Raw genomic sequence first — 72,089 nt, 5'->3', positions numbered from 1 at the left:
ATTCGGGACAGCTCACCAATACATACGTTCTAAAGGTTTTTGGACAGTGTGGTATTATGTCAGACTAATGCTAGCTTTCGTTAAGACATTCCTTCCCCTTTATCAATCCAGCACGGTGACCGTGTTCAGGTTACAGATTAAGCTGTGAGCGCCAAGCTTTCTGGCTGAGCAGAAACACAAAGCCAATCTGAAGTAGGACACCAACCACAAATTGCCGTAACCTCACACTTTGCACAGATTTGCAGGTGCTGGACAGGAGCTGGCAACGGCTGGCGCTGAGCCAGATAAGGGGATATCAAAGCAGATGGTCAAACGCTTTCTCATGGAGGTAAGTTCTAACACGCCTCTCAGAGAAGGGAATTCCAAATGAAAGCACACCACCACAGGTGGGACAAAGGAGATGGGAGATGGGCAAGTGAGCAGATTTGGACAAAAACCCTGGGTTATCCCAAAATCAAAACAGCCAATGTATAATCGTAGCAGCACTACAGTACACAAGGAAGCCATTTGGCCCATTGAGCCGATACAATCCCAGCCAGGCTCCATCTTATAGCCCCATGTATTTACCCTGTTAGTCCCCGTGACACTAGGGGGCAATTTAACATGGCCAATTCATAGAATCATAGATTCAATTCATCGAGAGATTGAATAGACTGGGTCTGTACTCGTTGGAGTTTAGAAGGATGAGGGGGGATCTTATAGAGACGTATAAGATAATGAAAGGGATGGATAGGATAGAGGTAGAGAGATTCTTCCCGCTTAGAAAGGATAGCAGGACTAGAGGGCACAGCCTCAAGATAAGGGGGGGTGCAGTTTAGATCAGAGTTGAGGAGGAACTTCTTCACTCAAAGGGTGGTGAATCTCTGGGATTCTCTGCCCGTTGAAGTGGTGGAGGCTACCTCGCTGAATATATTTAAGTCACGGGTAGATAGGTTTCTGATAGACAGGAGAATTAAGGGTTATGGGGAGAGAGTGGGAAAGTGGAACTGATCCACTTCAGATCAGCCATGATCTTATTGAATGGCGGGGCAGGCTCGAAGGGCTAGATGACCTACTCCTGCTCCTATTTCTTATGTTCTTATGTCACCAGTAGATTATAAATTCTGGATTTTTTTTATTGAATTCAAATTCCACCATCTGCTGTGGTGGGATTCGAACCCAGATCCACAGAACATTAGCCAAATTCCTGGATTAATGGTCCGCGATAATACCACTAGGCCACTGCCTCCCCTAATGCTAATTTATCCGGCATTCTCGGTCAGGTCACAGCAGCTAATCTTGGAGAAAATCCTCAATGAATAAAGAAAGGCAAAGAAAAAGATATTATGGGCAGGATTTCCCAGTCCTTCCCATTGGCGGAATCTTCCAGTCCCACCGAAGGCAATATTGACCTCAGTGGCGGGTCCCCAGCAGCATGACTGGCGAGTCGTACAAAGAACAGTACAGCACAGGAAACAGGCCCTTCGGCCCTCCAAGCCTGCACCGCTCATGGGTCCAACTAGACCATTCGTTTGTATCCCTCCATTCCCAGTCTGATCATGTGACTATCCGGGTAAGTCTTAAATGATCCCAGCGTGTCTGCCTCCACCACCCTGCCTGGCAGTGCATTCCAGGCCTCCACCACCCTCTGTGTAAAATACGTCCCTCTGATATCTGAGTTAAACCTCACCCCCCTCTCACCTTGAATCCGTGACCCCTCGTGATCGTCACCTCCGACCTGGGAAAAAGCTTCCCACTGTTCACCCTATCCATACCCTTCATAATTTTATACACCTCTATTAGGTCTCCCCTCATTCCCCGTCTTTCCAGGAAGAACGACCCCAATCTACCCAATCTGTCCTCATAGCTAAGACCCTCCAAACCAGGCAACATCCTGGTAAACCTCCCCTGCACTCTCTCCAAAGCCTCCACGTCCTTCCGGTAGTGTGGCGACCAGAACTGGACACAGTACTCCAAATGTGGCCTAACCAGCGTTCTATACAGCTGTAACATCAGACCCCAGCTTTTATACTCTATACCCTAACCTATAAAGGCAAGCATACCAATATGCCTTCTTCACCAGTAGTAGCATAGACTTTCGCAGGGGGGGGTCCAGAAAATTCCAGTGCCAGGAAACACGCAGTGAGGGCAGGGAAATGTCAGCCAATGCCTTTCGAGTTCTCATTTACACTCAGTGCATTCGCTGAGCTAAGGGTCGGCACATTCAAAAATGAATGTGCAGGTAATCTGTCTGAGTTTGGTGAGGTTGATGATCCTCCTCCTCCTGGTACCATGCCCTAAGAGGGCGTTGGCAAACCAGGGACTGCCATCGACTAGGCCCCTTGGTAACGTTTGCCAAAGTGCTGTTGTGTTTTCCGTTGCCCCCAGCTCAGCAGTGCTCCTAACCGGGAGGCTCGGATGTGTTGAAAGGGTTTCGTGGTCTGATAATCCATCTGTTCAGCCAGATCGTGAATGCACCTTGAGAAATACTGACCCCCCTCCTCGATGTGGCCCTCAATCCGTGGCCTATGGTCTACAAATGGACAGGCTCTGCATAGACAAATGTCCCTTCAAGAAAGAATGAAAGACTTCTGTTTCTCTAGCGCCTGCTACAACCTCCCAGCATCCCACTTCACAGCCAATGAAATGCCATTCGAAGTGTAGTCATTGTTGTCGCCAACTTGTGCAAAGCAAGATCCCACAACAGCTACGTGATAATAATTAGACCATCTACTTTTTAGTGAAGTTGCTAGTACTTCACGTCATTAGTGTACGCTTAAACTGGACCAGCAGATGGGCACCACGACAGCTCAGTGACTATCACTGTTTGCTGTGCAGATACATGGATTTGGGCCGGTGTCTGTGGGAGTTTGCGCATTCTCCCCGTGCTTGCGTGGGTTTTCTCCGGGTGCTCCGGTTTCCTCCCAAAGATGTGCTCTTAGGCTGATTGGTGTAACAAATTGTCCCTAAATTATTCTCCCCTTAATCTGATTTCCAATGGGGGGGAACCATAAACATAGACATGGGTCAAGGGTGGAGGAGGAAATGCACGTTGTTAAGATGGCGGCGCGGGCTCGTTGGGCCAAAGGGCCTGTTTCCCGTGCTGTGTTGTTCTTTGGTTGACGAGTAACCGTTGGCCAGAACACTGAGGAGATCTTGCCTGCTTTTGGTTGGAAAATGGGATCTTTTGCACCCGAGAGGTTTAATATCTCATGCAATTTAATTGGAAGCAAATATACTCAGGCGCTGAAGTGTAATTCGGAATATATTGACAATGAACAGCAATTAAACACAAACTTATAAAGTTTTCTACAGATGAAGAGTGCGCCCTTTATACACTCCAGTGTCCGTTTGAAACAGAGAGATTTTGACACTATACACAGGTATCCTCACCACCCTAGACTGATCGCCTGAGCACCAAGCTGGAAATTTCCTGAGCGACTGTCGGCCGTTCCCTCCAAATACGGGCCACACTTCTCATTGGACTTCCTGTTGCTTGACTTCCAGAAGCCGATGTGGCCCCTGTTCCAACCCAACCCATCTTAAAAACCATGGCAGCCTTTTAAAAGCTGCTGTACGAGGTTGTGAATAAAGTCTAGTCCATCACACAAACCAGCCGTGGGCTCTGTCTACACTACCCGCTGCCTTGGAAAAGCATAAGGACCCTACGCACCCCAGACATTCTGTCTTCCATCGGGAAAAAAAGTCTACTTACTTGTACCACCAACCGACTCAAGAACAGCTTCTTCCCTGCTGCTGCCAGACTTTTGAATGGACCTACCTTATATTAAGCTGATCTTTCTCTACACCCTAGCTATGACTGTAAGACGACATTCTGCACTCTCTTGTTTCCTTCCCTATGAAGGGTATGCATTGTATGTATAGCGTGCAAGAAACAATAAGACATGTGTTAATGCATGTCTGTGTGGAGTTTGCACATTCTCCCCGTGTCTGCGTGGGTTTCCTCCGGGCGCTCCTGTTTCCTCCCACAGTCCAAAGATGTGCGGGTTAGGCGGATTGGCCGTGCTAAAATTGACCGTAGATGCGTGGGTTAGAGAATTAGGGGGTAAAATTTGTAGGGATATGGGTGGGATTGTGTTCCGTTCAGACTCAATGGGCTGAATGGCCTCTGTAGCCTATGATTTCTTTGCAACAATAATAAATCAAATCAAAAACCTCCCACCCCCAGACAGCTTAGTTATCCCAGTGTGTTACACACTGGGCATAGGCAGCCTTACAATAGAAATTCTCACACATAACCCAAGCACACAATCCAGCTGAAATCGAAAGTGATGTTTTTACATTGTGTCTGTCCTTCGTTATATGACCATTTGATCACCAACAAATGTTTTGAACTGAATACAGCCAACTTTCCATATCTGTTGGCGCTTCTGCGTCTGATTATCCAGCTTAGTTAAGACCGGCTTTGCTCAGTTCATCTTGTCACGCGTGTCCACAATGCAAACTGCTTCTGGATCTGTTGATTACGTAGCATTAAAATGTTAGCATCGGGAGTGTGGGCGATTTCAACTGAAAAAGGGGTTGGGCTTTGCCCTGAATGGACTCACAGCCAGGAGGTTCACACATCAGCAATGTGTCAGGATAATGAGTCAAGTCATAGTAGTAAGCAGCGCTAACTACTCCCTCTCAATCAGTGAATTCTCTCAGAGTAACTCTCATGGTTTCTTAGAAGATTTAGAATCCCTACAGTACAGAAAGAGGCCATTCGGCCCATCAGGTCTGCACAGATCACAATCCCACCCATTCCCTACCCCCATATTCCTATGTATTTACCCACCAATCCCTACATCTCAGGACACTAAGGGGCAATTTTTTTTTAAAGCATGGCCAAGCAACCTAACCCACACATTTTTGGACTGTGGGAGGAAACCACAGGAGGAAATTGTGGGCGGCGCGGTAGCACAGTAGTTAGCACTGCTGCTTCACAGCTCCAGGGTCCTGGGTTCGATTCCCGGCTCGGGTCACTGTCTGTGTGGAGTTTGCACATTCTCCTCGTGTCTGCGTGGGTTTCCTCCGGGTGCTCCGGTTTCCTCCCACAGTCCAAAGATGTGCGGGTTAGGTTGATTGGCCGTGCTAAGAAATTGTCCCTTAGTGTCCAGGGATGTGTAGGTTAGAGGGATTAGTGGGTATAATATGTAGGGATATGGGGGTAGGATTGTGTTCGGTGCAGACTCGATGGGCCGAATGGCCTCTTTCTGTACTGTAGGGATTCTAAATCTTCTAAGGAAACCATGAGAGTTACTCTGAGAGAATTCACTGATGTCCTTGCTGAAGAGAAAGGGAGTAGTTAGCACTGCTTACTACCATGACTTGGGGTCCTACGAAACCCACGCAGACACGGGGAGAATGTGCAAACTCCACACAGACTGTGACCCGAGCCGGGAATCGAACCCAGGACCCTGGAGCTGTGAAGCAGCAGTGCTAACCCACCGTGCTGCCCAAGAAGGACGGAAAGCATCATAAAACACCTCCACAATCAAAGCCCCCCCCCCCCACCAACCCAATTAATCAAAGACAAGTTAACCGATCGCTTCAAGGGCAAAATCCGTTCAGGTATCAGGAATTCTCTCAACACTTTCAGATTAACACTCTCCTTTGACTTCCACTGGGGCAAGTTAATCAGTGGCACTAATCCAGTCCACAAAGGACACGAGGATAAAGAGACATGACGGTATTGAAATTTCGAGCATCTTCAGTAAGTGGGATTACGTTAACATTCATTACAGAATCACCCTTGCGATGAAATGGCAAAAATGCAAAGAAGTGCTTTTTACACTCACACGTAAATAGTTATAAAAAAGAATCAATTCTTAAAGTTTTGAATAAATTTAGTCAATCAAAATTTTGAGTTTGTTTGACAGTCATTTCTGTTTCATCCAAATTACCATTTGTCAAGTTTCATTTATCTACAGTTTGTTTTGTCATTAACTTTTCCTTGTAATGGGATGACACAAAGTAGGTTTAAATTAACACTGCAATGGAGTTACTGTGACATTCGCCACACTGTTCGGGTCAATACAACTAACCAGCACATCTTTCAGAATGTGGGAGGAATCCAGGGAAAGCCTACCCAGACAGGGAGAACATGCAAACTCCACACAGACGGTAACCCAAGCTGGGAATCAAACGCAGGTCCCCGGTGCTGTGAGGCAGCGGTGTTAACCGTTGCGCCATCACGCTGCTGCCTCTCGGCACCAGGGTCCTGAGTTCGATTCCCAGCTCGGGTTACCGTCTGTGTGGAGTTTGCACATTCTCCCCGTGTCCGCGTGGGTTTCCTCCGGGTGCCCCGGTTTAAGAACATAAGAACATAAGAAATAGGAGCAGGAGTCGGCCATCTAGCCCTTCGAGCCTGCCCCGCCATTCAATAAGATCATGGCTGATCTGTCGTGGCTCAGTTCCACTTTCCCGCCCTCTCCCCATAACCCTTAATCCCCTCTCTTATCAAAAACCCATCAACCCGCGTCTTAAAAATATTGAGCGAGGCAGCCTCCACCACTTCAACGGGCAGAGAATTCCAGAGATTCACCACCCTTTGAGTGAAGAAGTTCCTCCTCAACTCCGTTCTAAACCGCACCCCCTTTATCTTGAGGCTGTGCCCCCTAGTCCTACTGTCATTTCTGAGCGGGAAGAGTCTCTCCACCTCTATCCTATCCATCCCATTCATCATCTTATACGTCTCAATGAGATCTCCCCTCATTCTTCTAAACTCTAACGAGTACAAGCCTAGTTTATTCAGCCTCTCCTCATAGCTCAACCCCCTCAACTCCGGTATCAGCCTAGTAAACCTCCTCTGCACTCCCACCAAGGCCAAAACATCCTTGCATAAGTACGGCGCCCAAAACTGCACACAGTACTCCAGCCGCGGCCTCACCAATGCCCTATACAGTTGCAGCAAGACCTCCCTACTTTTATATTCAATCCCCCTCGCTATGAAGACCAGCATCCCATTCGCCTTCCTGACCACCTGCTGCACCTGCAGGCTGGGTTTTTGCGACTCATGCACAAGGACTCCCAGGTCCCTCTGCACTGTCGCCTGCTGCAGTTTTTCGCCCCACAGTTTCCTCCCACAGTCTAAAGATGTGAGGATTAAGAGGATTGGCTATGGTAAACGTGCAGGTACACTGGGGGTGGTGGGGGGAGAGGGAGGGACTAGTCAGCTCACACTCAATGAGCCAAATCCCTGCATTAGGGAGGTCCTATCGCACAGAGCCATTGGTCAGCATGGCAGCGTGAGTGGGTCCAGCAAATTGGGTGTTCAAAATGCACGAAGCTCCTACTTGGGTCATGTGCAACCAACCCCACAACCCCCACTGCGAACACACTCTGTAAAACCCAGCAGGTGGTTTGAGATGATGCAAAGAGATTGGAAGGAAATAAAGACTAGCTGTCAAAATAAGAGGAGAAAGGGAAAAAGAGAGAGAGAGAGAGGAGATCTAGGAGGAGGAAGAGAGGGGCAAGAGGCGAGTAGGAAGGGGGGGAGAAGAGAAGAGCTAGACAAAGCAGAAGGTAGAGGGGAGGGGAACTGGAAGGGGAAATTGGAGGATTAAAAGTTCAACTACAGTCTCATTGCAAAACGATCCCATCGTTGGGATGGTAAAAACAGAAAGTGCTACCGGGCGGTACGGTGGCACAGTGGGTTAGCACTGCTGCTTCACAGCTCCGGGGTCCTGGGTTCGATTCCCGGCTCGGGGTCACTGTCTGTGTGGAGTTTGCACATTCTCCCCGTGTCTGCATGGGTTTCCTCTGGATACTCCGGTTTCCTCCCACAGTCCAAAGATATGGGGGTTAGGTCGATTGGCCATGCTAAGAAATTGCCCCTTAGTGTCCATGGATGTGTAGGTTAGAGGGATTAGTGGGTATAATATGTAGGGATATGGGGGTAGGGCCTGGGTGGGATTGTGTTCGGTGCAGACTCGATGGGCCGAATGGCCTCTTCCTGCCCTGTAGGGTTCTATGATTTCTATGAACTAGTATAATCCACATGGTCACTAAACAGTCCGAAATGCTGGCGATCTAACCTGGTGAACGGTGGGAGCTCAATAAGCAATCCCACAACTCACAGCCTCGAACAGTGAGACTTGTCAGGAGGTAAGCATTTCTTTCCCCCAATTCCACTGCAGTTGTTTTCATTTGAACAGTTCCAGCTTCAAGCTGCTTGGATGAGCTGTAAATCCAGCTGTGATGAAGGCATCCACAGCTATACTGTACATTCAGAGGGTGCAGAGGATTGGCCCACTCCACTCCAAGATTCCTCTAATGGTGGGTTTTTAAATGGGTGTATATTACACGTCACACCATATTTTATCATCAGAGTGGATCGGCAAACGCTCTTTCCTAGACTAGAAAGTACGAGGGAGAGTAGGTTTAAGTTGGGTGGGCAAAAGTTTAGAGGGGATGTGCAAAGCAAGTTCTTTTATATACACACAGAATATCACGTAGAGTATACATAGAAAGACATCTAGGGGTACAGGTCCATAGCTCCTTGAAAGTGGAGTCACAGGTGGACAGAGTGGTGAAGAAGGCTTGGTTTCATCAGTCAGAATACAGGAGTTGGGATGTCTTGTTAAAGTTGTACAAGACATTGGTAAGACCACACTTGGAATACTGTGTACAGTTCTGGTCACCCCATTATAGAAAAGGATATTATTAAACTAGAAAAAGAGTGCAGAAAAGATTTACTAGGATGCTACCAGGACTTGATGGTTTGAGTTATAAGGAGAGGCTGGATAGACTGGGACATTTTTCTCTGGAGCGTAGGGGGCTGAGGGGTGATCTTCTGGAGGTCTATAAAAATAATGAGGGGCACAGATCAGCTAGATAGTCAATATCTTTTCCCAAAAGGTAGGGGAGTGTCTAGAACAAGCTTCCAGAGGTAGTAGTAGAGGCGTTACCTGGGTACAAGGGGTATAGAGGTGTATGTGCCAAATGCGGGCAGTTGGGGCTAGTTGAGGTCTTTAAATAAAAACGGCAGCATGGACAAGTTGGGCCAAATGGCCTGTTTCCCTGCTGTAAACCTCTATGACTCTATGAATATGGAGAATGTCTAGAATGTGCTGCCTGGGGAGGTGGTGGGAGCAAGTAGGTTATTTAAGGGTTATCCAGACAAATATTTGAATAGGATGTGAATGGAAGGATGTGGAGTCTGTAAGCATGTACAGTTTTAGCAGGCATCCTGATCGGCACAGGATTGGAGGGCTGAAGGGCCTGTTCCTGTGCTTTTTGTTCTTTATTATGGAACTTTGACAATCTCCAAGCCAAGCTTGATACCTTCGCAGGCGCACACCTAAGAATCAGTCTCAGCTTCAGCCTCAAGTCCTTTACCAACCCCACAGTCAGATCCAGACTCTCCCTCCATCAAGATCAATGGAAAAAACCTTCCCAAATGTGGAATTTTTCCCTATCTAAAGCTGATCCAGCATCATATCCAATCCACAAGCAAAGCCTCCAGCCACCCAAGGACAAGAGGCTTTGACGATCACGGCATCCAGGCAGATACCAAAATCTTTGTGTACGAGGCAGTCATCCTATCAACTCTTCTATAAGGCTCAGAAACTTGGATTACACTCAGACGCCACCTAGAGAGGTATCATCACTGCTGTCTGAGATGGATTACCTGCATCAGCTTGGAGGATAAGTGCACGAACATCAGTATCCTTGAAGGAGCCAAGAGCATCAGCAGTGGAGGCCATGGTCATCCCAAACCAACTCCACTGATCTGTCCACGTGCTCAGGATATCAGAGTCTCGACTGCCAAAACAAACCATGGAATAGAATCCCTACAGCGGCGAAGAGGGTCATTTGGCCCACTGAGCCTGCACGACAACAATCCCAGCCAGCTCCTATCCCCATAACCCCGTGTATTTACCCAGCTAGTCCCCCTGTGTAGGAAGGAAATAAAAGGAGTGGAGCCCTGGGGACCGTGTCGAATTTCAAGAAAAATTTTTATTCCACGTGCACGAGGGAAAGCTGAACTCTGACCTGAAAGCTCAAGTTTCCTGCCAGTCTCTCTCTGCCCCAATAGATTCGTACAGGTTAATATCATTTTGTGTGTCACAAAGGCTTATATTAGCATATTAATTCCTTCAGTTGGGTACAAGATGGTTCTTCTAATCTTGTGATGCAGACTGCATTGTTCAATACAATTTTATTAATCAGTTCTCTGGACCATTCCATTTATCTGATTATAATATCAAAGCATTGAATTTGCCCAACCAATTGACAACAATATGTTAATTGTTCCCCACACCCCCCCTTAGAGGATCATGTTTTACTGAAGACTATATCCTCCCTAGACTGTATGGAGTCTGACTGCCTTAATGCTGGTTCTCCCATTCTTGTGATAATTCGAAGCGATCTCTTGCACATCAGAAGTTGATAGCATGCATTAACTGTTACCTGTTGGTAAAGCAAACCTCTAGCCATTTGCATTAACCTTTTCCTTCCCCTGGTCAGGCCTGGCTCTCTGGGCTTGCTCTATGTAGCCCTGCATGTATTATACTGAAGTTAAAGAAAATATGAATGGACACATAAATTAAAACATAAAAGACAATTCCCAAAGTTGCCTTATAACACCCTGACTCTAAGGGTCAATTTTGTACGGCCAATCAACCTAATCTGCCCACCTCTGGGCAAATCATCTTCACCCAACTCAAGGAAGGCTCCAGAACAAGAGGATGGCAAAGGAAGCACTTCAGAGACATCAAGAAATACATCGTAGACTTCAATGCATGGGCGACCCTTACTCAGAAGGAACCTCCTTGGAGGAACCTCATGATTGAAGGTTCACAAATCTTCGAGGACACACAACAGCAAGAGGAGGCCAGGAAAGGAGCTTGGGAAAGGAATCTAAAGTCCAAGAACCGAACCCACATCCCGGCGACACCTGCCAAGTGTGCGGCCAGCAATACAGTTCCAGGATCGGGCTCAGCCACACAAGAACCCACACAACTTATGATCAGTCTCAGAGTTTCCTAGATGGACAATCACACTCATTAGTGAGTCATCATCAAGAAAGATTATGCAGACATCAGACTCAGATGGGCTGAAGTTTTTAAAACAAATATTTCAATAGATATTTTTCCAAATTAGTTCCCTAAACAGCAACAGCCATAGCTGCCAAATCAGAAAACTTTCAGCGCTGCAGATGTTTCTCACACAACCTTTTCAGTTGCTAGCCTATTGTTCTGTATATCAAATATCCAAATTATTGGCAATGAAAACAAGTCAGCCTTTTTGACTCACTTTTATCTTCTACACTGCAATGTCCTCATTATGGGTGGGTTGTGGGTTTGAAACAAAAAGAAAAAGAAAGGTGTGGTTTGCACACACAGGATCAAAATATCACACAACAGGTTTATTGAAAGAGATGTTCTCCGCACTGCAAACTGAAACTAAAAGCAGGAGCCTCTGAAACACCCCAATGACGACATCATTAAATCATGTGACCTGCACTTAAAGCAATCATACAACTGCTTAAATATATAACATCCCTCCCTTTTCTTTTATGCGATCATGACAACAAGTTGCTATGATGTTATACATTTAATCCATAATAATAGTGCAAACATTGAAAAGAACTGGTCTGACTCCACAAAGATTTCAATGGTGGGGGGTGGGGGTGGTGGAGAGTAGGTGGGGGGGTGGTGGTGATGGTGTGCTGGGAGATGCCTAATGGCGTTATCCAGGTCAGGAGGCATGGTTAGTAAGTTTGCAGATGACGCCAAGATTGGTGGCACAGTGGACAGTGAAGAAAGTTATCTCCAATTGCAACAGGATCTTGATCAATTGGGCCAGTGGGCTGATGAATGGCAGATGGAGTTTAATTTAGATAAACGCGAGGTGATGCATTGAACTAGGGCTGGACTTACTCAGTTAATGGTAGGATGCTGGGGAGAGTTACAGGACAAAGAGATCTAGGGGTACAGGTTCATAGCTCCTTGAAAGTGGAGTCACAGGTGGACAGAATGGTGAAGAAGGCATTCGGCATGCTTGGTTTCATTGGTCAGAACATTGAATACAGGAGTTGGGACGTCTTGTTGAAGTTGTACAAGACATTGGTAAGGCCACACTTGGAATACTGTGTACAGTTCTGGTCACCCTATTATAGAAAGGATATTATTAAACTAGAAAGAGTGCAGAAAAGATTTATGGGATGCTACTGGGGCTTGAAAGATTGAGTTATAAGGAGAGGTTGGATAGACTGGGACTTCTTCTCTGGAGCGTAGGGGGCTGAGGGGTGATCTTATAGAGGTCTATAAAATAATGAGGAGCATAGATAGGGTAGATAGTCAATATCTTTTCCCAAAGGTAGGGGAGTCTAAAACTAGAGAGCATAGGTTTAAGGTGAGAGGGGAGAGATACAAAAGCGTCCAGAGGGGCAATTTTTTCCACACAGAGGGTGGTGAGTGTCTGGAACAAGCTGCCAGAGGTAGTAGTAGAGGTGGGTACAATTTTATCTTTTAAAAAGCATTTAGACAGTTACATGGGTATAGAGTGATATGGGCCAATTGGGATTAGTTTAGGGGGTTTTAAAAAAAGGGTAGCATGGACAAGTTGGGCCAAAGGGCCTGTTTCCATGCTGTAAACCTCTATGACTCTGAGTGGAGGGTGTGGGCTTACTATCTGCATCCTAATCCCATGCCAGTGAAAACTGGGGAACCAGGAATGGGGGGGGAGGGAGTCCTCGGGTAGAGTCCATCTCCATTTCCGCAGTAGGCCAGCGGACTATTCACCATCAGCACAGCTGTCCTGGTCATTAGATACCTTACACCTTCTTCCCAATAAAATAATACACCCCCGACAAAAACAAAACTCTGAACCTTTAACAACCAAGAGGTTGGGTTATTGGGTAAAATTCAGAACCAGACACATTTGCCCCGAGGTTAATAATATCCCCCAACCTCTTACAATCCTGCTATTTTTGAAATAACCTTAAAAGGAGCCAGTTTGATAGCAGATAAGTGATTCAGGTTCACCTTCACTCACTGAACCATACAGCTAATTCCACCTATATACACGTCTTTTATTTTAATCCACAGGTGATTCAGTCCGCCTTGTTGTCCAACGAGGGGCGTACACGCGATGGGTCGTGCGAGGGCTGCTCTTGGACGTTGCTTCGAGAGTTGCCTAGTGCTTCACGTGCGTTAGTGTACGCTTAAACTGGACCAGCAGATGGGCACCACAACAGCTCAGTGACTATCACTGTTTGCTGTGCAGACACATGGATTTGGGCCGGCGTCTGTGGGGAGTTTGCACATTCTCCCCGTGCTTGCGTGGGTTTTCTCCGGGTGCTCCGGTTTCCTCCCACACCCCAAAGATGTGCTGTTAGGCTGATTGGTGTAACAAATTGTCCCTAAATCAGTCTCCCCTCAATCTTCCCCAATAGGCGTAGACAAAGGTCATGGGTAGAGGAGGGCACTCAATGTTAAAATGGCGGCGCGGGCTCGTTGGGCCGAAGGGCCTGTTTCCCGTGCTGTGTTGTTCTTTGTTCTTTGACATCCATCTGTATTGTTTGCAAGGAAAGACAGTAGGTCATACATAAGCATACAGTAAAACCATGGGCTGCGTTTCTCCAGCTATTCACACCCCACCACTGCCGGTGGAACCTCCGCTCGGGCAAAATCTCCATTCACAGCGGCGGGTCTGGAGAACCCCGGCCGCCGGCGGGTCCGGAGAAACCCAGCTGCGGGCGGGTCTGGAGAAACTGGTTGGAGGTTTTTAAGACTTCCAAAACATTGGGAAGAGAGTTGATGAAAGAACCAGGTTCTCGTGATCCACCACTCGCCTTGTCTAAATTAATTGGGAATTTTCAACACGGTTTCACCAGAGCCTGGTTGGTTTCTCTGTTCTTCAGTTGGACTCGTCACTATAGCAACGCAAGGTTAAAGGCTGTTCCCATTTCACATCCTTTTATCTTCAACTTTTCAGTTGTGAGCTGGTTCTTTTTAATTAATCAACATAATTGCAGCCTCTGACTCAATATTGTCGCACATACTTTGACCAAATTACCTCTGATTAACTATATTTATTTCCCTGTGCCCATAGCTGTGTTAGTTTGAATGGAGTTTGCTGCACTTCTGTCCATCATCTGTTGGAGCACAAGTTTTGGAGACTCTGATCCCTCACTCGCTGCTTGCAGTCCCCACTCCCCCTCCCCTCGGTCCCCCACCTCCCACTTCCCCTCCCCACCCATGCTCCCCGTCCCCCACTTCCCAGGCTAGTTGGGTGGAATTATCCAGACCCATTTTAACCGTCGGATTTTCGGGTGGTTTAGCTGCCCGAGGGAATGAGGCATTTCCTGACTCATATGGGAGGAAACTCCTACCAGACTAAACGCACGGATTGGAAGGTCCATTTCCTGCAGGAACGCGAGAGGATGTTGAACTTGGGGCCAGCAAGGATGAGAAACAATTTCATTTAGCAGGGAACAGAGCGCTGACAACTGCCCGCTGATGATGCACAGAGTGTTTCAGCTCATATTTATCTCATGGCTCATCTTATACAGAGCGGCGCGGTGGTTAGCACCGCTGCCTCATAGGGCCAGGGACCCGGGTTCGATTCCCGGATCGGGTCACTGTCTGTATGCTCTCCCCGTGTCTGTGTAGGTTTCCTCCGAGTGCTCTGGTTTCCTCCCACAGTGCTGGTTAGGTATATTGGCCATGCTAAATTCTCCCTCAGTGTACCCGAACAGGCGCCAGAGTGTGGCAACTAGGGGAATTTCACAGTAACTTCATTGCGGTGTTAATGTAAGCCTAATTCTGACACTAACCAATAAACCTAAATACAAGTTTGAACCATATCGATAATTTTATGAAACTTTTTTGTTTGCAGTCATTGACCAGTTGATAACACGAAGGGATCTCTTGTCGATTCTTCATGGGGAGGGGGGAATAGAAGGAGGCATGGAGAGGCGAAGAGAAGGACAGGGGAAGCAGAGATATAAGAACATAAGAAATAGGAGCAGGAGTAGGCCATCTAGCCCTTCGAGTCTGCCCCGCCATTCAATAAGATCATGGCTGATCTGTCGTGGCTCAGTTCCACTTTCCCGCCCTCTCCCCATAACCCTTAATCCCCTCTCTTATCAAAAACCCATCAACCCGCGTCTTAAAAATATTGAGCGAGGCAGCCTCCACCACTTCAACGGGCAGAGAATTCCAGAGATTCACCACCCTTTGAGTGAAGAAGTTCCTCCTCAACTCCGTTCTAAACCGCCCCCCCTTTATCTTGAGGCTGTGCCCCCTAGTCCTACTATCCTTTCTGAGCGGGAAGAGTCTCTCCACCTCTATCCTATCCATCCCATTCATCATCTTATACGTCTCAATGAGATCTCCCCTCATTCTTCTAAACTCTAACGAGTACAAGCCTAGTTTATTCAGCCTCTCCTCATAGCTCAACCCCCTCAACTCCGGTATCAGCCGAGTAAACCTCCTCTGCACTCCCTCCAAGGCCAAAATATCCTTGCGCAGGTGCGGCGCCCAAAACTGCACACAGTACTCCAGCTGCGGCCTCACCAATGTAACACCAGCAACGGCAATTTCCCTCCAAGACCCACACACCTAAAAATACATCGCCACTGATTCCCTGTGGCTGAGCCAAGATCCTGGAACTCCCTCCCTAACTGCACTGTGGGTGTACCTACACCATGGGGACCGCAGCGGCTCAGCTCACCTCCGCCTCCTCAGGGGTAGAGGGCGGGAATGTGGAACTGAGCCACGACAGATCAGCCATGATCTTATTGAATGGCGGGGCAGGCTCGAGGGGGCTAGATGGCCTACTCCTGCTCCTATTTCTTATGATCTTTTAGGTGGGGCAACTAAGGATGGACAATAAATGCTGGCCTAGACAGTGACACCCACAAATGTATAAAAAATATACCCAGCTGCGGCTCAGCTTGAAGTAAAAGCTTTCCCAAAAAGTTATTGAAAAGCAGCAGACAATTAAGGAGGTAAATTGGCATTGGGTGTCAAGATGTTACAGGTGCTATACAAATGCAATTGGGAGATTGTTAACAGCAATGGGGCAAAATGAGCATTTCCTGACACTGGTTTTTCTTGCTGTGGAACTGCTAATATATTAGACAAAGGGCGATGGAGAACTCTGAAAATGATGAGAAGGTTCAGTGTAAAACGCACGGTAAACTCCAGGCAAACCGAGTGGAGTCGCACAGGAGCGGCACTGCCCTCTGGTGGCTTGCACTAGGACTGATGTTCATCCAACCGCAATCCCGATCAAATCCCACTATCAATCTTCCCGTGGTTTCCTGGGATCGTAGAATCCCGACAGGGCAGAAGGAGGCCATTCAGCCCATCGAGTCTGCACTGACCACAGTCTCACCCTGGCCCTATCCCCGTAGCCCCATGCATTTACCCTAGCTAGTCTCCCTGACACTAAGAGGCAATTTTAGCATGGCCAATCAATCTAACCCGCACATCTTTGGAGTGCGGGGGTAAACCAGAACGAACCCACACAGACACGGGGAGAACATGCAAACTCCACACAGACAGAGGCCGGCATTGAACCTGGGACCCTGGTGCTGTGGGGCAGCAGTGTTAACCACTGTGCTGCCCCAGCAGAGAGTGGGAACACTTCAACAGAAAGCTGTTACCATAACGGTCTTGAAACTCCAATAAAGACCATTATTACTGAGAGCAGATCTCAGCTTCTGAAGGAATTTTGTCATTTCCTAATACTTGTGGGAAAAAATGAGGTTCCATTCATTGGTAAACACTTCACTCGATATGTTATCCAAATGCCTGATAGAAAAATCACTCAGAAACTTCACTACTGCATCCAGGGCGCTTTGGGATAATGCTTCCAAAAAAAACTGGGTGGGATTTTCCAGCCTCGCTCACCCCGAGGTTATTTCCATGGTCTGCCCCTCGCTCACTGCAATTCCCATGGCGGACGGGATGGGAAAATTCACCTACACTGCTGTGTAATTTTTTTATTCGTTTCAGTAATGTGGGCATCGCTGGTTGGGCCACCATTTGTTCCCCATCCCCTAATTGCCCTCAAGAAGGTGCTGGCGAGTTGCCTTCTTGAGCCGCTGCAGTCCCTATGGCGTAGGTGACTGTGCTGCGTTAAGGAGAGAATTCCAGGACTGTGATCCAGCGCCAGTGAAGGAACGGTGATATATTTCCAAGTGAGGATGGGAGGAGAACTTGCAGGTAGTGGTGTTCCCATGTATCTGCTACCCTTGTCCTTCTAGATGGAAGTGGTAGTGGGTTTGGAAGATGCTGTCTAAAGATTTGTTGGCAAATTGCTGTAGCGCATCTTGTAGATAGTACATACCGCTACTACTGAGTGTCGGTAGTGAAGGGAGTGGACGTTTGTAGATGCTAATGCTGCTTTGTCCTGGATGGTGTCAAGCTCCTTGAGTGTTGTTGGAGCTACGCCCAACTAGGCAAGTGGAGAATATTCCATCACACTCCTGACTTGTAGATGGTGGACAGGTTTTGGGGAGTCAGGGGTGAGTTACTCTCCGCAAGATTCCCAGCCTCTAACTTGCTTTTGTGGTCATAGTATTTATATAAGAACATAAGAAATAGGAGCAGGAGTAGGCCATCTAGCCCTTCGAGCCTGCCCCGCCATTCAATAAGATCATGGCTGATCTGTCGTGGCTCAGTTCCACTTTCCCGCCCTCTCCCCATAACCCTTAATCCCCTCGCTTATCAAAAACCCATCAACCCGCTTCTTAAAAATATTTAGCGAGGCAGCCTCCACCACTTCAACAGGCAGAGAATTCCAGAGATTCACCACCCTTTGAGTGAAGAAGTTCCTCCTCAACTCCGTTCTAAACCATCCCCCCTTTATCTTGAGGCTGTGCCCCCTAGTCCTACTGTCCTTTCTGAGCGGGAAGAGTCTCTCCACCTCTATCCTATCCATCCCATTCATCATCTTATATGTCTCAATGAGATCTCCCCTCATTCTTCTAAACTCTAACGAGTACAAGCCTAGTTTATTCAGCCTCTCCTCATAGCTCAACCCCCTCAACTCCGGCATCAGCCTAGTAAACCTCCTCTGCACTCCCTCCAAGGCCAAAATATCCTTGCGTAAGTGCGGCGCCCAAAACTGCACACAGTACTCCAGCTGCAGCCTCACCAATGCCCTATACAGCTGCAGCAAGACCTCCCTACTTGTATATTCAATCCCCCTCGCTATGAAGGCCAGCATCCGAGTTTCTAAACAATGGTAACCCCAAGAATATTGATAATGGGGGATTCATTGATGACAATGCCTTTGATTTTCAAGGGGCAATTCTTAGCCCTGATGGAACGCATCCCGGGGGAAATAGCACAACGGGGAAAGGCCACACTGTAAGACCTTTTAACTGAGGCAGACCAAGGGCCCAGGAACTGCAGAATACCCTCAACCTGTGTAACTGTGTGCCAATCTGAGCACTAACGGCGCACTGTAATTTATTGAGGCATGGATATAGTTTTAAGTATTGAAATGTAATCATTGTAATTAGTACAAATCTGTAAATATTGAGGCATAGACATAGTTTTAAGTATTGAAATGTAGCCATTGCAATTTGTAGGGATCTGTAAAAATGTTTTGATCCTGCATTGTTTGCTATTCAAAGCCCTGTACATTTGCAATAGATTAATTGAGATTTTTTTATGAATAAAGTATATTTTTGGAAAAAAAAATACACTTCTGGCAATTTACCAAAATTCATTGGATTCTGGAGTGGTTCCGGCAGATTGGAAAACCGCAAATGTGACGCCATTATTTAAAAAGAAACAATTTTAGCGTTTAGTAACAGGGGGTTTGAGTTTAAGAGCTGTGGGGTTATGCTGCAACTGTATGAGATGTTGGCAAGACCACATTTGGATTATTGTGTTCAGTTCCGGTCACCTCACTATAAGAAGGATGTGGAAACATTGGAGAGAGTGCAGAGGAGATTTACCAGGATGCTGCCTGGTTTGGAGGGTAGGTCTTAAGAGGAAAGGTTGAGGGAGCTGGGGCTTTTCTCTTTGAAGCGGAGGAGGATGAGAGGCGACTTAGAGGTTTATGAGATGATGAGAGGGATTGATAGAGTGGACGTGCTGAGATTATTTCCTCCGGTGGATATAGCTGTTACTAGGGGGCATAACTGTTAGGTTCATAGGGGGAGATATAGGAGGGATGTTTGGGGTAGATTCTTTGCTCAGAGAGTGGTTGGGGTGTGGATTACACTGCCTGCTGTGACAGTCGGACACTTTAGGAACTTTCAAGCGGTTATTGGATAGGTACATGGAGGGGATAGCTTGATCTTGGAATTGGACATAGCCTGGCACAACATTGAGGGCCAAAGGGCCTGTACTGTGCTGCACTGTTCTATGTTCTGTGTAAACACGGGGAGAATGTGCAAACTCCTCCACACAGAAAGTGACCCAAGCTGGGAATCGAACCCGGGTCACTGGCGCTATGAGGCAGCAGCGCTAACCACTGTGCCACCCATTTCTTTACTGGTAGTTGCTTGCACAACTTCCTGCCCTCACCAGCATGGATTAAAGCTGGTCCCCAGCAACGAGGGCCGGGTGCGATGGCCTGGCTGGTGGGAGCAGAGGCCACTGGGGACCCCTTCCGGAAGGTCATGGGGCAGAGGGTGCCCCTTAGGCAGTCAGCCTGGCGTTGTCCATCGGATAGGGCCTTTCTGTGGGTGGGCCAGTTGGTGCTGGCGGGGGAACACTGCTGCACACTCTGCACAACGATCGGTGGGTGCCAGTGGCGGCGCGGGTGGTGATCGGGCCTGGGATTGGGGGTTGGACTGGTCATGGGGAGAGCTTGAGCTGGCCAATTGGGGGCTCGGGGCAGCCACTGGGGTGCCAATGATCAGGAGGCTGGCGATGATGGGGTGCGCCAGTGCACATGCGCCGGTCTCTCTACTGACAGATCAGCGCACGCGCAGTGCGGTATTAGGTCCCACCCCACTCCCCCCCTTACCAACACTAATCCCCCAGAGGACTCTGAAGCGCAGAGTGCCACAAATTCAACAGACTAAGTACACCCAGGAAAATCTCCCACTTAATACTTTTTGGAAAATCATTCCCAACATATGGAGGGGAACGAGGATCGGGGACAACTTGGAAGAAACCTAAGAATCAAAGAAGAACCTAACAATTAGTCCACTAAACCCCAGCCACACGCAATCTCAGAATGATCGAACTTGCGCAATAACTTGTTCAACTTTCTCATCCAGTATAAGCACTGAACAGCTCATAAAAAAAATGACAAAGTAAATTTCGGTTGTCTTAGAAAATCCTGGATGTTATACATGGATATAGATCAGTTACTCTGCTATTCCCTGAGCCTAACCTGCATTAATCTCAACAGGAGTGAGTTCTATTCAAAAGGCACTCATCCTACAACAGATTCTTAATGATGTCTAACATCACACAACACTTTATACCCAAGTATACAATTACCTGAACGCTAGACTAATAAGCAACGCTGCAGGGAGGATTGAACTGCGATCAGTTCAAATACTCTCTTTGCTTTGATACAAAGCAGAAAGTGTTGAAAACCTGGTGTTAAATCTCACTGCCTGCACTGAGAGACATCTCCAGATCATGTATAACCCACACTGGCAGCGTTCTGTTAGACCTGACACCACCAGGGTCGGAACTCACCAATCTTTCCCTGCAAGGAGCTACTATCCCACTTCCTTCTCACTCAAGGGATCAACTGGCAAGTTTCAGAAAGAGAAAGGTTAGTGCAACCTTGAACGCGAATTTCAACAAAATGCCGTGATGATGAGGGAAAGAAAGAACTTGCTGAGCAAAATGAAAAGCATGTCAAAAATCAATCATCTTAAATGTTGAGTAATTAATAAACAAGAAAGCCCCACCTACGCCTCTACTTTCTCAGAAGACCTAGGAAATTTGGCATGTCCGCTACAACTCTCATCAACTTTTACAGATGCACCATAGAAAGCATTCTTTCTGGTTGTATCACAGCTTGGTATGGGATCCTGCTCTGCCCAAGATCGCAAGGAACTACAAAAGTGTGGTGAATGTAGCCCAATCCATCATGCAAACCATCCCTTGACTCTGTCTACACTTCCCATTGCCTCGACAAAGCAAGTAAGGACCCCACACAGCCCGGACATTCTCTCTTGCACCTTCGGCTGGTGAGGCCGCAGCTGGAGTACTGTGTGCAGTTTTGGTCGCCGCACATACGCTAGGATATTTTAGCCTTGGAGGGAGTGCAGAGGAGGTTTACTAGGCTGATGCTGGAGTTGAGGGGGTTGAGCTATGAGGAGAGGCTGAATAGATTAGGCTTGTACTCGTTAGAGTTTAGAAGAATGAGGGGAGATCTCATTGAGACGTATAAGATGATGAATGGGATGGATAGGATAGAGGTGGAGAGACTCTTCCCGCTCAGAAAGGATAGTAGGGCTAGGGGGCACAGCCTCAAGATAAAGGGGGGGGCGGTTTAGAACAGAGTTGAGGAGGAACTTCTTCACTCAAAGGGTGGTGAATCTCTGGAATTCTCTGCCCGTTGAAGTGGTGGAGGCTGCCTCGCTAAATATTTTTAAGACGCGGGTTGATGGGTTTTTGATAAGAGAGGGGATTAAGGGTTATGGGGAGAGGGCGGGAATGTGGAACTGAGCCACGACAGATCAGCCATGATCTTATTGAATGGTGGGGCAGGCTCAAAGGGCTAGTTGGCCTACTCCTGCTCCTATTTCTTATGTTCTTATATTATGTTGTTATGTTCTTCCATCGGGAAAAAGATACAAAAGTCTGGAGGTCACATACCAACTGACTCAAGAACAGCTCCTTCCCTGCTGCCATCAGACTTTTGAACTACCTCACTCTTTCTCTACACCCTAGCCGTGACTGTAACACCATATTCTGTACTCTCTCCTTTCCTTCTCTATGAATAGTATGGTTTGTCTCGACAGCACGCAAAAAACAATAGGGAGGAAATTGCAGGAGCTCTGACCCAAATTTTTAATTCCTCCCTGGCCACCATGGGGGTCATGATGTGGGTATGCCGGCGTTGGACTGGCGTAAACACAGTAAAAAGTCTGACAACACCAGGTTTTAGTCCAACCTATTTATTTGATAATATTCTCACCAATATTATCAAATAAATAGGTTGGACTAAAACCTGGTGTTGTCAGACTTTTCACCATGGGGGTGCCAGAGGATTGGAGAACAGATAATGTGGTCCCACTCTTTAAGAAGGGTGTGGAGACAAGCCAGGGGCCTACAGAGCAGTGAGTCTCACGACTGTGAATGGGAAACTACTAGAGAAGATTCTGAAGGAGAGAATGGATCTCCAGTTGGAGAGGGAAGGTTTGATCAGGGATAGTCAGTGGGAGGTCACACCTAACAAATTTGATTGAATTTTTTGAGCATGTAACAAAGGGTGCAGACGAGGATAGTGCACTTGGTGTAGTTTACATGGATTTCAGCAATATCTTTGACAAAGTCCCACATGGGAGACTTTGTAAGGCTAATGCACATGGGATACAGGGTGATCTGACAAGGTGGATTCATAATTGGCTTAGTGGTAGGAGATAGAGAGAGTGGTGACAGACAGGTGCTTTAGTGACTGAAGGCCAGTGATCAGTGGCCACAGGGATCTGTGCTGGGCCCCCATACTGTTTATCATTCATATAAACGACCTTGATGATTATGTGGGGAGGGGTAGGATCAGTAAAGTTTGCCGATGACACAAAGATTGGCCGGATGGTGAAACAGTGAGGTTGAGTGTCTTGGGTTATAGGAAGATATAGATGAGATGGTCAAATGGGTGGGTAAGTGGCAGATGGAACTTAACCCTGGAAAGTGTGAAGTGATACACTTTGGAAGGAGTAATTTGACAAGAAAGTATACTATAAAAGGTTTGATACTAGGAAGAACAAAGGGACATTGGTGTGTTTGTCTATAGATCTCACCTTAGAACCCTACAGTGCAGAAAGAGGCCCTTCAGCCCATCGAGTCTGCACCGAACACAATCCCACCCATATCCCTACATATTATACCCACTAATCCCTCTAACCTACACATCCCTGGACACTAAGGGGCAATTTCTTAGCATGGCCAATCAACCAAACCCGCACATCTTTGGACTGTGGGAGGAAACCGGAGCACCCGGAGGAAACCCACACAGACACGAGGAGAATGTGCAAACTCCACACAGACTGTGGCCTGAGCCGGGAATCGAACCCAAGACCCTGGAGCTGCGAAGAAGCAGTGTTAACCCACTGTGCCACCGTGTCGCCCTCTGAAAGCGGAAAGACGGGTGAAAAAGGCATATGGCACACAGTCACCTTTGTTCAATCGAGGTAGAGATTACAGAAGCAGAGAGGTCTTGTTGGAGTTGTATAGAACTTTGGTGAGGCTGCAGCTGGAGTAGTGTGTGCAGTCCTGGTCGCCACATTATAGGAAGGATATGATTGCACTGGAGGGGGGTGCAGAACAGATCCACCAGGATGCTGCCTGGGATGGAACATTTAAGTTATGAAGAGAGGTTGGATAGGCTTGAGTTGTTATCGCTGGAGCGGAGAAGACCGCAGGACAATCTGATGGAGGTGCTCAAGATCATGGGGGGGCATGGAGAGAGTGGATAAGGAGCAACTGTTCCCCTTAAGGTCCGTTACAAGGGGAACAAGTTAAAAATGAGGAGCAGGAGGTTTAGAGGGGATTTGAGGAAAAGCTTTTTTTACCCAGAGGGTGGTGAGGGTCTGGAATGCGCTGCCTGGGAGGGTGGGATGCCTCACATCCTTTAAAAAAGTACCTGGATGAGTTCTTGGCGCATCGTCACATTCAGGGCAGTGGACCAAGCGTTGGCAAGTGGGATTAGGTGGGCAGGTCGTGGCATCTCATGTATCGGTGCAGACTCTGCGCTGTGGTATTCTGTGAAGGCAATGTCAGCTATCTGAAGGAGGGTTGTGTAATTGTTCCAGAAAAACTGGCTCATTAGCGGAGAGGTTAAAGAACTGATCCTGAAGGTAAGTGAGAAAACATTCACAATCTAACAGGACAGTTAATCAGTGTCACTCACTGACAAAGAGACTCACTGCAGTTTTTGCGGAGACAAGTGCTTCAGTTTCTGAATTATTGGAGGTGAAATTCAATTATATAAGAACACAACACCATAAGAAATAGGAGCAGGAGTACGCATCCGACCCCTCAAGCCTGCCCCGCCATTCAATAAGATCATGGCTGATCTTTTCATGGAACTCAGCTCCACTTACGCACCATAACCCTTAATTCCTTTACTGTTCAAAAAAATGTACCTTTGCCTTAAAAGCATTCACTGGACAGGGAATTTCACAGATTCACAATCCTTTGGGTGAAGAAGTTCCTCCTCAACTCAGTCCTAAATCTGCTCCCCCTTATTTTGAGGCTATGCCCCCTAGTTCTAGGTTCATCCCTCCTGCTTCTATCTTATCTATTCCCTTCATATACATTTCTATACATCTCCCCTTCTGAATTCCAATGAGTGTAGCCCCAGTCTACTCAGTCTCTCCTGATAAGCCAACCCTTTCAACTCCGGAACTCACCGAGTGAATTTCCTCTGCACCCCCTCCAGTGCCTGTATATCCTTGCGCACTATACAGACAGTCAGTGGGGGTATAAAGTCGATGATAGCAGGTTGTCTGTCTATCATACCCCTTGCAATGGCAATATTGGATCGTCCATCCATTATGAACTCGCCTCATTGGCCTATCCATTGACTTCAATGGCCAGTTTTATCCATCCATTTGACCCCCCACCAGAGTTGAATTTCACCCTTGCTATCTGAAGTTGTTTAAAGCATCTTCCATCAAGAATAGGTTCAGGGCCCAGAGAATAAAAGGACAAGACTTTCACTTGGAATAGGCTTTTCCTACTAGATTAGAAGTGATTCCAGAATCATTGGCCAAATACTATTTCTCAAACTCCCTCTTAGGAGCTTTTAAGTTATAAATGCGGCACGGTAGTTAGCACTGCTGTTTCGCAGCTCCAGGGACCTGAGTTCGATTCCTGGCTCGGGTCAGTGTGTGGGGTTTGCACATTCTCCCCGTGTCTGTGTGGGTTTCCTCCAGGTGCTCTGGTTTCCTCTCACAGTCTGAAAGACGTGCTGGTTAGGTGCATTGACCTAAACAGGCACCGGATTGTGGCGACTACGGGAATTTCACAGTAACTTCATTGCAGCGTCAATGTAAGCCTTACTTGTGACTAATAAATAAACTTTAAGTTTCTTTCCCCATTTGAAAATCCGTTATAATCTAAGGATAGTGCTCAGATGCAAACGTGACCACATTCATGCTTTTTTTGATATACTTGATAAGCCAGAGCAACGCAGAGATGACGCTAATTTCTAAATCAAGAACTTTACTTACAGAGTTCTATACAATGCTTTTAAAAGGTCTACACCAACCTTCTAGCTGAAGTCATCTAGTGATTTCAGATGCCTCTAATCAGCTCTAGAATCCCCTCCCAAAACCATTCAATTCTGTGCCTCTGAAGCGTATCTGGTAGCTTCTGGTTTGCCTGTTTACTTTGCTCTGAGTCAACACCCAGGTTTACCCAGTCAAGTGCAGTGAGCATAGATCAGTTACCAGACTCTCATAATCAAATACAACAGGGTTGAACATGACATTTGTGCCACGTGCTGACTCCACTGCTCCAAAGACCCCCTCCAAACTGACATCCAAATTTTACCCTTTGTAAACATCAATTAATTCCAAACTCGACACCATAATCCACAGCCAAACTCTTCACCAATCAGCTCTGTGGTTGTGGACCCACACCAACTCCTGGTCCAGCTCAGCCTCAACTTTAAAATCCCCAGCTTTCATTTTGGAGCCCCTCACCACCTCACCTCTCCCTGTCTCTGAAACCTGCTTCAGTTCTACAACCCACTGAGATGAGACGGTAGCACAGTGGGTTAGCACTGCTGCTTCACAGCTCCAGGGTCCTGAGTTCGATTCCCGGCTCGGGTCACTGTCTGTGTGGAGTTTGCACATTCTCCTCGTGTCTGCGTGGGTTTCCTCCGGGTGCTCCGGTTTCCTCCCACAGTCCAAAGATATGCGGGTTAGGTTGATTGGCCATGCTAAGAAATTGCCCCTTAGTATCCAGGGATGTGTAGGTTAGAGGGATTAGTGGGTATAATATGTAGGGATATGGGGGTAGGGCCTGGGTGGGATTGTGTTCGGTGCAGACTCGATGGGCCGAAGGGCCTCTTTCTGTACTGTAGGGTTCTATAATTCTATGTCTGCCCTCCTCCAATCCTGTCTCTGGGGCATCCCTGATGTTCGACAGTCCCCCATGAGGAGCAGTGAGTTCAGAGGCCTCAGTCATCAGCTCTGGGATTCCCTCCCAAAACCGTTCAACTCCGTGCCTCTGAAATGCACTCCCTCTGTACAAGGTAAAGTCACCATTGATCCAGATGACCATAGGCTGCTCTCCTCTGAGGTGGAGATCTGACTCGTGGCAAATTGAACTCATGCCATTGGCATCGCCCTGCATCACAAACCAGCTGTCCAGCCAACTGAGCTAAAAACACTATCCCTGACCCCCAATACGCACAGCCAGCACAGAGCACAAGGTTCTTCCACATTACACTGAGATGTTTTACAATACAATTCACTCTTAATTGTTATCTTCTCCACATTGTTTCACTGGCTTTTTTTAAATTTAACTTACTGTCTTTCCATGCTTTTGCCAAACAGCCTTCAATCATTAATAATTGGATTTGAATCTAGGGGTTAGGTGGATTGGCCATGCCAAATTGTTCCTTAGTTTCAGGGGGACTAGCAGGGTGATTATGTAGGGTTATGGGGATTGAGTCTGGGTGGGATAGTACCCACAGTAAGAAGTCTCACAACACCAGGTTAAAGTCCCACCAGTTTATTTGATAGTAAACCCACAAGCTTTTGGGGTTTGCCCCTTCCTCAGGTGTGTGGAGAGTTCTGGTCACCAGAAACCCCAAAAGCTTGTGTGAGTTTACTATCAAATAAACCTGTTGGACTTTAACCTGGTGTTGTAAGACTTCTTACTGTGTTTACCCCAGTCCAACGTCAGCATCTCCACATCATGGGATAGTATCCATCCAGAGGGAGCAAGATACTGGCCAGAGACTGGAGTCTGAGGCAACTGCTTGTCAATGTCCTGTGTGCATGTTCAGGAAGTGTGTGCACATGTATGTGCACACGTGTGTGTGTGTGTGTGTGTGTGCATGCACACGTCTGCTGACCAAGAGTGGGAAAAGACAAGGTGGAACTTCTTGGGCACGTTGTACGAAATGAGGACTGAGATACTGATGGGAAAGATCGACGGTTAAAAGAGATTGAGGTTGACAAAGAATGATCTTTGTGAAGAGACTCACAAACTGGGTATGACCAACAAAGATGATCCATTCGTCCAGAGTGAGATTAATCTGTGGTCAGTAACCGTGGTATTCAAAGAGAGAGAGAGAAGGGAGAAATTCCTAGAGTTTACTGGCATTAATGGATTATTAAAGAAGCATTATCGTCAACATGACCAGATTATACTGGATCACCCACAAGCAGGATGAACCTGTATCTGGGGGTCACCATCACAGACGTCAGCAGCTTTCTAGAAGGTTAACCCAAGGGAAAGCTACTGGGATACCCGGACATGCACTCAGATCCTGTGCGGATCAGCTGGTGGGGGTATTCACATATCTTCAACCTCTCTTTACAACAATCTGAGGTCCCTATCTGCTTCAAGAAGACCATCATTCCAGTACCTAAGAAAACCCAAGCAGCATGCATTAACGACTATCGGCCGGAGGCTCTGACATCCATCATTATGAAGTTTGTTGAAAGGTTAGTCATGGCACGAATCAATTCTAGCCTCCCGGGCTACCTGGATCCACTACAATTTGCCTATCGCCACAACAGGTCCACAGCCATCTCCCTGGACCTGCACTCAACCCTAGATAACAAGGACACCTCTGTCAGGCTCCTATTTACTGACTACAGCTCACCCTTCAAACACTATTATTCCCACAAAACTCACCTCCAAACTCCGTGGCCTGGGTCTCGGCACCTCCCTCTGTGACTGGATCCTGAACTTCCTAACCCGCAGTCCACAATCAGTAAGGATAGGCACCAACACCTCCTCCACGATCATCCTCAACACCGGTGCCCCACAAGGCTGTGTTCTCAGCCCTCTACTATACTCCTTATACACTGTGCGGCCAAATTCCTCTCCAATTCCATTTTCAAGTTTGCTGATGACACCACCCTAGTGGGTCGGATCTCAAACAATGACGATACAGAGTACAGGAATGAGATAGAGAATCTGGTGAACTGGTGCGGTGACAATAATCTCTCCCTCAATGTCAATAAAACGAAGGAGATAGCCATCGACTTCAGGAAGAGTAAAGGAGAACATGCCCCTGTCTACATCAATGGGGATGAAGTAGAAAGGGTTGAGAGCTTCAAGTTTTTAGGTGTCCAGATCACCAACAACCTGTCCTGGTCCCCCCATGCCGACACTATAGTTAAGAAAGCCCCACCAATGCCTCTACTTTCTCAGGAGGCTAAGGAAATCTAGCATGTCAGCTACAACACTCACCAACTTTTACAGATGCCCCACAGAAAGCATTCTTTCTGATTGTATCACTGCTTGGTATGGGGCTCCAAGTGTATGCTCTATCCAAGACCACAAAGAAATACAAAAGGTCGTGAATGTAGCCCAATCCATCACGCAAACCAGCCTCCCATCCATTGACTCTGTCTACACTTCCCACTGCTTCGGCAAAGCAGCCATTCATTCCCAGACAATCTCCCTTCCACTTTCTTCCTTCGAGAAAAAGATATAAAAGTCTGGAGGTCATGTACCAACCGACTCAAGAACAGCTTCTTCCCTGCTGCTGTCAGACTTTTGAATGGACCTACCTCGCATTAAGTTGATCTTTTTCCACACCCGAGCTGTGACTGTAAGACGACATTCTGCACTCTTTCGGTTCCTTCTCAATGAACGGTATGCTCTGTCTGTATAGTACGCAAGAAACAATACTGTAAGTCAATACATGTGGCAATAATAAATCAAATCCAATCAGTAATAGATTAGGTGCGGTAATGTAATTGGAACCAGATGACCAGGTTCAAGGCTGCTTTACAGGAAGACCCTAAACACCCATCGCAGCCAGGTGTCACCAGCTGGTGACAGAGAGAAATGGTGATATCTCCTGTAGGTTGGTGTGGACACCAGGTTGCGCTCACACCAGCTTAGCAATGATCACCAACACCAAAAGCAACACCCACAAAGTTAAGTGACAGCCTTGAGAGGTGCTAATGACAGAACCGGCATCTCAAGGACTGGTTTACACGGCTATCAGTAAAGGCGCACCAAATAACACATCCATCAACCCCCAACCCAAATGGATTCTTTACTGCGTATCCATCCTCTGTTATCAATGGAAGGGTACCAAGAGGTGATATTCCACTATTGGAGGCTCAGTATCAATGCTAAATGGATGCTATTCCTACATCAGGGAATTTAATTCAAAGAACCAGTCCTGAATATTTCTATCCCAATACCATCCTGCACTTTCCGGGGCCGATTCTCCCAAAAATGTTGAGTTCCAGGAAAACCGGTATAAATCAGGATTGTTTTTTCCAATGGGAGTTCAGGCTCAGACGTCCCACACTCTGTGCACTGCAAAGAATTGGGAAATCAGGGGGGGCCTATTTACACCCGATTTTGACAGTTCCGGAATTCTGCACACGCGCAGAGAGGAGTAGGGGGAAGGGGAGAGGGGCAAAAGTGGGGGGGGTGGGGGGAGAGGGGCTTCCCCCACAATAGATTAGACTCTTGAACTCCAGCTGATCTTTCACTCTGAATCATTTATATATCGGAGCCCAGCTTTCTGCTACAGGCCATGTGTCCTTCCAGTTTAAGGGCAAAATTTCTCGGTAACACAACTGTGTCTTAGTGGGGGCGACTGCTTCAGGAGTCGATTTTTCAACTTACTAGGCACTGTGATATTAGCAACAAGCACATTAACATTGGCACCCAACATTCCAGGAAAACTCTTAACCCATTTATTGGAACCTTTCCATGAACAGATGGAATAGAGGGATTTCTCTCAAATGCGATCAAGCACACTATCACATCCAACCATCACTGACAAGACAAATCAGGGTGCTGAGACATAGCACTCAGGATTTGTTTGGTTGGAACCACAAAAACCAAGCAACAAATGAAAAAATACCGCACCTATTTAGGTAGCGCGCCTTAATGGCTAGCTGGTGGCTCTGAGATCCATCATTATGGAGTGCTTCGAAAGGTTAGTCATGGCACAAATCCATTCCAGGCTGCCAGATTACCTGGATCCACCACAACAGGTACCATCTCCCTTCCCCCACAATCAACCCTGGATAACAAAGACATCTATGTCAAATCCTATTTCGTTGAAGGCTGGGCTGTAGTCAACACCATTATTCCCACGAAACTCATCTCCAAACTCTGTGACCTGGGCCTCGGCTCCTCCTTCTGTGACTGGATCCTGAACTCTAACTCACAGACCACAATCAGTAAGAATAGGCAACATCATTATCCTCCACCATCATTCTCAACACCGGTGCCCCCACAAGGCTGTGTTCTCAGCACCCCCCCGACTATACTCCTTATACACCTATGACTGCGTGGACAAACTCCCTTCCAGTTTGATTTTCAAGTTGGCTGATGTCACCCCCCGTAGTGGGTCGGATCTCAAACGACGACGAGACAGAGTACAGGAGAGGTAGAGAGTCTGGTGAATTGGTACAAAGACAATAATCCCTCCCTCAATCTCAACTAAACAAAGCAGATTGTCATCGACTTCAGGAAGTGTAATGGAGAACATGCCCTTGTCTACATCAATGGGGACAAACTGAAAATGGTCAAGAACTTCAGGTTTCCAGGAGCCCAGATCACCAACAACATATCTTGGCCCCTCCACACTGATGCTATAGTTATGAAACCCCACCAAAACCTCTACTTTCTCAGGAGGGGAAGGAAATTTGGCAGGTCCGCTACGACTCTCACCAACTTTTACAGATGCACCAGAGAAAGCATTCTTTCTGGCTGTATCACAGCTTGGTATGGGCTCCTGCTCTACCCAAGGCCACAAGGAACTACAAAGGGTTGTGAAGGAAGCCCAGTCCATCACGCAAACCAGCCTCCCATCCGTTGACTCCGTCTACACTTCCCACTGCCTTGGAAAAGCAACCAGCATAAGCAAGGACCTCACGCACCCTAGACATTCTCTCTTCCATTGGGAAAAAGATACGAAAGTCTTTGGACACAGGCCAGTTGACTCAAGAACAGCTTCTTCCCTGCTGCCGTCAGATTTTTGAGTGGACCTACCTTGCATTAAGCTGACCTTTCTCTACGTCCTAGCTGTGAGTGTAACATTATATTCTGCACTCACTTCTTTCCTTCCCTATGAACGGTATGCTTTGTCTGTATGGCACAAGAAACAATACTTTTCACTGTATACGAATACATGTGGCAATAAAGTCAAATATTAGTGGCTAGACCGGACTTTGATATGACAGCTTATTCTGGACCTTGGCTACAGTTCCAACCTACAGTCTTTCATTACAGAGGGACCTCGGGGTCCTTGTGCATGAGTCGCAAAAACCCAGCCTACAGGTGCAGCAGGTGGTCAGGAAGGCTAATGGGATGCTGGCCTTCATAGCGAGGGGGATTGAATATAAAAGTAGGGGGGTCTTGCTGCGGCTGTATAGGGCATTGGTGAGGCCGCAGCTGTGTGCAGTTTTGGTCGCCGTACTTACACAAGGATATTTTGGCCTTGGAGGGAGTGCAGAGGAGGTTTACTAGGCTGATTCTGGAGTTGAGGGGGTTGAGCTATGAGGAGAGGCTGAATAAACTAGGCTTGTACTCGTTAGAGTTTAGAAGAATGAGGGGAGATCTCATTGAGACGTATAAGATGATGAATGGGATGGATAGGATAGAGGTGGAGAGGCTCTTCCAGCTCAGAAAGGACAGTAGGACTAGGGGGCACAGCCTCAAGATAAAGGGGGGGCAGTTCAGAACGGAGTTGAGGAGGAACTTCTTCACTCAAAGGGTGGTGAATCTCTGGAATTCTCTGCCCGTTGAAGTGGTGGAGGCTGCCTCGCTGAATATATTTAAGTCACGGGTAGATAGGTTTCTGATAGACAAGGGAATTAAGGGGAGAAAGCGGGAAAGTGGAACTGATCCACTTCAGATCAGCCATGATCTTATTGAATGGCGGGGCAGGCTCGAAGGGCTAGATGGCCGACTCCTGCTCCTATTTCTTATGTTCTTATAACAGCACAGACAGTTTACAGATTACTGATTAGAGAATGCGAATCTTTACACCTAACCTGCTATTCAAGTCTTAAAAGAGGCCAACAACGTGAGTGGAAAGAGCATTGAGCCCAGGTTAAAGAGATGTGTATTGTCTCCAGACAGTACAGTAAGTGAGGTTTTGCAAACCCAGGCAAGTCACGGGGGTTACAGATAGTGCGACGTACTCTCCATTCACCTGACGAAGGGACAAACCCTGAAAGCTTGCGAGTTTACTATCAAATAAACTCGGTTGGACTTAAACCTGGTGTTGTCAGACTTCTTACTGTGTTTACCCCAGTCCAACACCGGCATCTCCACATCTTGTTAGCCAGCCAATCTTCAATCCCTGCCAATATCTTGCCCCTCTATCAATGAGCTTTTATTGTCCACTGTGGCAGAGAAAAAAGATAATTAAGATGGATACCTGGCATAAAATAGCTGCCCGGCACATGAAGGGTTAGAAGGCATTAAGCAGGCACTGACTTTCAATGCAGACTTGAAATTTAAACCACAGGACAGACAATTACTTGAATTAAACATACAGGAAACAAATGCTGCAGGAAGCCAGGCACCTTAAAAGATAAAGACAGTTCAGGGACAATGGGATCTGATAGGGAGATTAGCCACAAGTAGGAACAGGAATGCATAAATGCTGGAAAACCAATTATTGTATGAATAGACCGAAACTAAGTCATTGATAAAGAGGAAATGTATCCATTCATGGAACAATGTGATATTAAAATGATCACATCTGTAACGGTGTGTTAATTCATCGTTCACCTACTTGATTACAATGATGTGTTAGTGATGTCCACTCCATCTATTGTGCAAAAGATATAAAGATGGATCATTCCTATTGTATTGTACTGCGGAGCGCTAATGTCTTTTCTCCGTGAAGCTTCGTTAAATAAAACTGCACCTCCGGTCTGACTCCAAAGTGGTAATTTCCCACAACATCCACACTAATCTTTCATGTGCCACCTTATCAAATCCTTCTGGAAAGTACATCCACCAGTTCCCCTTTATCCACAACACATTACATCTTCAAAAGAACTTGAATAAATTAATTATGCATGATTTTTCCCTTTCACAAAACCATGAGAAATAGGAGCAGGAGGAGGCCATCTAGCCCCTCGAGCCTGCCCCGCCATTCAATAAGATCATGGCTGATCTGAAGTGGATCAGTTCCACTTTCCCGCCTGCTCCCAATAACCCTTAATTCCCTTATTGATCAGAAATGTATCTACCCGTGACTTAAACATATTCAATGAGGTAGCCTCCATCACTTCAATGGGCAGAGGAATTCCAGAGATTCACCACCCTCTGAGAGAAGAAGGTCCTCATCAACCATGCTGACTCTGCCTGATTACTTCTAAGTAGTCTAAACGTCCTGTTATAACAGTTAATAACAGCATCAAACATTTTCCCTATGACTGATGTTCAGCTAACTGGTCTATAGTTTCCTGATCTCTTGTGGCTTGCCTGTGGCGAGTTGGAAAGGAACTCTTGTCAGAAGGCCATTGAATTAGATCGAGGGTTTTTTTTTTAAATGAATTTCTCCCTGTAGGGTGAGGGAAGAAGAAAACAGATAATTGAAGATGAAATCTGAAAAATGTTGGGGTCTCAACATATGAGTCTCCAACAGACCCAAACATGGGGTGAGAAAGGCTCCCATTGTAGAGTGCTTTGAGAGCAATAACTTCAAGGTCACTCTTTTCACTCAACATGTCACATTTAGCACATACCTCATGATTCAGATTACTGTCCTAAAATATTACTTGCTGGAAGAAATTAATATAATATTAATAATATTAATATATCTAAGCCTGAGATTAACAGAGAATCCCAACTGCAGGTGAGGTGGGAGGTTCTCGGTGTTTGTCTATTGGATGTATGAATAATTTTAATAAATCAATGCCAAGTCAGCCAGCCAATCTTTAGTCCATGCCAATATCTTGCCCCTATGCCTTTTATTGTCCACACTAATCTTTGATGTACCACCTTATCAAATGCCTTCTGGAAAGTACATCCACCAGTTCCCCTTTACTGCTTCCTGAGGGAGCATGCTCGACAGATGGACCATTTACTGCAATAATATTTCAGCAGATCAGTTTTGAATTCATTCCACTTTCATGTCCTCTGGTTGGAATGCTCCACACAAAGTCAAGCAGCTTGTCACAGCATTATCTATTCTTGGAGCTGTTCGAAAATAATCTGTGAGCTCGTTAAACAACCAAACGGCGAGGCAGTTATTAGGGTGGCACAGTGGTCAGCACTGCTGCCTCACAGCGCCAGGGACCTGGGTTCAATTCCCAGCTTGGGTCACTGTCTGGGTGTCTTCCCCATGTCTGCATGTCTCTCCTCGGGTGCTCCGGTGTCCTCCTACAGTCCAAAGATGTGTAGGTTAGGTGGATTGGCCATGCTAAATTGCCCCTCGGTGCCCAAAGATGTGTAGGTTAGGTGGATTGGCCATGCTAAATTGCCCCTCGGTGCCCAAAGATGTGGTTAGGTGGATTGGCCATGCTAAATTGGCCCTTAGTGTCCAAAGATGTGTAGGTTAGATGGATTGGCCATGCTAAATTGCCCCTCGGTGCCCAAAGATGTGTAGGTTAGGTGGATTGGCCATGCTAAATTGGCCCTTAGTGTCCAAAGATGTGTAGGTTAGATGGATTGGCCATGCTAAATGCCCCTCGGTGCCCAAAGATGTGTAGGTTAGATGGATTGGCCATGCTAAATTGCCCCTCGGTGCCCAAAGATGTGTAGGTTAGGTGGATTGGCCATGCTAAATTGCCCCTTGGTGCCCAAGGATGTGTAGGTTAGATGGATTGGCTGTGGTAAATTTGTGGAGTTACGAGGTTAGGGCTGGGTGCCAGGGTATGACGCTGAATCAGTACAGACTCGATGGGCCGAATGGCCTTCTTCTGCATTGTGGTAATTCTATGTTGCAAATAGTGACAACGGTGTGACTAATTTTGAAATGAGATTTGACGGTGACAATCGGTAGTCATAAACCATTGTTTTAAACTTAAGTGAGGTTATCTTCAAAGGGATGAAACATAAACTGAACCATGGTAAACCACAGCGAGCTGTTTATGGGTAAATTGACAAACTAACGATAGATAGCATATAAAAAAAAGATACAATGCTAAATTATTCATACATCCAATAGACAAACACCGAGAACCTCCCACCTCACCTGCAGTTGGGATTCTCCGTTAATCTCAGGCTTAGATATATTAAATAATGCAATCTCTCATCATGGGACATCCCCCTTATCACAGCGACCCTTCACAAATAAATCCTTCCTTAAATACAAATTCCAAAAGTATTCTAGGTGTTGTCACACCAAAGCCCAGAACAATTGGAGCCAGATATCTTTATTCTTGTTACCCAGTTCCTTTGTACTAAAGGTCACAATGAGATTTGGTCTCCTAATTGCTTCCTGCATCTGCATGCTAACTTTGAGTTCCTTGTTCGAGTACAACCAATTCTCTCCGAACATCAACAGCTACAAATTCGATGCCTTTTGAAAACATTGTTCTCTTTTATTCTTAGGAGCAAAATGCATAATTTCATGCTTACCTATATTATAAACCATCTGTCATCTTGTTGCCAATTCACTATATTCCTTTGCAACGTCTGTGCCCTCTCCTGATGTTACCTTCTCACTCAGTTTTGTATTGTCAGCAAGCTAACTTACACCACTCTCTGTCTCTTTATCTAAGTCATTAATATAGTTCGTAAATAGCAGAGGCCCCAGAGCGGATCCTTGAGATATTCCATTAATCACAACCTGTCAAATTCCCAATTTATCCCTGCTCTCCGGCCATTAACCAATCCTCAATCTATGATAATATATTACCCCCAACACCATGAGCCCCTATTTTGCATATTAATCTTTTATATGAAATCTTACTAAGGGCCTTTTGGAAATCCAAGTATACTACATCTACTGGTTCCCCTTTAATTACTTTATTAGTTACATCCTGAAAAAAAACTACATTTGTCAAAGGGAATTTATAGACTAAATAGACTGGGTCTGTACTTGCTGGAGTTTAGAAGGATGAGGGGGGATCTTATAGAGACGTATAAGATAATGAAGGGGATGGATAGGGTAGAGGTAGAGAGATTCTTCCCGCTTAGAAAGGATAGCAGGACTAGAGGGCACAGCCTCAAGATAAGGGGGGGCAGTTTAGATCAGAGTTGAGGAGGAACTTCTTCACTCAAAGGGTGGTGAATCTCTGGAATTCTCTGCCCGTTGAAGTGGTGGAGGCTGCCTCGCTGAATATATTTAAGTCACGGGTAGACAGGGTTTTGACAGACAGGGGGATTAAGGGTTATGGGGAGAAAGCGGGAAAGTGGAACTGATCCAATTCAGATCAGCCATGATCTTATTGAATGGCGGGGCAGGCTCGAAGGGCTAGATGGCCTACTCCTGCTCCTATTTCTTATGTTCTTATGAATTTCCTTTTCAGAAAGCTGTGTTGACTTGCTTTAGTCATACTGCAGTTTTTTTTAAGTACATTATTAAAACTTAGCAGTAGATCCCAGCACTTTCTCAATGACTGACATTAAGCTAACTGGTCTGTAATTCCCTCTTTGCTCTCTCCCTCCTTCCCTGAATAGCGGTCTGACAATTTTTAACTTCCAGTTTGACAGGACCATTCCAGAGTCTAGGGAACGTTGGAAAATTGTAGGCAGCTCAGCCATTATCTCCACAGCTATCTCTTTTCGAACTCTCAGACATAAACCATCAAGTCCCAAGGGTTTTTGGGATTTTAGTTCCTCGGATGTTTCCAATATATTCTCTCTGCTGATTTTAATTACTTTGATTTCTTCGTTCTTTTTAACCTCTGGGTTATCCCTATTTCTAGCAGGTGATTTGTGTGTTTTACTGTGAAGATAGACACAATGGCTGGAATTTTACTGCCCCGGGAATCGTAACGGGAAGGGGCGGACTGTGGAAAGTCCACTGACCTTGGGTGGGATTTTACAGTTTCGGGATATGTGAGACCATAAAACCCCCTCGCCCAACGGTGGAATTTTCTCCAAAATAAAACCGAGGGTGTGATTTTAGTTTGCTAATGCTCATCGCAAAATGTTTGCTCTCTCTTCCGGGCACCTTCTGAGTGGCATGAGCTGCCTCGTGCCAGAAAGGGCACTAAGTTTATTAACACGAGGTTTGCCTGGATTTCGATATCATTAGGGAGGTTGGCCTGCATACTTCCCCCTCCCCCACAAGCACCCCCACCATCCCATCCTGGAGGGAATGTATACAATATGGCAAAGATTAGTGGGAAACTAGAGGAGTGGGAAATCTTTACAGGTCAACAGAAAGCCACGTAAAAGCTATAAAGAAAAGCAAGGTGGATTATAAGAACGTAAGAAGTAGGAGCAGGAGTCGGCCATCTAGCCCTTCGAGCCTGCCCCGCCATTCAATAAGATCATGGCTGATCTGAAGTGGATCAGTTCCACTTTCCCGCTTTCTCCCCATAACCCTTAATTCCCCTGTCTATCAGAAACCTATCTAAATATATTCAGCGAGGTAGCCTCCACCACTTCAACGGGCAGAGAATTCCAGAGATTCACCACCCTTTGAGTGAAGAAGTTCCTCCTCAACTCCAATCTAAACTGCCCCCAACAGATAGCAAAAGTTTCTACAAATATATAAAACGAAAAAAAGAGTGGCTAAGGTAAACATTTAGAGGATGAGAAGGGGGATGTAGTAACTAGAAATGAGAAAATGGCTGAGGCATTGAACAGGTATTTTGTGTCGGTCTTCACAGTGGAAAACACAAATAACATACCAAAAATTGATGACAGGAAAGTTATGGCAGGTGAAGGCCTAGTGTTAGCCAAACTAATGGAGCTAAAGGTAGATAAGTCTCCTGGTCCTGATGGAATGCATCCCAGGATAATAAAAAAGAGATGGCGGGGGAAAATAGCAAATACACTGGTGGTAATTTACCAAAATTTGCTGGACTCTGGAGTGGTTACGACAGATTGGAAAACAGTAAATGTGATGCCACTGTTTAAAAAAGGAGGTAGACAAAAGGTGGGTAACTATAGGCCAGTTAGCTCAACTTCTGTAGTAGGGAAAATGCTTGAATCTATCATCAAGGAAAAAAATAGCAAGATATCTGGACAGAAATTGTCCCATTGGTAAGATGTAGCATGAGTTCATGAAGGGAAAGTCATGTTTGACTAATTTGGTGTAATTCTTTGAGAACATTATATGTGTAGTGGACAACGGGGAACCTGTGGATGTAGTGTATCTGCATTTCCAGAAGGCATTTGACAAGGGGCCACACCAAAGATTGCTACATAAGATAAAGGTACACGGTGTTACAGGTAATGTATTAGCATGGATAGAGGATTGGTTAACTAACAGAAAACAAAAAGTGGAGATAAATGGGTGTTTTTCTGGTTGGCGATCAGTGACTAGTGATGTGTCTCAGGGATCAGTGTTGGGACCGCAATTGTTTATGATTTACATCGATGATTTGGAGTTGGGGACCAAGTGTAGTGGGTCAAAGTTCGCAGATGACACTAAGATGGGTGACAGAGCAAAGAGTACAGAGGATGCTGGAAGTCGGCCAAGGGATATAGATAGTCTAAATGAGTGGGTGAGGGTCTGCTAGATGGAGTACAATGTTGGTAAATGTGAGGTCATCCATTTTGGTAGAAATAACAGCAAAATGGACTATTATCTAAATGGTAAAAAATTGCAGCATGCTGCTGTGCAGAGGGATCTGGGTGTCCTTGTGTAGGAATCTCAAGCAGTTGGTTTGCAGGTACAGCAGGTAATTAAGAAGGCAAATGGAATTTTCTCCTTCATTGCTAGAGGGATGGAGTTTAAAAACAGCGAGGTTATGCTGCAGCTGTATAAGGTACTGGTGAGGACACACCTGGAGTACTGTGTACAGTTTTGGTCTCCTTACTTGAGAAAGGATATACTGGCACTGGAGGGGGTGCAGAGGAGATTCACTAGGTTGATTCTGGAGTTGAGAGGGTTGGATTATGAGGAGAGACTGAGTAGACTGGGGCTATACTCATTGGAATTCAGAAGAATGAGGGGAGATCTTATCGAAACATATAAGATTATGAAGGGAATAGATAAGATAGAAGCAGGGAAGTTGTTTCTACTGGCGGGTGAAACTAGAACTAGGGGGGATAGCCTCAAAATAAGGGGGAGCAGATTTAGGACTGAGTTGAGGAGGAACTTCTTCACACAAAGGGTTGTGAATCTGTGGAATTCCCTGCCCAGTTGAGGCTCCCTCATTGAATGTTTTTAAGGCAAGGATAGATACATTTTTGAACAGTAAAGGAATTAGGGATTATGGTGAGCGGGGGGGTAAGTGGTCGGTGTCTGTGGGAGTTTGCGCATTCTCCCCGTGCTTGCGTGGGTTTTCTCCGGGTGCTCCGGTTTCCTCCCACACCCCAAAAACGTGCTTTTAGGTTGATTGGTGTTAATAAATTGTCTCTAAATTAGACCCTCCCTTAATCTGGCGCACATAGAATTCTCTAAATTTGCACCCCCCTTTATTGTGGAGCCCAAAAGGCATAAACAAAAGTCGTAGGTAGAAGGAGGATTGGAATGAGGTACTCACTGAGTGTTAAAATGGGCAGCGCGGGCTTGTAGGGCCAAAGGGCCTGTTTCCCGTGCTGTGTTGTTCTTTGGAGATGAGTCCACAGAAAGATCAGCCATGATCTTATTGAATGGCGGGGCAGGCTCGAGGGGCCAGGTGGCCGACTCCTGCTCCTAGCTCTTATGTTCTTATGTTATACCCTGGAACACCCAGGTGCTTTAATGGCCTCTGAACCACCCCCCCCACAACCCCCACCAAGTGTGGACATTGTGCCTGTGTCTCTGGATTACTAGTGCAGTGACAGTACCCGCGAATTACTAAATTACTAAATTACTAAATTACTAAATTACTAAATTACTAAATTACTAAATTACTAAATTACTCTGGATTACTAGTCCAGTGACAGTACCTGCTAATTACTAGATTACTACTAGATTACTACTAGATTACTACTAGATTACTACTAGATTACTACTAGATTACTACTAGATTACTACTAGATTACTACTAGTCCAGTGACAGTACCCGCTAATTACTAAATTACTCTAGATTACTACTAATTTACTCTGGATTACTAGTCCAGTGACAGTACCCGCTAATTACTAAATTACTCTAGATTACTAGATTACTACTAATTTACTCTGGATTACTAGTCCAGTGACAGTACCCGCTAATTACTAAATTACTCTAGATTACTAGATTACTACTAATTTACTCTGGATTACTAGTCCAGTGACAGTACCCGCTAATTACTAAATTACTCTAGATTACTAGATTACTACTAATTTACTCTGGATTACTAGTCCAGTGACAGTACCCGCTAATTACTAGATTACTACTAATTTACTCTGGATTACTAGTCCAGTGACAGTACCCGCTAATCACTAAATGAATGTGGTTCCTCAAATTTGACATGATTGTAATATCTGAGTGATTGGTGACCACCTGGTTTGAACAACAACAAATCATTTATTTGAATAACTGTATACAGAGTGTTAGGTTGTGTTACCCACCTCTCCAGGATCAATTCTGTCCAGGAACGCATGCTCTCAGCCCTGATATTTGGCTCAAATGGCAAATTTAGCCCCATGACCTTTCAAAATCTCACCCCATTGAGGGCCTGGCTGTTCCAATGATTGATGAGGTGAATGTGTTATAGGTAGATGGTTGCAGGAAATGGAAGTGTCCAGGGTCTTCCTGAGTCTCTTTCCCCCTTGTGGTACTATTCCTGTCTTTATTTCTCTGACTCTGATCCAGTTCCTTACTGCTCTCAAACACTGTAAACATCACAGAGACACTGACCTTAGCCTCACTGCCCAGTCTCCAGCCAATGCCAGCTGTAGCATGCCCTCCCCAGTGAGCAGCTGGAATGCAGATTGTTGGTGGGGGGGGGAGGGCATGGGGAGTTGCTTAGCCTAGTATTGCTGGTTATGTTTGATTTTTCAGATGACCTGCACCGCTATTTGTCATTTTATTTCATTTCTTAAATCACAGATATTTTTAAAACTGAAATCCCAAGGCACAAGCAGGACAGAGAAAAGCCATTGCGCGCGCACGCCTGGTGTGCGAATTTGCGCGCGCGCGCCTGTGCCTGGTGTGCGAATTTGCGCGCGCGCGCCTGTGCCTGGTGTGCGTATTTGCGCGCGCGCGCCTGTGCCTGGTGTGCGTATTTGCGCGCGCGCGCCTGTGCCTGGTGTGCGTATTTGCGCGCGCGCGCCTGTGCCTGGTGTGCGTATTTGCGCGCGCGCGCCTGTGCCTGGTGAGTGTGTGCGTGCATGTGTGCGTGCATGTGTGCGTGCGTGTAATGTGTGCGTGTGCGCGTGCTGTGCAGTTTAACCACACACTCCATTCACCCACCAACCATCTGTAATTCTCCCCCCCCAGGGAAAGAATGGAAACCTCGGATCAGTTCACATTTGGGAAGTTTCTCTCCCACTCCCAAAGGAAATTGATTCAAAGCTCAAGCCACATCACAGCATGATAATAATCTCATAAATTCAAATTACAAAAACAAATAGATATTTGTCCATTCAAAATAACCGGGTCACTGTTGGTGGTCCCTTAGAAAAAAAATCTAGAACACTTCAAACTTAGCAAGCAGGTAAAAATCAGGTGTGAGGTGATGTTAGTCAGGCGGCCTGGTGATGGACCTTTCTCCAGGGGAAACACATTACTGAGATGAGGCTGTTGACTAGGCCTGAACATTTAGTATGTGCCGCACTATTACATTTCTCTTTGTTTTTAGAGAATTTATAAAATCTAACAGAGAAAAATGTTTTCCCATTGAAATGTTGAAGAAGTTATCATTCCCTTTCGTCCCAAAGTAAGTGGCAAGAACCTTCTCGGGTAAATCAGTTAACAAGTTCCATCCCCCCCACCCCCACAGGCACTTTGTCAACTGTCTATAGATGGACCTCCTGGTAAGAATATAAAAGGGAGCAGCAGTAGGTCATTTCGACCCTTCAAACCTACTGAGCTATTCATTATGATCTTCTAGTTCAACGACACTTTTCTATATCATCTCCACATGAACCAATTCCCCCAATAGTCTATCTATCTACCCCCGCAGTGGGGGCGGCATGTTAGCACAGTGGTTAGCACTGCTGCTTCACAGCTCCAGAGTCCTGGGTTCGATTCCCGGCTCAGGTCTGTGTGGAGTTTGCACATTCTCCTCGTGTCTGCGTGGGTTTCCTCCGGGTACTCCGGTTTCCTCCCACAGTCCAAAGATGTGCGGGTTAGGTTGATTGGCCATGCTAAGAAATTGCCCCTTAGTGTCCAGGGATGTAGAGGGATTAGTGGGGATAATATGTAGGGATATGGGGGTAGGGCCTGGGTGGGATTGTGTTCAGTGCAGACTCGATGGGCTGAAGGGCCTCTTTCTGCACTGTAGGGTTCTATGATCTGTAGTTTCAAAATGCTCAAAAGGTGGGATTTTCCATCCCCAATGAAGGGGTGTGAACGCAGGTGGGATAGGAATATTTGGAGAGCTGTTCTAAAAGTCAAAGTTGGGATTTTACAGCCTCGCTTATCCCGAGACTGGAAAATCCTGCCTGAGATCAACAGACTTTATTACTGTCCGCCCCTCACCCATCCTGATTCCCGTGGCAGGCAGGGCAGTAAAATTCCAATGGATTCTCCATCCCACCTGCAATGATGGCCACCAGCGTCAGGACATCCTGCCCAACGGTCCAGCATTCGCAGCATCCTGGGATAGGGAATTCCAAAAGTCCATTACCATCTGAGTAAAAGAATTTCATCTCATCTCAACCCTAAATGGGCTGAGATTCCATGTCCTACACTCTCCAGCTCAAGGGAAACATCTTCCCAGCATCAACCCAATCAAGCCCCTTAAGAGTGTTTTCTGTTCCAAAGAAATCCCCTCTCATTCTTCTAAATTTGCGGGAATATCGGTCTAGTTTATTCAATATTCATTCAACGTAGCCCTCATCTCAGAAGTCAGTTCGAGAACCTTCATCGCTCACACACTGAGGCAAATATATCCTTCCTTATAAGTGGAGACCAAAACTGTACACAACTCTCCAGTGATGGTCTCACTGATGCTGTATTGCAGTAGAGTTTTCTGTTATACATCAATCATATCGTAATAAAAACTAACATCTTCCAGGCACCCAGTTTTCTCCGAATGCCAATATCTCACCATTTAGATAATACTCTTCCTTTCTACTTTCCGAGCCAAAGTGAATGACTTCACACTTCCCCCATATTCGACTCCATGTGCCACACCTCGCTCACTCATTTAAACTTGTCTGGATAGCCCTTTGCGACCTCTGTGTGTCCTCCTCACAGTTTACTTTCCCACGTGGTTTTGTATGATCAGTCCGCTTGGATAGATTACACTCAATCTCCTCATCTAATACAGATTGGAAACAGTTGAGGTCCAAGCCCTGTTCCTTGCACTAGTTCTGGTCTACCAACCAAAACGTAGCACAATTATTCCAAGTGGCTATTCTTTATCTATTACCCAACCCACACCAATATATCAGTGTTTATCCCAAGTCCTACTTGTTTTGTGTTACTCCTTCAAGGGACGTGGGCATTGCTGGCAAGTTTGTTGCCCACGCTTAATCGCCCTTTAATGATTTGCTCGACCATTTCAGAGAACGGTTAAGAATCAACCGCATTGCTATGGGATCTGGACTCATATGTAGGCCAGGCCAGGTGAGGACGGCAGATTTCCTTCCCTAAAGGACATTAAAGAATCAAATAGGATTTTACAATGATCGATAATAGTTTCATGGTCACCTTTACGGAGATCAACTTTATCGATCATAGAACCCTACAGTGCAGAAAGAGGCCCTTCGGCCCATCGAGTCTGCACCGAACACAATCCCACCCAGACCCTACATATTATACCCACTAATCCCTCTAACCTACACATCCCTGGATACTAACAGGCAATTTCTTAGCACGGCTAATCAACCGAACCCGCACATCTTTGGACTGAGAGAGGAAACCCAGGCAGACACGAGGAGAATGTGCAGACTCCACACACAGTGACCCGAGCCGGGAATCGAACCCAGGACCCTGTGAAGCAGCAGTGCTAACCACGGTGCCGCCCCAATTATATTCCAGATTTATTAATTGAATTTAAATTCCACCAGGTGAGATTTGAACTCATGCCACTGAATGACTAATGCAGTAACAGTATCACGGTACCACTGTCTGCCTCAATAATCTTTGTGTTCAATAACCTTACGTGCAGCAATTTATTGAGTGTTTTTTTTTTGAAAATTGAAATGAGTTATATTACAGGTTTCCCCAGAGCCCATCAGCAGTTACATCCTGAAACAGTTCATAACAGATTTGTCAAACATGATTTCCTTTCAATAAATCTGTGTTGATTCTGATGGTGTAGAATGGGCATGATGCTGAACAAAATCTTCACCCTGCATAACCGGTTGGAGGATTTGTATTCTCTGGTCTAGGATTAAAAGGACTAAATTATGAGAACAGGTTGTGTAGGCAGAGCTCATAGTCCCTTGAGTGTAAAAGTTTAAGGGATGATTTAGTTCTTAGGGTCCTACAGTGCAGAAGATAATGAAGGGGATGGATAGGGTAGAGGTAGAGAGATTCTTCCCGCTTAGAAAGGATAGCAGGACTAGAGGGCACAGCCTCAAGATAAGGGGGGGGAGCAGTTTAGATCGGAGTTGAGGAGGAACTTCTTCACTCAAAGGGTGGTGAATCTCTGGAATTCTCTGCCCGTTGAAGTGGTGGAGGCTACCTCGCTGAATATATTTAAGTCACGGGTAGATAGGTTTCTGATAGACAGGGGAATTAAGGGAGAAAGCGGGAAAGTGGAACTGATCCACTTCAGATCAGCCATGATCTTATTGAATGGCGGGGCAGGCTCGAAGGGCTAGATGGCCGACTCCTGCTCCTATTTCTTACGTTCTTATGTAATAGAGTTTCACATTTAGTCTGCGTGTGATATAGTTTAGTTTGAAACTAGGACCTTAAACCTGAAAAAAGGAAATCATGAGGGGCAAGTTAGCTACGGCGGATTGGGAAAATATACTGAAAGGTTTAGAAACATAGAAAAACTATAGCACAAACAGGCCCTTCGGCCCACAAGTTGCACCGATCATATCCATACCTACTAGGCTTACCTATAACCCTCAATCCCATTAAGTCCCATATACTCATCCAGAAGTTTCTTGAAAGACCCTATCAAATTTGCCTCCACCACCACCGACGGCAGCCGATTCCACTCACTCACCACCCTCTGAGTGAAAAACTTACCCCTGACATCTCCTCTGTACCTGCTCCCCAGCACCTTAAACCTGTGTCCTCTCGTGGCAAGGATTTGAGAATAGACAGGCAATGGTTAGTAGTTAAGGAAATACTACACAGTCTACAAGAGATATACAAGAACATAAGAAATAGGAGCAGGAGTAGGCCACCTAGCCCTTCGAGCCTGCCCCGCCATTCAATAAGATCATGGCTGATCTGAAGTGGATCAGTTCCACTTTCCCACGTATGTTCCTCAAAGGCACAAACCACTCAAAAGAAAAAAGGTTCATCAATCGCAGTTCATGAAAGAATTTAAAGATTGCATTGAATCAAAGGAAGTGGCTCGTAATGAGACCAAAAACATGGTAAGCTTGAGAATTGGGAGCAATTTAGTCCAGCAGAGGAATACCTGATTAAGAAACTGATTAAGAAGTAGAAAAGGGAATATGAATGCAGGCTAGTGAGGAACATAAAGGCAGATACAAGATTCTTTAGATGTGTGAAAATGAAAAGATTAGCAGGGCTAAATGTGCCTCTATTACAGGTGGAGACAGGAGAATTTATAAGAGAGCACAGAGAAAAGGTGGAGAAAGTAAACAGTTACTTTGCATCTGTCTTCAGGGACGAAGGTACAGAAAATACCAGGCAACCAAGAGACTTATGAAACTGAGGAACTAAAAGGAAGTAGTATTAGTAAAGAGGCACTACTTGAACTGGATTGACGTTGATGAATTCTCTGGACCAGATGAGCTTCATCACAGAGCGTTGAAAGATGTGAAAGATAATGGTTACATTGATGGTTGTCTTTCAAAATGCTATAGATTCTGGAACGTTCTCCACAGACCAGAAAGTAGCAAATGCAATCCCACTGAGAATGGAAACTGAGGACTTGTTAGTCGGCCTTCGAGGGGGGGGAGTCTTCCCATCCCGCCCACCACAGGTATCATAGTCGGTGGGGGTGGGGGGGGGGGGGTGAGGCGGGGTTTGGGGGAGGGTGGGGTGCAGCATGCAAAGGTCCGTTGACCTCGAGCAGGATTCTACAGCTTTGGGATGAGTGCAGCCAGAAGATCCCACCCCAGAAGGAGGGAGAATGTTAGAATCTGTTATAAAAGGATGTAAGAACATAAGAACATAAGAAATAGGAGCAGGAGTAGGCCATCCAGCCCTTCGAGCCTGCCCCGCCATTCAATAAGATCATGGCTGATCTGTCGTGGCTCAGTTCCACATTCCCGCCCTCTCCCCATAACCCTTAATCCCCTCGCTTATCAAAAACCCATCAACCCGCGTCTTAAAAATATTTAGCGAGGCAGCCTCCACCACTTCAACGGGCAGAGAATTCCAGAGATTCACCACCCTTTGAGTGAAGAAGTTCCTCCTCAACTCTGTTCTAAACCGCCCTCCCTTTATCTTGAGGCTGTGCCCCCTAGTCCTACTGTCCTTTCTGAGCGGGAAGAGTCTCTCCACCTCTATCCTATCCATCCCATTCATCATCTTATATGTCTCAATGAGATCTCCCCTCATTCTTCTAAACTCTAACGAGTACAAGCCTAGTTTATTCAGCCTCTCCTCATAGCTCAACCCTCTCAACTCCGGTATCAGCCTAGTAAACCTCCTCTGCACTCCCTCCAAGGCCAAAATATCCTTGCGTAAGTGCGGCGCCCAAAACTGCACACGGTACTCCAGCTGCGGCCTCACCAATGCCCTATACAGCTGCAGCAAGACCTCCCTACTTTTATATTCAATCCCCCTCGCTATGAAGGCCAGCATCCCATTCGCCTTCCTGACCACTTGCTGCACCTGCAGGCTGGGTTTTTGCGACTCATGCACAAGGACCCCCAGGTCCCTCTGCACCGTCGCCTGCTGCAGTTTTTCTCCACGTAAGTAATAGTCCTTCCTACCATTATTCCTACCAAAGTGGACCACCTCGCACTTGCCAACATTAAATTCCATTTGCCAGTTCCTGGCCCATTCGCCCAGCCTATCTAGATCCTTCTGCAGACTCTCCGCACCCTCCGCTCAATTTGCCGTTCCACCAATTTTGGTGTCATCAGCAAATTTCGACACCCTACACTCGGTTCCCTCCTCCAGATCATCTATATAAATGGTAAATAGCTGAGGCCCCAGCACCGACCCCTGGGGCACTCCACTAGTCATCAACCGCCAATCCGAATAGCACCCATTGACCCCCACTCTCTGCCTCCTATTTGACAACCAATCCTCTATCCACGCTAACACCCTACCCCCAACTCCATGCCCCCTTACCTTCTGCAATAACCTCTTGAGGTACCTTGTCAAACGCCTTCTGAAAATCAAGAAAGACCACATCCACCGGCTCTCCTCTATCCACCACCCCAGACACATCCTCATGTGATAACTGGGTGTACAGAAAGGAATAGTAAAATTGGGCAGGGTCAACATGGATTTCTCAAAGGGGAATCATAGAAGATAGAAACCCTACAGCACAGAAAGAGGCCATTCAGCCCATCGAGTCTGCACCGACCACAATCCCACCCAGGCCCTACCCCCCCATATCCTTACATCTTTTACCCACTAATCCCTCTAACCTACACATCCCAGGACACTAAGGGGCAATTTCTTAGCATGACCAATCAACCCAACCCATCTTTGGACTGTGGGAGGAAACCAGAGTACCCAGGGGAAACCCACACAGACACGAGGAGAATGTGCAAACTCCACACAGACAGTGACCCGAGCTGGGAATCGAACCCAGGACCCTAGCGCTATGAAGCAGCAGTGCTAACCACTGTACTACCGTGTCACCTCTCTGACAAACCTGGAGTTTTTTGAGGATATACTTGCTGTATAAAGGAGAACCAGTGGATGTGGTGTACTTTTCAGAAGGCTTTTGATAAAGTTCTATACAGAAAGAAACTAAAATTTCCTAATTCCTTTATGCTTTGTTCCCTCAGTTTTTTGAATAACTTGCTGGAATGTTGAATGCTTCTTTGGCTTCAGACTCCAGAATACGGATCCCGAATAGTTGGTGACTCCCCAGAGGAGCCATGGACCATGTCTCCTGCAAAAGCCAACTTGCCTTTATCAAAATTACAGGGCTTCTGAAACCCTACAGAAGAGTTGTGAATGGGCTTGCTACCTGCACCCTTATCCCGCACGATCAAAATTTACCAGAAATCATAGAGGTTTACAGCATGGAAACAGGCCCTTCAGCCCAACTTGTCTATGCTGCCCTTCTTTTAAAAACCCCCAAGCTAATCCCAATTAGCCTCATTTGGTGGTCAGGAAGGCGAATGGGATGCTGGCCTTCATAGCGAGGGGGATTGAATATAAAAGTAGGGAGGTCTTGCTGCAGCTGTATAGGGCATTGGTGAGGCCGCAGCTGGAGTACTGTGTGCAGTTTTGGGCGCCACACTTGCGCAAAGATATTTTGGCCTTGGAGGGAGTGCAGAGGAGGTTTACTAGGCTGATACCGGAGTTGAGGGGGTTGAGCTATGAGGAGAGGCTGAATAAACTAGGCTTGTACTCGTTAGAGTTTAGAAGAATGAGGGGAGATCTCATTGAGACGTATAAGATGATGAATGGGATGGATAGGATAGAGGTGGAGAGACTCTTCCCGCTCAGAAAGGACAGTAGGACTCGGGGGCACAGCCTCAAGATAAAGGGGGGGGCGGTTTAGAACGGAGTTGAGGAGGAACTTCTTCACTCAAAGGGTGGTGAATCTCTGGAATTCTCTGCCCGTTGAAGTGGTGGAGGCTGCCTCGCTAAATCTTTTTAAGATGCGGGTTGATGGGTTTTTGATAAGAGAGGGGATTAAGGGTTATGGGGAGAGGGCGGGAATGTGGAACTGAGCCACGACAGATCAGCCATGATCTTATTGAATGGCGGGGCAGGCTCGAAGGGCTAGATGGCCTACTCCTGCTCCTATTTCTTATATCCCGCTATAACCATGTAACCATCTAAACGTTTTTTAAAAGACAAAATTGCACCCACCCCTACTACTCCCTCTGGCAGCTTGTTCCAGACACTCACCACCCTCTCTGTGAAAAATGTACCCCTCTGGACCCTTTTGTATCTCTCCCCTTAAACCCATGCTCTCTAGTTTTAGACTCCCCTACCACAGGATCATTCTCCTTGTCCCATCGCAAAAATCAGATCTAACGTGGGACACCGTGGGCAAAGTTTTCCGGTTTTGTCCAACCCGCCACACCGCCAGTGAGAACCTAGAGGTTGGCACTCAGCCAAAACTCATTCCGCTGCAGCAGGACTGGAAAATGCTAGCTGCAAGCGAGGTCGGGGTTTTGGGGCGCGTGTTTTGTTGGCTGTGCATGGTTTGTACACTGTGAACACTGACGAGGATTTGCTGTCTGATATGATGTGCCAGTCATTGCGATGCAGAGAGTACATACTGTGATACAAACCATTCTCCTTGAACACTTGTGTGTAAATTCAGGACCCCTCACTCGATGGAAACACAATCCAGAGAATGAGGCCTTTTATCAGTTGCGCCTTTCTCAAGAACAGCTCAAAATTGGGCGTGCTGGATAGAAGACACCTTTCATTTATGGAATTCTAGACTCATCCAGTGCAGGAGGTGGAAATCTAGCCCTCGTGTCTGTACCGACCACAATCCATAAGAAATAGGAGCAGGAGTTGGCCATCTAGCCCTTCGAGCCTGCCCCGCCATTCAATAAGATCATGGCTGATCTGAAGTGGATCAGTTCCACTTTCCCACTTTCTCCCCTTAATTCCCCTGTCTATCAGAAACCTATCTACCCGTGACTTAAATATATTCAGTGAGGTAGCCTCCACCACTTCAACGGGCAGAGAATTCCAGAGATTCACCACCCTTTGAGTGAAGAAGTTCCTCCTCAACTCCGATCTAAACTGCACCCCCCTTATCTTGAGGCTGTGCCCTCTAGTTCTGCTATCCTTTCTAAGCAGGAAGAATATCTCTACCTCTACCCTATCCATCCCTTTCATTATCTTATACGTCTCTATAAAATTCCCCCTCATCCTTCTAAAGAGCACAGAGCACAGAGCACAGAGCACAGAGCACAGAGCACAGAGCACAGAGCACAGAGCACAGAGCACAGAGCACAGAGCACACGGCTCAACAAGCCCATGTCGCCATGTTATCAAAGCATTTTTCCTACACCTCCCTTGACCCGTGTCTATGCTTGTGGTACTCCCATTGGAAACCAGATTAAGGGGAGAATAATTTAGGGACAATTTGTTACACCAATCAGCCTAAGAGCACATCTTTGGGGTGTGGGAGGAAACCGGAGCACCCGGAGAAAACCCACGCAAGCACGGGGAGAATGCGCAAACTCCCACAGACACCGGCCCGAATCCATGTATCTGCACAGCTCGCAGTGATAGTCACTGAGCTGTTGTGGTGCCCATCTGCTGGTCCAGATTTAAGTGTACACCAACGACGCGAAGTACTAGGCCACTCTCGAAACACCCAAGAGCAGCCCACGCATGACCCACCGTGTGTATGCCCCTCGCTAGACAACAAGGTGGACCGACAGACCTGCAGTGTAGAAGAGGCAAAACATCAACACAGGTATCAGCCTAGTGAACCTTCTCTGCACTCCCTCCAAGGCCAATATATCCTTGCGCAAGTGCGGCGACCAAAACTGCACACAGAGAAGTAGGGTTACGGGGATGGGTGTGGAGTTGGGCCTGGTACACCGTCAGAGGGAGTGGCCATTATCCTGTTGGCAGCCGTTCCCAGCTCATCGAACCTGTACCGACAAAAGATGTTTACCGTAATGGTGGTTTGACTTGGACAAAGTGTAAAAATCCCCACCCGCTTTATCAAAGACTGAAATCAGTCTTTCTGCTACGTGTGAACCTGAAGGTCCATCTCCAGTGGAACACTCAGCCAGACTGATGACATTTTACCCACGGAGAACAAAACAAAACACAGATTATGTAAGTAACCTTTAAATTTCACCAGTGGAGGCTTTGCTTCCTACACCTGTTGTGTGTGTTAGCTATTTAAATAAGGCTGGATGGTTTGTTGTGATCACCCCCTTTTTATTCCCCACTCAGTCACGAGCAGCCCAGAGCATTCATATAAATAACTAGACCACGCACACAGACTAACAAAGCACTGCACCTCACACCGGAGAATCACCTCAAACCTATTTCTGAGTTTCTTTAGCTGCAAATGGCAAATTCACCCGAGTTCGAACACTACAGTGAGAAGTCTCACAACACCAGGTTAAAGTCTAATCAGTTTATTTGATAGTAAACTCACAAGCCTTCGGAAACGGTGTTCCTTTGTCAGGTGAGTGGAAGGTGTGTGGAACGCCGGCATCTAAGAACATAAGAAATAGGAGCAGGAGTAGGCCATCTAGCCCCTCGAGCCTGCCCCGCCATTCAATAAGGTACTGCCCCAGAGGTTGGAGAACAGGTACACCAATCAGTGCGACATTCTGCTGACTGCTTTCTGTCGCTGGGTAAAGGCAGGGAGAGAGGGGATGTACGCTCCTTCAAGACCAGATCTCTGGGAGTGGGTGCAAGGCCACGGGGAGGTCACTGCTCCAATTCTGTCTGTGGATGGGATAGCTGTAAGGCAGCACAGTGGTTAGCACTGCTGCCTCACAATGCCAGGGACCCGGGTTGGCTTCCCAGCTTGTCCATGTGGAGTTTGCACATTCTCCCCATGTCTGCGTGGGTATCCTCCGGGTGCTCCCACAGCCCAAAGATGTGCAGGTTAGCTGGATCAGCCTTGCTAAATTGTCCCTTGGTATCCCAAGACGTGTAGGTTAAGGGGATTAGCCTTGCTAAATTATCCCTTAGTGACAGGGGGAACTAGCTAGGGTAAATGCAAGGGGTTATGGGGGTAGGGCTTGCACGGGATTGTGTTCGGTGCAGACTTGATGGGCCGAATGGCCTCATTCTGCACTACAAGGATTCTATGATCCCCCTAACTGCTGCTAATAGTTTCACTGAAGCACATTGATATGACATTCCCCTTGGCCACCTTTCAAACCGGCACGTGCTACACAGCTCATTATAAAACTTTCCGCTATATTCACCTGCTTAGATCACTGATGTCAACCTGTATTTGCAGAGTTCTGCTTCCCTGTACCAATGTTGTACCATTGGTGTAACTGTGGCAGGCAGTAGTGAGAGTGTATCTAAAATTAGAGTAAGCATGTATTTGATAGTGGTTAGCACTGTTGCCTCACAGCGCCAGGTACCCGGGTTCAATTCCAGCCTCAGGTGACTGTGTGGAGTTTGCACATTCTCCCCGTGTCTACGTGGGTTTCCTCCAGGTGCTCCAGTTTCCTCCCACACTCCAAAGATGAGCAAGTTAGGTGTATTGGCCATACTAAATTGCCTGTTAGTATCCCAAGATGTGCAGGTTAGGGGGTAAATATGTGGGGGTTACGGGGATGGGTGTGGAGTAAGGTACACTGTCAGAGGGTTAGTGCAGACTCAATGGGCCAAATCGCCTCCTTCTGTACCAGAATGTGCATGATAGGAGTTTAAAAATGGTATGTGAACATATGTCTGAAGGATGCAAGTGTATGTGACAGTAATGCATGTATCTAACAGTGTGTGTTGGACAGTGACATAAATATATCAATGTTAGGGTGAGGAATATGGAATATCGCTGGGCTAAGAAGGTCACTTTGACCTAGTGTTTCCTCATCCGAATTCCAAAGTTGTCCTTTCCCCTCAATGCCATTCCTGTTCAGCTCGAGATACCTGGTGAGGAACACGCGTATGTCCATCACGGGGATGTACATGTGAAATGTAAAGTTACGGAGCAGATTATTCCAGGAAATAATCTCTGGAGAAACCCAGTGCAGAATGATCGTTCATTAGCCAACACACTGGGGGAGGCCCAGTCTCAGAGAAGGATTTATTATTGTCACATGTATTAGTATACAGTGAAATGTATTGTTTCTTACTCAGGATCATAGAACCCTACAGTGCAGAAAGAGGCCCTTCGGCCCATCGAGTCTGCACCGAACACAATCCCACCCATGCCCTATCCCAATATCATACCCACTAATCCCTCTAACCTACACATCCCTAATTTTCTTAGCATGGCCAATTAACCTAACCCAACCCGCACTTATGCGAACAAAGCATACTGTTCATAGAGAAGGAAAGGAGAGAGTGCAGAATGTAGTGTTACAGTCATAGCTAGGGTGTAGAGAAAGATCAACTTAATGCGAGGTAGGTCCATTCAAAAGTCTGATGGCAGCAGGGAAGAAGCTGTTCCTTAGTTGGTTGGTACGTGACCTCAGACTTTTGTATCTTTTTCCCAACGGAAGAAGGTGGAAAAGAGAATGTCCGGATTACGTGGGATCCTTAATTATGCTGGCTGCTTTGCCGAGGCAACGGAAAATGTAGACAGAGTTAATGGATGGGAGGCTGATTTGCGTGATGGGTGGGTAGTCCCTGTGGGATTGACTCTGCCCTAGCTGGAGAGTCACATAACGGTTATACATAGAACATTCCAGCGCAGTACAGGCCCTTCGGCCCTCGATGTTGCGCCGACCAGTGGAACCAATCTAATGACCCTCTAACCTAAACTATTCCAATGTTATCCATATGCCTATCCACTGACCATTTGAACGCCCTTAAAGTTGGCGAGTCCACAACTGCTGCAGGCAGGGCATTCCACACCCTTACTACCCTCTGAGTAAAGAACCTCCCTCTGACATCCATCCTATAATTACCACCCCTCAATTTAAAGCTATGTCCCCTCGTGTTAGCCATCACCATCCGAGGAAAAAGGCTCTCTCTATCCACCCTATCTAACCCTCTGATCATCTTGTGTGTCTCAATTAGGTTATCTCTTAACCTCCTTCTCTCTAATGAAAACAACCTCCAGTCCCTCAGCCTTTCCTCGTAAGACCTTCCCACCATACCAGGCAACATCCTGGTAAACCTCCTCTGCACCCTTTCCAATGCCTCCACATCTTTCTTATAATGCGGCGATCAGAACTGTACGCAATACTCCAAGTGCAGCCGCACCAGAGTTTTGTACAGTTGCAACATGACCTCACGGCTCCGAAATTCAATCCCCTCTACCAATAAAATCTAACACACCGTACGCCTTCTTAACAACCTGGGTGCCAACTTTCAGGGATCAATGTACATGTACGCTGAGATCTCTCTGCTCATCCACACTACCATTAGCACAATTCTCTACAATCCTGCTACTCCTTCCAAAGTGAATCACCTCACACTTTTCCACATTAAACTCCATTTGCCACCTCTGAGCCCAGCTCTGCAGCTTATATATGTCCCTCTGCAACACACCCACACTCAGCAGTCCTCCCACTACTGGCTAACGTCCACAATTCCTCCAACTTTACATTGGTAAGTCTATCCCAAGAACTATCTGTCTTTCATATCTGTCTACAGCTCCTCATGGCCTCTTACATTCTTGATACTATCAGGCTTTAACCTTGCACCTTGTCCGCTAATTCAGACCACCTAAGTATTACTGAGGTCACTAACACATTTATTTAGCCACATGCACACTCACCTGATAGAGAGGCAACACTCCCAAAGCTCATACAACTAAATAAACCTGTTAGAGTTGTAGTGGAATGCACCACCCCTTTAAGTCAGGCTAATGCCACACACAATTGCCCCCACTACCCCCTACAGGACCAAGCTGCCACACTAGAGTGTGTTTACCCCTGGGCTGCATGCCCATTTACATTAGCTGGTAGCGGGAGGTTTGCCCATTGTGATTCCGATACCCAATTTTGAACCTTATGCAAATGTATCACCCTCCACCCCGTGATTCCAGCACAATCTGGATGACCTTCCCGATTTGGTGAACAGTGAAATAATTGATTGAATTCAGCGTTTGTTGGCTGCAGGGATTGGCAAAGACAAACGACTTTGTCACACCTCAGCGGCTAGAGGTTTGAGAGCATGTACAATGATGGATAGGTACAGAGATCAAAGGACATTGGCAAAGTCTACTCGCTGTTATTGAATTATCAAAAAGGCTGCAAAAGGAAAAATCACCTGAAGTCGTGCATCCCACTGCAGGTATGACTGAGTGTTAGCTGAATGCTGTTAGACTGCACCCTGTACACTTACTGCGTCCTGGCCTCTGTAACGTAAGATACTGTGGCAAGATTCACAAAGCGCAGCACGGACCCCCTGACAGTGGCTGGTGTCACTGAGTCTGCTTTGTACATTCAAGCAGGAGGGCACCTTCTATTCATGGGTCAACACGGTGCCCTGATTCAGCACACCACGTCTCTTCGAATTGGAGAAATTGCAGCACAGAAAGAGGCCATTCAGCCCATCGCATCAACGCCAGCCAACAAAGGTCTGACTACATGAATCCCATTTTCCAGCGCCTGGCCCTCAGCCCTGGAAGTTATCGCAGAGTTATCCAAATGTTACGAGAGTTTCTGACTCCACCACCCTTTCGGGCAGTGAGTTCCACCATTCTCTGGGTGAAACCATTTCTCCTCAACTCCCCTCGTAGCTTTCTACCTCTTATCTTAAATCTGCCCCCTGGTTATTGACCCCCCCCCTCTCCCTAAGGTGCCTCACTATCCACCCCATAATCTTAACCACCTCTACCAAGTCCCCCTCTCAACTTTCACTGCCCCAGTGAAACAGAAGAACATAAGAAATAGGAGCAGGAGTAGGCCATCTAGCCCTTCGAGCCTGCCCCACCATTCAATAAGATCATGGCTGATCTGAAGTGGATCAGTTCCACTTTCCCGCTTTCTCCCCTTAATCCCCTTGTCTATCAGAAACCTATCTACTTAAATATATTTAGCGAGGCAGCCTCCACCACTTCAACGGGCAGAGAATTCCAGAGATTCACCACCCTTTGAGTGAAGAAGTTCCTCCTCAACTCCGATCTAAACTGCCTCCCCCTTATCTTGAGGCTGTGCCCTCTAGTCCTGCTATCCTTTCTAAGCGGGAAGAATCTCTCTACCTCTACCCTATCCATCCCTTTCATTATCTTATACGTCTCTATAAGATCCCCCCTCATCCTTCTAAACTCCAACGAGTACAGACCCAGTCTATTTAGTCTCTGGCCAACCCCCTCATCTCCAGTATCAGCCGAGTGAACCTCCTCTGCACTCCCTCCAAGGCCAAAATATCCTTCCGCAAGTGCGGCGACCAAAACTGCACACAGTACTCCAGCTGCGGCCTCACCAGTGCCCTGTACAGTTGCAGCAAGACCTCCCTGCTTTTATATTCTATCCCCCTCGCTATAAAGGCCAGCATCCCATTCACCTTCTTGATCACCTGAAACCAGTCTACCCAGTCTCTCCTCAGAGCTCAGACCCTGTGGCCCAGGCAGCTCCCCGGTGAATCTTGTCTGCAGTGCAATCACATCCTTCCTATAGCGTGGTGACCAGAACTGCACCCAATACTCTAGCTGCGGCCTAACCAGTGTTGTACACAGTTCCAGGCATGACCTCCCTGCTCTTAAATTCAATGCATCAGTTAATAAAGGTAAGTAAGTTTCCTTAATCATCTTATCTACCTGCCCTGCCGCCTTCAGGGATTTACACTTCCCTCGGATCTGATGTTCCAATACTTTCCTATCATTCGGAGAGTAATCCCTCGCCTTGTCAGCCCTCCAAGTACATTACCTCACACTTTCCCAGGCTGCCCTGTACATTGATATCCTCCTCATGGCATGGTGGCACAGTGGTTGGCACTGCTGCCTCACACATCCAGGGAGTCGGGCTCGGGTCTCTGCCTGTGTGGTGTTTGCACATTCTCCCCGTGTCTCCATGGGTTTCCACCAGGTGCTCTGGTTTCCTCCCACAGTCTAAAGATCATAGAGTCATAGAACCCTACAGTGCAGAAAGAGGCCCTTCGGCCCATCGAGTCTGCACCGAACACAATCCCACCCAGGCCCTACCCCCATATCCCTACATATTATACCCACTAACCTACACATCCCAGGACACTAAGGGGCAATTTCTTAGCACGGCCAATCAACCTAACCCGCACATCTTTGGACTGTGGGAGGAAACCGGAGCACCCGGAGGAAACCCACGCAGACACGAGGAGAATGTACAAACTCCACACAGACAGTGACCCGAGCCGGGAATCGAACCCAGGACCCTGGAGCTGTGAAGCAGCAGTGCTAACCACCGTGCTACCGTGTGGGTTAGGTTGATTGGTCGCGCTAACTGTATCGGGGGGACTAGCAGGGTAAATGCATGGATTTATGGGGCTGGTGCCTGGGTGGGATTGTAGCCGGTGCAGACTTGATGGGCCGAATGGCCTCCTTCTGCACTGTAGGGATTGTATGACTCTATTTCTCACGCTATGTACAATTACCACCAGGGCTTGTGTCAATCCTCAAACACCTTTATCTACATTTCACACCTGCTCATTGCCTCAAATTCCTTTCTTCCTTCTCAAATAATGATCTAATTCCCTTACAAGTGAGGTTATGGAGTGACGGTTCACCTTGCGACGCACAGCGTGAGGGCCTGTCAGACATGCCATGTTCCACCCAGGGATTTCCCATTTCTTTGGGAGTTGTCCCACAATACTGCTTGAGGAAGAGCAGGACGTGTTCACGGTCGCGTCAACGTTCCTGATTAATAGCTCCAAGGGCAAGGTATCCGATTATTCATTCGTCCCACTGTTTATGGTAACTGACCAAGATGGCCGCCAGGGCATTCAAACGACATTGGCTGTTTGGTTAGGTTGATTGGCCATGTTAAAATTGCCCCTTAGTGTACTAGGATGCTTAGGTTAGAGGGATTAGTGGGTATAATATGTAGGGATATGGGGGTATGGCCTGGGTCAGTGCAGACTCGATGGGCTGAAGGGTCTCTTTCTGCACTGTAGGGTTCTATGATCTATTCTATGATCTATGAACAACTTACGACAACGACAACTAGCATCTGGGCATCAACTTTGGCAGTAAAACATCTCAAGGCGCCTCACAGACGTAATACCGAACGTTGACACAAGGAGATACCAGGCCAGGTGAGAAAGAGAGAAGAGGGTGGAGAGGTTGAGCCCGAGGCAGCTGGAGGCACAGCTATCAGTGGCGGAGCATCTAAAATCATTCAAGGGGCTAAAGTTGGGGGACTGCAGATGCCAGGAGAGCCCCCGAAGGAAGCCCACGCAGACACGGGGAGGATGTGCAGTCTCTACGCAGACAGTGACGCAGGCCGGGAATCGAACCTGGGACCCTGGCGCTGTGAGGTAGCTGTGCTAACCCACTGTGCTGCCAACTAATGTAGGTCAGCGATCACAAGGGCGATGGCATCCTTTGCATCCTGGGCAGAATTTTGGATAAACTCAGGTTTTTGTACACGGAATAACAGATAATTGTGAGCAAGTTGCAGGCTGGAATCTCTTTGATAGATTTGCATTAAAATAACAAATTAAGAGAAGCAACGAGGTCAGTTTTCTTGATGGGACAGAGGGCGTGTTCCTTTGGGAAAAGATATTGACTATCTAGCTGATCTGTGCCCCTCATTATTTTATAGACCTCTATAAGATCACCCCTCAGCCTCCTACGCTCCAGGGAAAAAAGTCCCAGTCTATCCAGCCTCTCCTTATAACTCAATCCATCAAGTCCCAGAAGCATCCTCTTCTGCACTCTTTTTCTAGTTTAATAATATCCTTTCTATAATAGGGTGGCCAGAACTATACACAATATTCCAAGTGTGGCCTTATCAATGTCTTGTACAAGTTCAACAAGACGTCCCAACTCCTGTGTTCAATGTTCTGACCGATGAAACCAAGCCTTCTTCACCACTCTGTCCACCTGTGACCCCACTTTCAAGGAGCTATGAACCTGTACCCCTAGATCTTTTAGTTCTGTAACTCTCCCCAACTCCCTATCTAATGAGTAAGTCCTGCCCTGGTTCGATTTACCAAAATGCATCACCTCGCATTTATCTAAATTAAACTCCATCTGCCATTCGTCAGCCCACTGGCCCAATTGATCAAGATCCCGTTGCAATTGGAGATAATTTTCTTCACTGTCCACTATGCCACCAATTTTGGTGTCATCTGCAAACTTACTAACCATGCCCCCTATATTCTCATCCAAATCATTAATATAAACGACAAATAACAGTGGGCCCAGCACTGATCCCTGAGGTACATCGCTGGTCACAGGCCTCCAGTTTGAAAAACAACCCTCTACAACCACCCTCTGTCAAGAAGCCAATTGTTTTTACTTTATCTAGAATCAGAGGAACCCTACAGTTCAAAAAGAGGCCCTTCAGCCCATCAAGTCTGCACTGACCACAATCCCACCCAGGCCCTAGTCCCATGTCCCTACATATTTTACCCACTAATCCCTCTAACCTACGCATCTCAGGACACTAAGGGGCAATCTTAGCATGGCCAATTAACCTAACCTGCACATCTTTGGACTGGAATTTTGTATCCATTTAGCTGCCTCACCCTGGATCCCATGAGATTTAACCTTATGCAACAACCTACCATGCGGTACCTTGTCAAAGGCCTTGCTAAAGTCCATGTAAACAACATCAACTGCACTGCCCTCATCTACCTTCTTGGTCACCCCTTCAAAAAACTCAATCAAATTTGTGAGACATGATTTTCCACTCACAAAGCCATGCTGACTGTCTCTAATCAGTCCTTGTGCCTCTAAATGCCTGTAGATCCTGTCTTTCAAAATACCTTCCAACAATTTACCCACCACAGATGTGAGGCTCACTGGCCTGTAGTTCCCAGGCTTTTCCCTGCAGCCCTTTTTAAACAAAGACACAACATTTTCCCCTCTCCAATCTTCAGGCACCTCACCCGTGACAATCAGTGATTCAGATATCTTGGCTAGGGGACCCGCAATTTCCTCCCTAGCCTCCCACAATATCTTGAGATATACTTCATCAGGTCCTGGAGATTTATCTACCTTGGTGCGCTTTAAGACTTCCAGCACCTCCTTCTCTGTAATATGTACACTCCTCAAGACATCACTATTTATTTCCCCAAGTTCCCTAACATCCATGCTTTTCTCAATAGTAAATACTGATGAGAAATATTCATTTAGGATCTCACCCATCTCTTGTGCATAAATGACCTTGTTGCTCTTTAAGAGGCCCTACTCTCTCCCTTGTTACCCTTTTGCCCTTTATGTATTTGTAGAAGCTCTTTGGATTCTCCTTTGCCTTATCTGCCTGAACAATTTCGCGTCCCCTTTTTGCCCTCCTGATTTCTCTCTTAACTCTACTCCAACACCCCCTATATTCTTCAAGGGATTCACTTGATCCCAGCTGCCTATGTATGTCATGTGCCTCCTTCTTCTTCTTGACCAGGGCCTCAATATCCTGAGTCATCCAGAGTTCCCAATGTCTACCAGCCTTGCCCATCAATCTAAGAGGAATGTGTTAACCCTGAGCCCTGGTTAGGGCCTCCCACTTACCAGACATCCCTTTGCCTTCCCACAAACTCCCCCAATTAACTTTTGAAAGTTCCTGCCTGATACCAATCAAAATTGGCCTTGCCCCAATTTAGAATTTTAACCTTTGGGCCAGACCTATCCTTCCCCAGAGTTATCTTAAAACTAATAGAATTATGGTCACTGGTCCCAAAGCGATCCCTCACTAACACGTCTGTCACCTGCCCTTCCTTATTTCCTAAAAGGAGGTCAAGTTTTGCCCCCCTCTCTAGTCGGGCCATCCACGTACTGAATGAGAAATTCCTTCTGAATACACTCAACAAAATTTCTCTCCATCCAAGCCTATGGCTGTCCCAGTCAATATTGGGAAAGTTAAAATCCCCTACTATTACCACCGCATTTTTCTTGGAGCTATCTGTAATCTTCTTACGTATTTGCTCCTCAATTTTCTGCTGATTATTCGGGGGCCTGTAGTCCAACCCTATCAAAGTGATTTCCCCCTTCTTATTTCTCAGTTCTGCCCATATAGACTCAGTGGCTGATCCCTCGGATATATCCCCTCTCAGTACTGCTGTGATGTTTTCCCTAATCAAAAGTGCAACTCCTCTCTTCCCTCCTGTTCTATCTTTCTTATAGCATCTGTAATATTAAGCTGCCAGTCCTGCTCCATGTTTCAGTAATTGCTACAATATCCCAGTCTTAGGTACCCATCAATGCCCTGAGTTCATCTGCCCTGCCCATCAGGCCTTATCGCATTGAAATAAATGCAGCTTAATCTGGACTTCCCTTGCTCTAACTTGCTTTTGCCTGGCCTGTCTGGTATCAGGATTGCTAACACTCCCTTTACGCATTAACGCGTTCTCTTTAACTTCTGCGCAATCCTCAACATTCTCCTTACTTCTTCGAGTCTCAACCCGCCTGCTAAACTAGTTTAAACCCTCCCAAATGCCTCTAGCAAATCTCCTCACCAGGATTTTTGTCCCCCTCCAGTTCAGGTGTATCCCATCCCTCTCGAAGAGCTCTTCCCAGACATCCCAATAATCCAAAAATCGAAATCCCTGCACCAGATCTCAAGCCACTCATTCAGCTGCCGAATCTTTCTGTTCCTACGTCGTTGGTACCAATATGTACAACGACCTCGAGCTGTTCACCCTCCCCCTTAGGAATGTCCTGCAATCTCTCAGAGATGTCCTTGACCCTGACACTAGGGAGGCAACACACCATCCTGGAGTCTCTGTGCTTCTAACTAGCGAGTCCCCTGTTACTACTGCTCACTTGCTCTTTGCCCGACTCTTGTCCCACAGCAGAACCAGCTTTTGCTGGACATTCTTGAGGGGGAAGATGAGCAACTCGAGGTCATTGTACATATTGGTACCAATGACATAGGTAGGGAAAGGGATGAGGTCCTGAACTGTGAGTATAGAGAGTTAGGCAGAAGGCTAACGTGCAGGACCTCGAAGGTAGTAATTTCTGGACTACTATCGGTGGCCGTGTGCTACCGAGAGTAGGAATAGGAAGATTAGGCAGATGAATGAGTTTAATGCGGAAAAGTGTGAGGTAATTCACTATGGCAGGAATAACGGATGTGTTGAGTATAGGGCTAACGGTAGGACTCTGAATAGTGTGGATGAACAGAGGGATCTAGGTGTGTGTGTACATAAATCCCTGAAAGTTGGGAATCAAGTAGATAAGGTTGTTAAGAAGGCACATGGTGTCTTGGCGTTTATTGGTAGGGGGATTGAATTTAGGAGCCGCAGCGTCATGTTGCAACTGTACACAACTCTGGTGCGGCCGCACTTGGAGTATTGTGTGCAGTTCTGGTCCCCACATTACAGGAAGGATGTGGAGGCTTTGGAGAGGGTGCAGAGGAGGTTTACCAGGATGTTGCCTGGTATGGAGGGAAGGTCCTATGAGGAGAGACTGAGGGATTTGGGGTTGTTTTCGTTAGAAAGAAAGCGGCTAAGAGGGGATCTTATTGAAACATATAAGATGATTAGAGGTTTAGATAGGGTGGACAGTGATAGCCTTTTTCCTCGGATGGAGAAATCTAGCACGAGGGGGCATGGCTTTAAATTAAGGGGCGGTAGTTATAGGACGGATGTCAGGGGTAGGTTCTTTACCCAGAGGGTGGTGAGGGATTGGAATGCCCTGCCTGCTGCAGTTGTAAATGCGCCAAGTTTGGGGGCGTTTAAGAGATCCGTGGATAGGTTTATGGATGGAAAGGGATTGGTTTAGGTTAGAGAGTCATTGCTTTTCTCTTAATTGGTCGGCGCAACATCGTGGGCCGAAGGGCCTGTTCTGCGCTGGAATGTTCTATGTTCTATGTTCTATGAGTGGCTTGCGAGCTGGTGCAGGTGCCACAGGCCTGGCTGCTGCTGGTATCTCTCCCTAACAGGCTGTCCCCCTCAACAGTATCCAAAACAGTACCTGTCTGAAAGGGGAATAGCCACAGGGAACTCTTGCACCACCTGCCTGTCTCTCCTGTCAGTCACCCATCTACCTGTCTGAGCCTGTGGTGTGACAACCTCCCTGTAACTGGTGTCTCTCACACTCTCTGCCTCCTGTATGCTCCACAGTGCATCCACCTGCCGCTCCAACCGAACAATGCGGTCTGTGAGGAGTTGCAACCGGACACACTTCCTACAGACAAAGTTGTCCAGGAAACTAGATTGCTCCCTAATTTCCCACATCTGGCAGGAGGAGCATACCATTGCACGAGCTGCCATATTGCTCTTGTACAGGTAAAAGGATGAAAGAATCTCCTTTCCCGTATTTGTCATCTTCCGGACAACTTTTTTTTTGGTTAGAGGATCTTGGGCCTGCAACACAGGAAGGACCTGGCTGCAACTTCTGGAACATTCTTCACCTCCCACCCCTACAGTTGTAAAAAACTGTTTGAAGAACGGCTCCCCCTTTCCCCCTCTTCCAACAGTGACACTGACCTCTGATAGAATTGGGTTCAGTTCTCGCATCCTGCTGTTCCTCCATGTGCTTATGAGGCCTCCTAGCTCCAGGCCTCAGGCCTCAGGCTGTAGTACTGGACTCTCTGCCTTCACTCAGCCACTCTTAACAGGCTCCAATGCAGCTCCCAGCAGCAAGGGGCAAACAGCTGCTCCAGCTGCTCATAGCAAGGCAAAAGCCAAGCCAACCGCACCCCGCCCCATTCCATCCCCAACCCCCTCTCCAAATCCCTCCCCAACCCCCTCCCCATCCCCCTCCCCAACCCCCTCTCCAACCCCATCCCCAACCCCCTCCCCATCCCCCTCCCCAACCCTGTCCCCAACCCCCTCCCCATCCCCCTCCCCATCCCCAACCCCCTCCCCAACCCTGTCCCCAACCCCCTCCCCATCCCCCTACCCAACCCCCTCCCCAACCCTGTCCCCAACCCCCTCCCCATCCCCCTACCCAACCCCCTCCCCAACCCTGTCCCCATCCCCCTCCCCATCCCCCTCCCCATCCCCCTCCCCAACCCTGTCCCCAACCCCCTCCCCATCCCCCTCCCCATCCCCCTACCCAACCCCCTCCCCAACCCCCTCCCCATCCCCCTCCCCATCCCCAACCCCCTCCCCAACCCTGTCCCCAACCCCCTCCCCATCCCCCTACCCAACCCCCTCCCCAACCCTGTCCCCAACCCCCTCCCCATCCCCCTCCCCATCCCCCTACCCAACCCCCTCCCCAACCCTGTCCCCAACCCCCTCCCCATCCCCCTCCCTACCTGCTCCCAATTCCCCTTCCCATCCCCCTCCACCCTCCCCTCCCTACCCTTCCCCACACTTACCACCTTCTCCTCGTCATCCCCTTGGCCACCCCCTCTCCCTCCCTATCCCCCCTTCCCTCCCCACCCCTACCCCCTCCCTCCCCCTGCCCCTTCCTGTCCGCCTCCCCATCCCACTCCCCTACCCCCTCCCAATCCCCCTCCCCATCCCCTTCCCTACCCCCTCCCAATCCCCCTCCCCATCCCCCACCCTACCCCCTCCCAATCCCCTTCCCAATCCCCCTCCGCCTTCCCCCTCCCCACCCTTACCCCCTACCCGTCATCATCCCCTTGCCACCCCCTCTCCCTCCCTACCCCTTCCCCCTTCCTTCCCCACCCCTACCCCCTCCCTCTCCCTACCCCTTCCCTTCCCCCTCCCCGCCCCAGCCCCTCTCCACCCCCCCTCCCCCTCTCCACCACCTCCCCACCCTGTCCCCCTCCCTCAGCTACCTCTCTCCCCCTCTCTCTCTCTCCCTCCCTCTCCTCCCCCCTCCCCATCTCCCCCCCTACCCCCAATCCACTGTAGAACCAGGGCGACATTTTTGCAGACCCTTCCCTGTATCTGCCTTATAAAGAGCTCGGGTTCCAACCAGGTAGGCCATTGCCTGTTACCAGGGGAACTCGTATTCAACAAACCCCAAAGGAGACCAATTACTGATTCCCCATGGAACTCATGGGGGCGGTATCCCAGGGCGAGTGCTGTATTAGCAGAGTGTGCCGTGTGTCACTATGTGTCTCGAAGCCAATGCACTCCGTGCTTGAGCTTTGAATAAACTATCGCAACGTGTACCTAATTCTCCTTGGTAGAAATTGAATTCAATAAATCCAGTCATCTGAGGGTTAGTTTCAACAAAACTGACCATGAAACCTGCTGGAAAGTGATTTAAAAATCTAGTTAGCCAATATTTTTCCAGAAAGGTAATATACAGCTCTCTGCGTGTGAGCCCCCAATGCCACAGCTAGTCACTGTGGTATATTGGCCACTGGAGTGGCTGAGACAGCTTGAAAAACGAACGCTCTCTCCCTCCCGCACAGCAACCAGAATTGAGAGTGGCAATCAGTGTGAGCGTGCTACCCGCATTCTGCAAACAGATGAAAATAAAATGTCTAGTTTAGTGGGCATTTGTCGTAAAGAGTTTCTGATCTCACTTTCCAAGACAGCATACCTCTTGCGATAAACATTCAGAGTTAATACTCCTCTTGGTACCAATTCGCCAGCCAGCAGCAATAATATTTCACTTACTTGGATAAATTGTTCGGCTTTCCTGGCTTCGGTATATACAACCCAAGAGCCTTCTGCTCTATCCTCGTAACAAGATATTTCTCACCCCTAAAATCATCCAAATGACACAGCTCCCATATCCTTCCTGTAATAGAACAAAGAACAGTGCAACGTAGGAACAGACACTACAGCCCTCCAAGTCTGCGCTAATCACGTTATCTTGTCTAGACCAACAACATGTATCCCTCTATTCCCCTTCTGTCCATGTGTCTATCCAGATAACTCTTAAATATCACTTCCGTATCTGCCTCAACAACCTCACTTGGCAATGCATTCCAGGCAGCCACCATCCTTTGTGTAAAAAACCTTCCCCCGCACATCTCCACTGCACCTTTCCCGTCTTATCTTGAACAACACAGCCCGGGAAATAGGCCCTTCGGCCCAACGAGCCTGCACCGCCACTTTTTTAACATTATGAGTCCCCCCTCCACCCATGACCCTTGTCTATGCTTATGGCCATTCACATTGAGGGAAGACTAATTTAGAGACAATTTGTTACACCGATCAGCACATCTTTGGGGTGTGGGAGGAAACCGGAGCACCCGGAGAAAACCCACGCAAGCACGGGGAGAATGCGCAAACTCCCACAGACACCGATCCAAATCCATGAGTCTGCACAGCAAACAGTGATAGTCACTGAGCTGTCGTCTTGCCCAGTATCTGGTCCAGTTTAAGTGTACACTAACGACGTGAAGCACTAGGCTACTCTCGAAACATCCAAGAGCAGCCCTCGTACGACCCATCGCGTGTATGCTCCTCGTTGGACAACAAGGCGGACTGACGCACCTGTGGATTAACTTGTGCCCCTTGTAAGTGTCATTTCTGCCCTGGGAAAACTGTTCACCTTATCTACACCTCCCATAATTTTATAAACTTCTATCAGGTTGCCCTTCAGCCTCTATCTTTCTAGGGAGGACAATCCCAGTTTATTCAATCTCTCCTCATAGCTAATACCAGGCAACATCCTGGTGAACCTTTCCTGCACTCTCTCCAAGGCCTACACATCCTTCTGGTTGTGTGGAGACCAGAATCGGACACAGCATTCCAAATGTGGCCTAACCAATATGTCATAGAACTGTAACATAATTTGTCAACTTTTATACTCGATGTCCTGTCCGATGAAGGCGAGCATGCCGTATACTTTCTTCACCACCTTTTCCACCTCTGCTGCTGTTTTTAAGGATCTGGGGACCTGTGTTCCCAGATCTCTCCGTGAGCTCACGCTCCCGCGATTCTGCCATTTATTTTACTGCTCCCAGCTGAATTGGATCTACCAAAATGCATCACTTCACATTTATCTGGATTAAAATTCCATCTGCCGTTTCTCTACCCGATTTTCCAGTCCATCTATATCCTGCTGTACTCTCTGACAATCTTTATCACTATCCTCAACTCCGCCAATCTTAGTATCATCCACAAACTCGCTAATCAGACCAGCTATGTTTTTATTTTCCAAGTCATTTATATATATTACAACAGCAGATGCCCCATCCTTGTGGAACACCACTAGTTACAGACCTCCATTCAGAAAAAACACCCTTCCACCACCACCTTCTATCTCCTGTGGCCAAGCTAGTTTTGTACCCATCCAGCTAGAACATAGAACATAGAACATTACAGCGCAGAACAGGCCCTTCAGCCCACGATGTTGCGCCGACCAGTTTTTTAAAAAAAAAACACTGACCCACTAATCTAAACCAATCCCTTTTCGTCCATAAACCTATCCACAGATCTCTTCAACGCCCCCAAACTAGGCGCATTTACAACTGCAGCAGGCAGGGCATTCCAATCCCTCACCACCCTCTGGGTAAAGAACCTCCCCCTGACATCCGTCCTATAACTACCACCCCTTAACTTAAAGCCATGCCCCCTCGTGCTAGCTTTCTCCATCCGAGGAAAAAGGCTATCACTGTCCACCCTATCTAAACCTCTAATCATCTTATCCCCTCTTAGCCTCCTTCTTTCCAGCAAAAACAACCCCAAATCCCTCAGTCTCTCCTCATAGGACCTCCCCTCCATACCAGGCAACATCCTGGTAAACCTCCTCTGCACCCTTTCCAATGCCTCCACATCCTTCCTATAATGTGGGGACCAGAACTGCACAGAGTACTCCAAGTGCGGCCGCACCAGAGTTGTGTACAGTTGCAACATGACGCTGCGACTCCTAAATTCAATCCCCCTACCAATAAACGCCAAGACACCGTATGCCTTCTTAACAACCTTATCTACTTGATTCCCAACTTTCAGGGATCTATGTACACATACACCTAGATCCCTCTGCTCCTCCACACTATTCAAAGTCCTCCCGTTAGCCCTATACTCAACACATCTGTTACTCCTACCGAAATGAATTACCTCACACTTCTCCGCATTAAACTCCATCCGCCACCTCGCTAGTTCACCTGATCCTGTGTGATTTAATCTTTTGCACCAGTTTGCCATGACGGACCTTGTCAAATGCTTTAGTAAAGTCCATATAGACAACATCTACAGCCCTTCCTCCATCATTTTTGTCACCTCCTCAAAAAACTCTGTTAAATTAGTGAGACATGGCCTCCCACATACAAAACGAAGAACAAAACAGCCCAGGAAACAGGCCCTTCGGCCCAACGAGCCCACACCGCCATACTGTCTATCCCTAACAAGACCATTCAGTTCCAAATGTACATAGATCCTATCTCTAAGAATCTTCTCCAACAGTTGCCGATCACTGACGTCAAGCTCACTGGCCTATAATTAGGAGCAGCACGGTAGCACAGTGGTTAGCACGAGGGGGCATGGCTTTAAATTAAGGGGGGCTAGTTATAGGACGGATGTCAGGGGTAAGTTCTTTACCCAGAGGGTGGTGAGGGATTGGAATGCCCTGCCTGCTGCAGTTGTAAATGCGCCTAGTTTGGGGGCGTTTAAGAGATCCGTGGATAGGTTTATGGACGAAAAGGGATTGGTTTAGATTAGTGGGTCAGTGTTTTTTTTTAAAAAACTGGTCGGCGCAACATCGTGGGCCGAAGGGCCTGTTCTGCACTGTAATGTTCTATGTTCTATGTTCTATGTTAGCACTGCTGCTTCACAGCTCCTGGGTTCGATTCCTGGCTCGGGGTCACTGTCTGTGTGGAGTTTGCACATTCTCCTCATGTCTGCGTGGGTTTCCTCCGGGTGCTCCTGTTTCCTCCCACAGTCCAAAGATGTGTGGGTTAGGTTGATTGGCCATGCTAAAATTGCCCCTTAGTGTCCAGGGATGTGTAGGTTAGAGGGATTAGTGGGTATAATAGGTAGGGATATGGGGGTAGGGCCTGGGTGGGATTGTGGTCGGTGCAGACTCGAAGGGCCAAATGGCCTCTTTCTGTAGGGGATCTATGATCTATGATCTACCCGAGTTATCCTTCTTAAATAATGGGACATAGAATGGAAAATTCTTTCAGATATGTGAAAACATGACCCCGTTAATGGACAAATTTCGCAGGCCACATGACCAGGCTGGGCTCACTGGAGCATGAGCGTATGAACCTAGGCCTATCGAGAGTGTGAGCATACATTCCCAGGCCTGGAGGCTTTGGTTTTCCAAATGGGCCACCCCTATCGTTCCAGTCCTGAAACCAGATCGCACCGTGAGGATCTACGAGAACTACAAACTAACAGGAAACAGGGGATCTCAGCTGGTTCATTACCCCAGTCCCAGGATACAGGACCTCTAAGTTAACAAGGGGCCTCAAATATACTAAGCCGGACCTAAGTCATGCTTATCAGCAGCTGGAACTGGAAGAGGACTCCAGAAAGTTAGTTTGCAATAAATAACCACAGGGGGTTACATCAGGACACCCGATTACCATTTGGTGTCTGCTTGTCACCATTTCTCAGTGCACCGCAGAGAGCCCGTTACAGGGAATCCCCAAAGTGGTGGCACGCTCAGACAATGTCCTAATTACAGGTGTGTCTCAAACCTGGAAGAGGTCCTCGAGAGATTTAAGGTACAGGTTTACAAGCAGAGAAATGTGCTTTTCGAGCTGATGAGGTTACCTACCTCAGTTTGAAAGTGAACGCATAGGGGTTACATCCCCTCAGAGATTAAGTGAAAGTCACAAGGAACAACGGTGCCTCGCAAAGTAACAGAAAGTGAAGTTCTTCTTAGAAATGGTCGGTTCCTGTGGAAGATTCCTGCTAAACAATTCTGGCCTCCCCCTACACCAGCTTTTAGAGGAACATCAGTGTGGCAGAGTGAGAAAGAGGCTTCTGTTAAAGTCAAATAGGCTTTACAATCATTGACGTCGCTCACTCACATTGAAACTAGCACTGTCTTCACTGCGACACCTCGCCGTACAGAGTAGGAGTCGTTCTATCCTTTGGATGGCGGATGGGATGGAAAGGCCAATTGCCTTTGCTTCGAGGGCTTTGTCAGTTGCTGAGAAAAAAAATACTGAGAAATCGATCAAGAAAGCCTCGCAGTCATCTACACGGTGAGGGGGTTTCACCAGTATGTCTATAGACCACACTTCACCATCGTAACCGGCGTTGGAGCTTTCCTGTAGAGGCAGCTCCAGCAGCAAATGAGAACCGCATCCAGTTAGAACGTACCAGCCTCTGATCGAGAGGTTCCAAAACCTGCGGTAGACCCAAGGCCATCTCTGGCTTTAGTGGCTGGTGGTAGCCGCAAACTGCCAGTGGAAAAGATCTCCAAGAAGATCGCGCGTATCGACACAGACATCAACTTTCTACAAAGATCCAAGACTCATGAGGATGGGATCTTGGCTTCATGTCACACTATCTGTAACCCCCATGACTTGCCTGGGTTTGCAAAATCTCACTTACTGTCCTGTCTGGAGACAATACACATCTCTTTAACCTGTGCTTAACCCTCTCTCCACTCACATTGTCTGTATCTTTAAGACTTGATTACCTGTAAAGACTCACATTCCAACCATTATTTTGTAAATTGAGTTTGTGACTTTATATACCCTGTTTGTGAACACAACTCCCACTCATAAGAACATAAGAACATAAGAAATAGGAGCAGGAGTAGGCCATCTAGCCCTTCGAGCCTGCCCCGCCATTCAATAAGATCATGGGTGATCTGAAGTGGATCAGTTCCACTTTCCCGCCCTCTCCCCATAACCCTTAATTTCCTTGTCTATCAATAACCTATCAACCCGCGTCTTAAATATATTTAGTGAGGCAGCCTCCACCACTTCAATGGGCAGAGAATTCCAGAGATTCACCACCCTTTGAGTGAAGAAGTTCCTCCTCAACTCCGCTCTAAACCGCCCCCGCTTTATCTTGAGGCTGTGCCCCCTAGTCCTGCTGTCCTTTCTGAGCGGGAAGAGCCTCTCCACCTCTATCCTATCCATCCCATTCATCATCTTATACGTCTCAATGAGATCTCCCCTCATTCTTCTAAACTCTAACGAGTACAAGCCTAGTTTATTCAGCCTCTCCTCATAGCTCAACCCCCTCAACTCCGGTATCAGCCTAGTAAACCTCCTCTGCACTCCCTCCAAGGCCAAAATATCCTTGCATAAGTGCGACGACCAAAACTGCACACAGTACTCCAGCTGCGGCCTCACCAGTGCCCTGTACAGCTGCAGCAAGACCTCCCTACTTTTATATTCAATCCCCCTCGCTATGAAGGCCAGCATCCCATTCGCCTTCCTGACCACCTGCTGCACCTGCAGGCTGGGTTTTTGCGACTCATGCACAAGGACCCCCAGGTCCCTCTGCACCGTCGCACGCTGCAGCTTTTCACCCTTTAAGTAGTGGTCCTTCCTACTATTATTCCTGCCAAAGTGGAATGAAGGAGCAGCGCTCTGAAAGCTTGTGGCTTGCGCTACCAGATAAACCTGTTGGACTTTAACCTGGTGTGGTCAGACTGCTTACTGGCTGAAGCAGAGGAAGGGGCCGGCATGGGCCTAGTTCCTGAGGTACAGCACAGAAAACAGACCCTCCAAGGCGGTTAACACGTCTGCTCCAAGAGTGGATCTTGTGTTGCCAGCTGCTAAGGAACCTCTGACAGAGTTACAGCATCCCGCACAGTTGGGAGTCTCCACACTGACTGATATCATGTACCACCTTTCCCTGGTGTCCCTTCTCTCAT

Source organism: Carcharhinus amblyrhynchos, chromosome 17 (genome assembly GCF_965287045.1).
Source record: "Carcharhinus amblyrhynchos chromosome 17, sCarAmb.v2.hapA, whole genome shotgun sequence".
Classification (NCBI taxonomy): Eukaryota; Metazoa; Chordata; class Chondrichthyes; order Carcharhiniformes; family Carcharhinidae; genus Carcharhinus; species Carcharhinus amblyrhynchos.
This window is presented reverse-complemented; position numbering follows the sequence as displayed.